General features: G+C 43.7%; 1 protein-coding gene across 1 annotated transcript; it reads right to left on the bottom strand.

The window, feature by feature from the left end:
• Nucleotides 1–1387: 1387 nt before the first annotated feature.
• On the bottom strand, nt 1388–59657 carry LOC129833394 (serine/threonine-protein kinase LMTK2-like). Its single transcript, XM_055897965.1, has 14 exons — nt 59146–59657; nt 30343–30476; nt 29367–29520; nt 26157–26233; nt 25355–25473; nt 24833–24920; nt 17145–17275; nt 13245–13329; nt 12390–12511; nt 8349–8498; nt 5021–8108; nt 4653–4776; nt 4108–4372; nt 1388–3967 (listed from the first exon to the last, which is right to left on the bottom strand). Exons 1-14 carry the CDS (start codon nt 59246–59248, stop codon nt 3943–3945), a joined length of 4665 nt encoding a protein of 1554 aa, XP_055753940.1. The 5' UTR covers nt 59249–59657; the 3' UTR covers nt 1388–3942.
• Between the last annotated feature and the right edge of the window lie 1614 nt (nt 59658–61271).

Genomic DNA, 61271 nt, shown 5'->3' with positions numbered 1-61271 from the left:
CCTTACTGGATCCACCCCCCGTAGCCCACTCCCTGCCAGGCCAGTCCTTACTGGATCCACCCCCCGTAGCCCACTCCCTGCCACCCCGGCCCTTACGGGATCCACCCCCCGTAGCCCACTCCCTGCCAGGCCAGTCCTTACTGACGCCACCCCCGCATAGCCCACTCCCTGCCAGGCCAGTCCTTACTGACACCACCCCCCGTAGCCCACTCCCAGCCAGGATACCTTTGTCACAGGAGAACGGGAACTCTGTGGGTCTGTAGGGTCCCTACTAACCCGCCCCGTTCCTACATCTCTACCCACAGCCCTGTGTGTGCCTGATTCCATTTCCAACCCTGGTTGCACATTTTTGCTACAACCCAGCACAAACATGGTAATGTTGGTCTAAATGTGAAGACCATGAATTGGTTGGATATTTAAATCACTTAGTGTTAGGCTGAAACATGTTGGCCACCTTTGACCCAGCACTGGAAGTATTAGTGCTTCTGTCAGTTTATCCAGTCCACGTTCTGTGAAACTTAGTGGCAGGTGATAGAAGTAGCTAAGGTGAGAAATGGAACCAAGCCTGTGTCCCATACCAAGACACTGACTGCCTACGCCACTCCCTTGGACCTCCGTGTAGTCTTGCTTTGTATGATTTTGTTTTGGCTTTCTCATTTGCCTAGTTGACACACTACCTTCTCATCAAGGTCTATGTATGCTTTAGCATTTATTTTTTGGTTTACTGTCATCTTGGTTTGGCCTGCATGATGTTTGTAATAGCTTTTTCTTCAGAACTAAAAATATCAACTCTAGTCATAGCTCTGGGCTTCCATGACAAGGATTATTTAATCAGTCAATTTGCAACCAGATTTTTTTCCTCAGATGGTAGTAAATAATACGAATGAATAGCATCTATTTGCTGTGTTATGTATTGTTACATCCAGAATGTTATTAATAGGACCAGGAGTTCTTTCTGCTCAGGTCACATGATCTGCAGAAGCTCCAGGCTCTAGTTATGACATCCCTGGTGGATTACCTCAGTATTCCATGCAGATACTGAGGCTGGAGTGCATACATTGCACTACACTGACAATTTCCTGGATGTTTGGCGATTGCATTTTGTAGTCATGTCAGCTACCTTTAAGTGCAGCGTAATGTCTGAGTTTGCTGTGGCCTTGACTGTTGAGGATGTCCTCTTACAAGGACAGACAACTGAAATAAATTCCAAAACAGCTCTGCAACCCTGGGTGTAATTTGTATGGGCCTGGAGTTTCACTTCACTAAAGTGATGCATTAGTACACCTGTACAAACATACTAAATGTTATGTAAAGAACCTATTTAACATTTTGTTCTACCAAGATGGGATTGATGGTTGAGTAACACAATGGCTACAATCAGACAAGCTATAGAAGTAAATGTGCATTTATTTCCATATTAAACATTTCATTCAAATACACTAAGCATGATCATCAATATGAAGTAAAAATATTACAATTTGTAAAATTTACGGACAGAATTGATTTTCCTGTTTGTCTTAAGGTGCTTCGCAATAGTATTTTTAGGAAATGTCCGGCGCTAATAGTGGAATAGTATTACCTGCCAGTGTTTTGATATTCTCATTGATTTCTCTTGCCGGAGTGGCAGCTTGTCAAAATGGGAAAGCTGTTCTGACTTATCTAGGGGAAATGTAACTTCCTGGTTATTACACTTCAAAAACAAGCACTGAATGATTGTACCATATAAGTAAACAGCCTTTTTAAAGCTGGTGAGCCGAAAGTTGCTTTTGGTACACGAATATATTTCACACTGAAATTGAGCGACGTGTAGAATTTTAGCGATGTCCATTAGAGGTTAGTCAGAACAGCTTTCCCATTTTGGCAACTGATGCTGCTCTGGCAGGAGAACAGCGATCAAACCACTAGTAGGGTAATCTCTTACATATCATTCCACTGTTACGACATTTTCTGAAATTACAATTCAATCTTGTAGCACCTTTAATTTAACCGTTGTCACTTTTTACCGTGATATGTTACTCTTTAAACGCTGACTTAAATGACAAAATAACCTCATACCTAGGACTTGATTACATCATTCCCCATGTACAGACAAAATTAAACATTTATATACATCAGTACAGTTCAACATTAAGTTAGCCTTCTCAAATGTGCAAGATTAAGCAAATGTATATACTGTAGAATAAAACAGGATTTCCTTAAAATACATTTCAAGTTTAACTGAAAGAACACAGGCTGCTGGTAGAAGAGGTTAACCTTGTCTAGAACACTGGAGGTGAGGACAAAGGGTTTCTATCCACTTGTTCATAGGGGAAACCTTGACACTAAACCAAGAGCTATCCATCGTTTCATCTGTGTAGAACCCATGGAGTCTGGAAGAACAGTTTGAACTACAGGAACAGAAAGACCATGAAGCTCACCTCACTGATCCAGCTGAATAATTATTTATATACATCATTGATCGTGACACAGCCCAACCTTGCTGCACACCAAAACAAATCATACCGGAGACAGTCCGTTGAGTGATAGCCGGGTTGCTTTGGCAATGTCCGTAATCTTTACCTGGGCTGTGTCACATGCAGTAGTTAGTGAATAACCCGTGCAGAAAATAAAACTCAGTATGAGTGTAGAACTGGTTTGACATAGTAAACAAAACAAAGAACAGGCATGTCTGTCTTGGTACAGTCCAATGACAACTAGGGGTTGAGTTAATGTAAGATCCCTGCACAGTACCAGAGAAATGATCTGCGTGCCGTTTGGGACAGTGACACATCCCTACTGACTCCTCCTATTAAAAAGGTGCACATGTTTCACAAAACAAAAACAATGCAAATGCAGTCACTAGGCTTGTCAGGACAAAATGTATTTACCTCTTCATAATCATGTGATTTCTGGAGTGAACAGGGAGATTATATTTTTGTAATCAGTATGAAATAGGCACTACGATAAGAACCATTGATTGGTGAAGAAACTGGACAAACCTTGAAGTCCCATACTGTTAATTCAAACCATGGCTTGTGGCAATGTTACCTTATCCAATACTTCTACTGATGGTGTTTAACTGAACTTCCTTCATATGAATGAACTGTAATGCTGTCAGACCTCTCCTGTTCCATGGTTCTAACTAGAACACTGACTGTTCCTATAGCAACCAAGCAGGGGCTCATTTCAATTATACAGATGGGATGTATGGACGGTGAATGAGTCAATCACAAACTTGGTTCCTTAAATTCCTAATATACCTCTTCCAGTCTTGACCATCTCCTGTTGAAGCATACACACTTCATGAGTAGACCTGACAATAAATACATTTCCAAAAGGCAACTCCTGTAATAATCGCACAATGTAGCAAAGGTGCTAATGAGCAGTGTTACGCCCAAGGGCCTTGGTGTTTTAGTCAGCCTGATCCAAAGAGCTCATTATTCCTATTTGATTGATTGCAGACACAGGGGCTGTGGTTCAATCAGGGCTTCAAAATAAAAGTGTATTTTTGGGGTGAAACAGAATCCCCTCAGGAAAGGAGGACATTAACCAAACACTTGGAATGCGCTCAACAAGTCTTAAAGCAAACAAAGTCAGGTCAGTTTTGTCTGTTCTTCCTGCTGCATTGCACTGATGGGGGGGGGGAGAGAACAAGGCTCAGACGACTGACTGAGCCTCAACTGTTTATTTGCTAAGAGGCTTTTGGTGGAAGGAAGGGGATTTTGTTGAGGGCGTTGTGGCTGTCGGAGCCTCTAGCTCAGTCTGTTTCTAGTTCTATTCATATGATGATGGGGGGGCAGTTCTGCCTGAGAAGAGAAGCATCCACGGCCTTCATAACAGTGTCATCATCCGTCCATCTTTAGCCTGCATGTTGAGCTCTCCTACATTCACCTGACATTGTACGAGGCTCTGGGTCCATTCCCCTCAGAAGTGGGGGGGGAAACAGTCCCTTCCACATGCACCTTAGTCTTTATCTCCTTCTTCACTGCTTCCTGAGGGAGGAGGGCATAAATACACAAATACAGCGTTAGAGAGGGTAGATCAGAGATCCTATTCAATTACTATGTATGAGGTAGATAAAGCACATGCCTGTCTGTAGTTTGTTTGTTTGTGTTGGTGCACTCCCACTTGCCTCCTTGTTCGGTGTCTGAGTCAGTGAGGTGTGTGAGGGAGAAGCTGGCGATGTTGGCCGGGGAGATGGAGAAGCGGGAGTAGTTGGAGCTGGAGCTGCTCCAGCTGGGCTCCGGGGCGCGGCCCCCGGGAGGGGAGAAGTAGTGAGAGGCCGTAGACGAAGGGGACATGGTTTTAGACACGGCCAGGTCCGTAGCTGCCTTGGAGAGGAACGCCGAGGGCTCCGGGGACGAGAAGTCGTCATCCCATTCAAACCCACCGCCTGAGGGGAGAGACACCTGTTTAAAACCTTGATTTGGTACAATTAAAAAGAGGCAATACGGAACTTTTGCCACTGGAGGTACTCTTGAGCCAAAAGAGCCCCCCCCTAAATTACCTAAATGTACGTAAACAATTAGCAAATGGTCAGACTAAACATCTGCATTTGTGGACAGCTACCATAGTGTATTCATTTGGATTACATTGTCAGGTGTGTTTCATGGAGCCCTTTAGGTTCTTCCTTGATAATGCTGATGGAAGTTGGCCGTATCGTGATGACTTACCTTCTTCATCTGTGGAGTTGGTGAACCTATTCAGGTAGCTGGCCGTGGGCACAGGGCTGCTGAACTCGGACACCTGGCTGTTGGAACCTGACGAATGGTCTCCCAGCTCCTTGGTGGGGGTCTCCTACAGATGGGGAGACCAATAAGTGCAATGGTTAAAGTTAATTCTCATAATATTTAGACTAGGTCTAGATTGCACAGAGAACCTGTGAATGCTACAAAAAAAACTGCAATATCACATGAAATTCAAACCATTTCTAATGCATAGACATAATATTTGTATCTTTGAGTTGTTTTGTTATAAATGTTAGATACAAGTGAAACAATGTCCGATGTGTGCATGCAAAGGGGACAAGTGGGTACTCTACTTGGTCGAAAAGGAAAACAGTGACATCGTCGAAAAACGACACTGCTCTACTGGCACTGTCTGAATCGCTGCCCCCTGATGGCATGGAGGGTTTGGCGCTGGGGGTGACATTCAGCGACGTGGGCTTCAGCAGGCTCTTGAGGTTCCGCGCTCTACTGTCATCCGAGACTATAACGGGAACCGGGTGCACCGTGTCGTCCTCGCTGTCCTCGCTGGAGCTGTGCAGCCGGTACGCCCGCATGTCATCATCCGAGTCATCGCTGTTATCGTCCTCTTCGTCCGCCTCCCCTCCGTCCTCCTGCCCATTCTCATCAGAGCCGTCGCGCCTGCCCAGGTACCTCCCCTCCATGTCGGGCTCCTTCAACTTGGGGGTGATCTCGCTGGCGTAGGTCCTGGTTAGCTTAGCGTGGACCGGTATGTTCTCAGGAAAAGGTTTTGCTGAGGTAGCAACAGCAGGCAATGGAGGCTTTTCCAGGTCCTCGGTGGAAGTTCCGCTGGACTCAGAGTGACTGTGAGTCCTGAAGTCAGGGAAGAACTCCAGTGTCCTGGTTTCGTCCACACTGCCGTCGATGGACACAGGTGACGTCTTCTCCCAGTCCTCCTCTGTGGTGAGGATCAGCACAGGGAGACTGGTCCCTTCCAGGAGCTGAGGCTTGGTCTTCTCCACTCCAATATCAACCAGAGCTTCTCGAGCAATGGGAGACTGTGACCCAGCAGAAGACTCTACATGATCCTCCTCTGTGACTTCAGGAAGAACAGATGGACCTCCAGAAACACCGCCACTGATGTCCACAGTTGCCGAGTTGGCTTCTTCAGACTTCTTCTCGGGCTCGGACTCGTTGTCGGAGAAGTAAGCAGAGTCTCTGTAGTTGCCTCCCGTGAAATATTCCTCGCCAGGGGCGATGGGCTCTGCCTGCTGGTCCTCACCGTCCTGAGCATCCATCACACTCTCCACCTCCGAGACGATGATTTCGGGGGGAACCAGCATGGTAGCAGCTGCTGGCTCCTCCTCCTCTTCCTCGGCCAAACTCAGACCGTTTTCCTCTGAGAAGTGGTCTTTGATGATGGGCTGAGAGTTCCACTCTGGAGACTCCAGGTTCTCTGTCTCGTAGCCGCTGTCGGCTGTTTTGTACGGGGGCTGGAGCTTGTGAGGGGCTGCCGGGGTGTTTAGCTCTTCAACAGACCCCTCCAGCCTGTGGCTGTTGTCCAGGGAATCTAGTGTCTCAGCTGATTTCTCCACAGTGGGCAGAGTGGTGGAAACACTGTCCTCCAATAGGCTGTCCTGGCTGATCTGGTCCATGGAAGGACCAGAAACCAGCAGAGAGGACCTGTCATGTTCATGCTCAGAGAGAACGGTATCCATTTCTGCCTCTGTATCATCTTCAACCAGGTCGCTCAGCAGATCATCACTGGTAAAGCCTTCACTGGTCAGGCCATTGTCAACAGAAATCTCACTGACATAGACTGGGGGAGAGTCATAGCTTAGCAGGTCATCTGTTGGCTCTTTGATTCCTTTGGATTCAACACAGTCATCCTCTGAGGCTCCGAGGCAGTCAAGGCTGGGGTTTTTGGCATCCATGCACAGGGGGTCTGTAGTGGCACTTTCAGAGAGGAGTGTGGGAGACTGGTGGATATTTGCTGAACTAATAGCAGGGACCTCAGCCCTCTCAGAGGCAGAGTCCATCCTCATATTAGAGGACTGCTGCAGCAGTCCTCTAATTGGCAGCTGGTTGCTACAGATGTCCTCTGTTACCAGTGTATTTGAAGGCACCAGTGTTTTAGGGTCTGCTAGAGGTTGCAGGAAATCCACAAAACTGGGACTCATAAAGTCAAAAAGTTCCTCCTCTGCTGGGGACATGTTGCTCTCCACAGGTTTTATGGGGATCTCTGCTACGTTTATGCCATCTATGGTCTCATCATCATCATCATCCCAAGAGTTCATTCTGAAACTGTGCTCGGGGATGTGGGTCAGACCAGGTTGGAGGAAGTCCAGTTGTTGACTCCCACTACTTTTCCCTGATAAACCAGAGCCCTCCTTCATCAGGCTCTTCTCTTTGAGGAACATGAAGTTGTCCGCTAGTTTCTCAGTGTTCAGTAGCCTCATCACATCCGGGGTTCCCTCCCCCTCTGCCTCCTCTAAAGAGTCCTGGAGGATGACCTCTGAATGGCGCTCCCCTAAAAAAGAATTCCGAAATGACTTTTCTGTTCCCTGGGTCTGCCCCTCTACAGACTCCACTCTCTGAAAACCATTTCCGTTGAGTTCTGGAAGCTCCATGAAGCCCCTGTTCCAGGAATGGGAGTCCTGTCTGGAGTCTCCCTCACTGAAGATGTTGGTGTGGTAGGGGCTGTCATGCTCACTGGACGACCAGATGTGGCTGTCCTGGAGGTACGAGTCCTTGGAGTCTATGCTGTGGTGGAAGAAGTCTGCATCGGTGCTGGACTCGTCCAAGCGGACGTCTTGAAGGGTGACAAATTTCTGCCCGTCTGAAACTGTGTCTACCTCCGGACCCCTGTTCTCTTTCGCCTCCACGGTGCTCTCCCCCTGCTCCTCCAACTGGATGTAGTACTCGTTTCCATTGGCTGGTTTGTGAGCGTCAAACACGGGAAGAATCCCAGGGATTGCTGAATGGGTGTTCCTGCTGTCGGAGCCCCCCGTCCTGGGGGCTGCGGGGTCTGGAAAGTGGGCCTGAATGTCCTCGCTGGGCACGGGGAAGAACATGCTGTGGTAGTTGAGCGTGGTGTTCATAGCCGAGCGTCCATGGCCACTGCTGCTGTCGTAATGGTCATGCTTGGCCGCTTCCCACACATACTCGAAGCTCAGGCCACGGCTGGTCTCAGTGACGGTGAGCACCTCGTCCACCTCGGCCCGCAGGGCATCATCTGCGAACTGCTCCAGAATGGGGTAGGAGGAGTGGCTGACGGTGGTCTGGCGCGTGACAGGGTTGGGTTTGAGGGAGTCCCAGCGCTGCTGGAAGTCGTCCTCTACATCCTTCTGGCCCTGCATACGCAGGTAGGTGAGCAGCCGGTGGATCTCCTCGGCCGTGGCCCGCTTGTCTGGAGTTAGCCAGCAGAACTGTAGCACCTCATACCTGCACAGGGGAGAGAGTTGAGGTATTACTCTTTATGGCATGAGCCGAGGCTTTTTAAATACAGTTTGACTTCATAGCAGAACATATCGTTTCAATGTCAAGTATGCAATTCATACACCTCTCTTTATGGTAAAGTATTTCAGTTTTTTAACAATTCAGCAGACACTCCATAAATAACATGTAGTCCAGCTAGATTCAGTTGGTGTCATGTGTAGTATGGTTGGAGACAGCGGGACTGACCATCTGTCAGAGTAGGGCAGCTCCAGCTGTGGTTTCAACAGTTTGATCTGCTGTTCCCTGATGACGTGGTTCAGGACCTCGCGGTCAGACAGGTGAGGGTAGGGCTGGGCTGCGTTCTCAAACAGCTCCCACAGAGTCACCCCCAAGGCCCTGCAAACACAGGGATCAGAGAAACACTTATGACTGGTGTAGGGATAATTACAACTCACAATCTACTGTACCTGCGTGCATGGTGGCAACATGCGTCTGTGATTAAATGCTCAATGAGATGGGTGGGGGGGGGGGGGGGGGGGGGACTATTTTCATATTGCAGCATAATACCCATATTCACATCACAGTTAATGTTCTTCATCAAAATAATCAAAACACAAATATTCCTCAAAACGAAAGATTACACTGGGTTGCCCCCCACGTTTTATACTCAGAACAGCCTCAATTTGTCGGGGCATGGATTCGACAAGTTATCAAAAGCCTTCCACAGTAATGCTGGCCCATGTTGACTCCAATACAATAAGTTGGCTGCATGTCCTTTAGGTGGTAGACCATTCATTATACCCTGATGAAGACCGCTTGTCTGTAAAAGTTGGACATTACATTTTTGCATCTGAGCTCCTAGAGTGTGCGGCTCACCTTTATTTTTTGTGTTCCACTCCGCTAGCCAGCACCTCGCCTAAATAGGTGTTCCGCTAGCCAGCACCTCGCCTAAATAGGTGTTCCGCTAGCCAGCACCTCGCCTAAATAGGTGTTCCGCTAGCCAGCACCTCGCCTAAATAGGTGTTCCGCTAGCCAGCACCTCGCCTAAATAAATGTGCGTTTCTTTCGCCTCTAGACCATTCTTGATACACACAGGAAACTGTTGTGTGAAAAACCCAGCAGCGTTGCAGTTCTTGAAAAAAAACGGTGCCCCTGTCACCTACTACCATACCCTGTTCAAAGGCACTTAAATCTTTTGCCTTGCGCATTCACCCTCGGAATGACATACACAATGTCTAATTTGTCTCAATACTTAAAAATCCTTCTTTAACCTATCTTCTCCCCTTCATATACACTGATTGAAGTGGACTTAACAGGTGACATCAATAAGGGATCATAGCTTTCACCTGGTCAGTCTCATGGAAAGAGCAGGTGATCTTAATGTTTTGTATATAGGCTTAAGTGTATATGGGTCAATCCACGACTAGAGTTCCTTTTGCGTCTATTCAAAATTAAGTAGAGGCCTCCTGGGTGGCGCAGTGGTCTAAGGCACTGCATCGCAGTGCTAGCGGTGCCTCCAGAGACTCTGGGTTCGAGCCCAGGCTCTGCCGTGACCGGGAGGTTCATGGGGCGACGCACAATTGGCCTAGCGTCGTCCGGGTTAGGGAGGGTTTGGCCTGTAGGGATATCCTTGTCTCATCGCGCACTAGCGACTCCTGTGGCGGGCCGGGCGCAGTGCACGCTGACCAGGTTGCCAGGTGCACGGTGTTTCCTCCGACACATTGGTGCGTCTGGCTTCTGGGTTGGATGTGCATTGTGTTAAGAAGCAGAGCGGCTTGGTTGGGTTGTGTTTCAGAGGACACATGGCTCTCGACCTTCGTCTCTCCCGAGCTCGTATGGGAGTTGTAGCGATGAGACAAGACAGTAACTACTAATAATTGGATACCACGAAATTGGGGAGAAAAAGGGGGGGGTACTTTAAGTTGAAATTTTGCATCAATATAGTATTCTTTACTATAGACCACATGGAACATTCAATAAATATAGACATCCTAAAGTCTTCATTGTCCCTTCTCATGTTTTTCCAACTTCTAGGAAGATTTTAACCCAAAAATGTCAAAGTTTTCACCATTTTAAAGCCCTAGTTGTTTTCTGAGGATTCATGATTCATTTACGTTTGTCATTCATTTTAAGGTGAACCCTGTTATGTGAACTGAACTCTCATTTAAATATGGTGAACTATTCCTTTAAATTATTTTACTAAACAAATAGTCAAATAATAGCGTAAAAGCAGTTAAGCTGGTGCTACTCTTTTTGGCCATTATCTGGTGTTTTGTGGTGAAAAACTAAGCGGGTGGAACATAACATCAACCCTGTCACCCATAGATAGGGCTAGGCATTTTTTTTACAATTTCAATGTTTTTGTGAAGCTTGCATTCAATTCCCACTCCATGTTGCACATAAGCTTCCATTCCCCCTGTCACAAGGGGATTTATGGTCAATTAGATCAAACGGTCCACCCTGCTACTTAGTTGGTCAGTTACTATAATGTTGTTTTTGTTTAACCTCTATAATAGACCAGGCATTCACAGCTTCCATTTTTAAATGTATTTTGTCCTATTTTCATGTTAAATAAACATGGCATTGTTATGCAAATGTTAGTTTTTTTCTCTCAGGTGGGCTTAATGAGTACAGTGGCAGAAAAATCACTCCCTCTATGCAATAATTACATATTGTTCAATACTAACTTTGCATAATATTGTAGTCTATAGTGTATATTTATACCCCAAACCATTGGTTTCCAGATATTTTAAGAGTAGATGATGATTTATGGTGAAACATAGAATAGTATTGTGGTTCCTATTAAGCTGGTTTGCACTGAAACACATTGGGATAGTGTGCTTACATTCCTAATATTCAATTAACATATGGTTTTTGTTCATATTTAAGTTGATTAAAACACTCAAATGACAGCATCTAGCCATGGTGCCTTTATCAAGATTATAAACCTTTGGAGTGGACAGGTAGTCATTGACGCAGAGAGAAGAATAAGATCAGGGTTGAGGCCAACATAAGAGGGACAAGATGGTGACTACTCATGCACTTCTGGGTGGGGGCATTGTCATATTGTTGACATTCATCCAGGTGATTCCGTGTTTTGGTCCACCAGCTGTCCCTTTATAATACAACAGTATAGGTATATTTGAAACCGTCTTCAGAAAGACAAGTTGAACTAATTAACAAGAATAGCAGTACAGGAAATGTGACTCAGTTTTCAGATAATCCACTGCAAGTTGTGTGTGATGGTCTTTGTGCATGGATTCTTATCCACAGAGGACCAGTGTGTGCAGGTGTTTGTTCTAACAGAGTATTAACACCTGAATCAGCTGTGTACGGGTGATTGGCAAGAACAAAAACTTAATTCCACATTGAGCTCTGTTGATACGATTGGACACCCTCCTGATGAATGGTAATGGGGAGATTTACATAAGAAATGTCAGTTTTTAATATTTGGAAATTAATTAAAATTGATTATTTAGGAGGTGGGCTTATTTGGAACACCCATGGGCTTAAAATGGTACATTCAGTAGCCATTAAGCCCAGTCCAAACATAAAAATAACTTAATGAGAAATGTATATGTCATTTTATCTCCACTTTTCCTACAAAGATTAGGGCAGTACATGTTAGAAGTGTCTTAACTTAGATGTTGATGGGCTTAATAGGTACACCTACACTACCCAAAATGCACTCTATTGGTGGAATGACCCATATTCTGAGAACTAAACATATCCTTATTTAGGGGTAAATGTGGTGCTGCAACGAGAGCCTCCTTATGCAACGTTGTGATTTACAACCGTGACACGGACTGGCACAGAGCCATGAGGTCATAAGGGAGGGGCCAGGAAGGATAGGTTCCAGTGTTGCTGTGCCGCCTGGTGGGAGTGCAGGGTCAGCGTCTTCTTCCCTTTAGAAGTCAGCTAGACTGAGTGCCTGCTAAGATTTACACTCTCAGAGAGAGAGGCTATCTGGACAGAAGAATCAGAGATAGTCTATCATCTTCAAAAAAGACCCTGAGCTACTGCTCAGCAACAGCCCAACAGGACACAGGTTGACTCACTGTGTTAATGAGTATATTTTATTCAACACAGTGAAGCACAATGCCCAGAAGGCCACTGAGTGGAGGATGGCTCATAATAATGTCTGGAATGGAATCAACTACACGGACACCATGTGTTTGAGGCCATTAAATGTATTCTGATCTAGCCATTACTATGAGCCTGTCCTCCCCATTTGAAGGTGCCACCTACCGCCTGTAAATTGCACAGTGACCAGGTGGAGGTACCTACCACACATTGCCAGGCTTGGTCTGGTCCAGGGTGATCACGCCCCCATGGCGCTCCCCCACCAGCTCCGGGGCCATCCAGCGCAGGGGCGCCGACTCGTCGTCCTCCGTGATGATGTAATCCTCCTGTGACATGAGAGAGGGACAGAGTCGAGCATCCATGTAATTACATGCAGAACACAAATGTGTAATTTAATAGGATGTCTATCTCAGAATAGTTCTACAAACAACCAGTAGGCCTTCTTTTTTTCCATTCAATTCAGTATGTGTCTTTCTAAGAAGCATTTGGATGTTTGGTAGCCTTTCCTTCAGTTCTAACCCACATTACTGTATTTTGAGTTGTTTTCCAAGTTCCTAGTAAGTACTTAATCAAGCTCATAAATACAGCCAAAACACCTCTGGCCACACTTGTTGACCGTGCTAAATAGAGAGCTCAACATTATTTGAGGAATGCAGCAAGCGGAGCTAGCCTTATCGACAGTCAAGCCAGGGACAAACGCACTAGGGAGTTATACTTTGGTATAACAGTCTTAATGCTTCACAGAGTTCTGCCAGACTGGGGTCAAAGGCTAACAGCTGTATATAAACCCCCTTAATAAACCACTTTTACACTATTGTGTTGACTACACGGACTAGGCCTTATACAGTACTGTACAGTACTGGCTTTGACATCCTTTGAGACTTTGGTGGATGTGTAACCTCTCTGTTCAGCTGGGCTCAGCATTGTGAAAAGGGTTAATGAACCTAAACTGAAACTAACAGCACACATACAGATGCCACTTCCTTTTGTCACCTGAAAGTAAAACAATATCCACCTGATTCCATTTGAAGGAGAACAGGTTGGAAAGTTTCCTGGTACCTTGTATCTGTAGGGGCCGATGCCATAGTCTCCCACTCTGACCGTCAGGTCTGCAGTCAGATAGCAGTTCCTCAGGGCTAAGTCACTGAGAAAAGAGGGAAACTGATTAAAGAAGATTAAAAAACATGAGGATTTACAGAGTTTGTGTGTTCAATATGGTCTGGCATGGTCATAGAACGGTTGTGTTCAATATGGTCTAGTGTGGTCATAGAACGGTTGTGTTCAATATGGTCTAGTGTGGTCATAGAACGGTTGTGTTCAATATGGTCTAGTGTGGTCATAGAATGGTTGAGTTTAATACGTGTTCAATATGGTCTAGTGTGGTCATAGAACGGTTGAGTTTAATACGTGTTCAATATGGTCTGGTGTGGTCATAGAACGGTTGAGTTTAATACGTGTTCAATATGGTCTAGTGTGGTCATAGAACGGTTGAGTTTAATACGTGTTCAATATGGTCTGGTGTGGTCATAGAACGGTGAATGGATCACAGGGCTGCAAATAATAGGCAGTTGTTCTGGTGCCAACCCACAGGTCCGGTTGAGTCTACCAGCACTACATCCAACATATAGCTCTCATTTGTTCACTCTGAACTAGGGTTGGGTGATACTTGGGGAGACCTCTTCTTCGACATACTACACCAAATATCGTGATATCTGATTTAATCGTTTTGCGTCGTTAATGACTAAAATCACTCCAGACTGTGCAATTTGTGCTTATTTACAATATTAGTCACATTCTCATTAAATAATATTTGTGTGGCGAAGAAATAAGACTTAATTCATTTAGACTTTCTTTTCAACATATTGACACAGACTAACTGATAAAACTGCACAGTTTAGATTTGTAAAGTTCAAATTAAATATAGTCTTGCGCATCCCAATATATCATCAATGTCAAATATCACGATATTCGATGTAATCATATATCGGCCCAGCCCTAGTTTGAACACAAGTTAGAGGTTTTGGGTAAACACTGCAGTACACACAACTGTAGTCTGAAAAGACAACAATGCTCTGGACCTTATCTTGTTCATCAATCATTTGGGAAGCAGATGGAACTCCGTGCTGCTGCAGGACACGTTCAGATTGGCTCTGTGCTGCTCATGTGGTCATGCAATGGAAATAAATCATTGAAAAGGTGGAATATACAGTCAGTTGCCGGTTTATTAGGTACACCCATCTAGTACCGGGTCAGACCCCCCTGTAGCCATGAAGGGATGTACCTGGTCAGCAACAAAGTTGAGATACGCTGTGGTATTCATATGTTGCTCAATTGGTATTCAGGGACCTAATGTGTGTCAGGAAAACATTCCCCACACCATTACACCACCAGCCTGTTCCAGGATGGGCCATGGAATCATGCTGCTTACGCCAAATCCAGGATTTGTCAGACCAGGCAATGTTTTTCCATTCCTCAATTGTCCAGTCTTGGTGGTTTGGTGTTTACAAGCCTCTTCTTGTTTTTAGCTGATAGGAGTGGAACTCGGTGTGGTCACCTGCTGCAATAGCCCATCCGTGACAAGGACTGACGAGTGGTGCGTTCCAAGATGCCGCTCTGCACACCACTGTTGTACTGCGCCGTTATTTGCCTGTTAGCTTGCACCACTCTTGCCATTCTCCTTCGACCCCTCTCATCAACTAGCTGTTTTCACCCACAGGGCTGCATGTTTCTTTTGGTCACACCTTTCTCGGTAAACCGTAAACACTGTCGTGCATGAAAAGCCCAGGAGGTCAGCTGTTTCTGAGGTACTGGAACCGACACGGCTGGCACCGACGATCTTACCATGCTCAAAGTCACTTAGGTCACTAGTTTCGCCCATTCTAACATTTAATCGAACAGTGCCTTGATGCCGGTCTGCCTGCTTTATATAGCAAGCCACGGACACTATTTTTGGGGTGGTGTCCCTTAAATACAATGTACAGGCCTATGACAGGATGACATAATATCCCAGTGACAAATTTGGAATAATTACATTTTCCTCACCCTAATATGATTAAATGCCATGTCTCAGGTGATTAAGGACCCCTTCAACCTGCCTCTAAATCCAACCACCACAGACCCAGGTCAGGGCAGGGCCAGACAAAGACTGGACTCTTGAGTGGCTTTAGACCCAAACACATTTGGACTTATAGCTTGCATCACTAGAGGAAACCTCATCCAGTTGCTTCTGCCGCCCCTAGTAACAAAATCACTGATGCTGGAGCGTTTCCCCACTCACTCATACAGCACCAGGATATTGTTTCCAGGGAAGAACACTCACAGGTGGGCAGAGTGGCGGGGTGGACTGGGGAGGGCGATAAAGGGGGACTGGGCTGTCTGAGTGGACAGATGGTATCTCATTCAGACTGGGACCCTCATGGAGGGAGAGGCTCTGGTTTCCCCTTGGCCCAAGAAGCATTTCATCACCAACCCGTTCCAAGCGCGTCTCTTTTACCCCGTCTATCCGTGGATGTCGCTGACACTAGTGGTCTGTGCTCGTACACCCCGAGAGCTACTGTCAGGCCCACTGAAACATCGGCAAGATAAATGGAGAGATATTTTAAACCACTTCTGTCCTGGCTGTTCCCTGCTGTTGGCGAACGCAGTGCATTACAGTACTACTGGAGGATCAGGGAGAGAGAATCAGATTCAAAGTCCTATCCCTACAAGGCAAATGGCATGGGGGCAGTTTGGTGCAGACACATCAGCAGATTCTTAACCTCTTTGACAGAAAATCGATATAGCTCAGAGACCTAGCGAGTTAAAAACAAAGACCTTACAACAACAAAAAGGGAGATCGACTGATTCTGCTCATTCTTGTCAAGTGAAACTATCATTTCAGTAAAATTACCAAATTAATTCAAATATGTGCTGGAAGCTATGGTTGTCACACTGGTTGAAAAACTGGAGAACACAGTTCCCTCTCCTCTACTGCCCCATATGCTATTTCTCCCCAGGGTTGTTATGGAATGTCAGTCAGAGTGGTTCTCCTGGACCGCCATGACAGCTCGCTGTCTTATTGCTGTGGCCGCCCCATCACAATAACATGCTGGGCTCAGACCACAGACCCTAAGCCTTGGCTATAATTTCAGTTCACACCACTGCCACCGTCCCAGAAGGCTTTGTGGCACCGTGCTAGCCACAGCCCCGTGTCGGGTACTTTGTGGGCGGGGCATCCAGCGAGGACACATTGGTAGTAAATCAACTTCGCAACCCAACCAAAAGAAAAGCGGTGCACTATTTTTTTTTACGACTGTCATTACGACCCTGTTAGCGGTGGAATCTCGTACTTGGGCTCCTTTTGAGTTGTAACACAGGATAATAAATGGCCAACATGAGGCTATCCATTTACACACAAACAGCAGAATCATCATATCCCTCTGACCGGCTGATAGTTGACACTGTGGCAATGTGTGGGAGCTGGGTAATTGGAGCCCTTTGGGTTTATTCTGAGCATGCAAAACAGAGCATGTGCTGAGCGGAGCCTACATGTCCTGCACTGCCGGGTAAAAAGTTAAACGAAACAGGCCCATGCAGCACTCTCCTTTTTGGAGGGGCCCAGTGTCCCTGTTCAGGATTGGCCCAGTGTCCCTGTTTGGGATTGGCCCAGTGTTGGCTTGAGAGTAGGAGTACGTATCCATAAGAGAAAGTTGCCATGAGGGAGGCCAAAACCACTTATTTCATTTGATAGAGACAGACTTGTAATTGTGACACATTAATATCACTTGTGTCTGATACTATCGTAACTCAACATTTTTAAGTTGGAAGATGTAAAAACAGACAGTACTACTTAAAATGTTTGATGAAGTCTTAATTCCTTGAAGCATGACTGTCGTTTGACATCTGAAGGCTGTGCCCTTAGCTAAAGCCATGTCTAGTTGTGACTGACTGGTGTAAACGGAGCCGGAGCAGAAGTGCTACCTGTGCAGGAAGTTGTGTTTGTGGAGGTGGGTGACGCCAGCAGCAATTTCACAGGCCATCTTCTGCAGCTGCAGCAGCTCAGCATTTCGGAACATCCAATCCTGCTGAGACAGGTAGCTCCGGAGGTCCCCCTGAAATGGAGACACACGCACAGGATAACACCTGTGTACTAGTTTCAATGCCAAAAACAGCATTCACTTAGTCCTTATTTGAATTTAAAACGGCACACAGAAACATCACATCTTGAAGCTCCTGTAATATGGACTTGAGTGACTATCTGAAGGTGCATTGTAAGCAGTCATCCACACAGGGGCAGTAGACTCCCTCCCACTGCATAGCTCTCTCCAGCCCAGCAGGGTTTTACTGCCGATGGGGGGGTGGAACCAAATAAGGGCCCAGCTGTTTAATACACCGAGGTCTATATGCTGTGTCACGGCAATTTTAAAATACAAAATCAGGCCAGTGGGGTGGATCAACTCTTGCCGGATGGCCAGGTCACGTTTCTGGGCACACGGTCAAAAGCTCCGTTTGGGAGAGGAGGTGAACGGGGCAGGCCAGGGGTGTGTGAGAACAACGAGTCCCATTGTCTGGGGAAATAGGTTGAGGGGGGCAAATTTACTTCCCACCCCTCAGATGTTGGGGAGGGCAGCTGAGGCCGATGCCAGAATGTAACCAACCACCAACCCACCAGAGCCCTCTGATTGTAGTGGTACAAACCGTCACTATGTGGGTTAGGCTGAGGTGGCAGAGTGCAAGGCATTCATCTGTCAGTTTAGATCAGTAACGTTGAGATAATATCCGGGATAATGAGTCTGAGTTGATGGATTCACTGACAAGGCTCCTCCTGAGGTAATAGGGGCTTGCCTCGTACTATTGTGTCAACAGTGGCTGTGGTTCACACCCTGCAGGCAACTTACAAAGCTCTGAGAACTGCCATGAAAGGCTTGCATTCTCAATTACATATCTCAGCATAGTGCAGCCTCCTTTAAAGGACAAAACCTTCACAACAAATTGGTAAAACTTTTACCATTAAAATAAAATAGTATTGTGAAAAACAAACGACGGAAAGAACATTCTGAGCAAAGACCACAAGAGACAATGCCACACCACCACTAATCCAGGATGGAATTTCACTGAAGGCGGCATTATAATGTATCATGTCAAAGGACTTTAGCATCACACACACTCTCTGCTACTTTGTCATCTATCCTACAAATATGAGGAACAGTAGAGGCCCCAATATGGAGCCCTGTGGAACACCACATGATATCCCTCTAGCCCCCAGGCGGTCCTTCACCAGGATCCATTCTGATAGGTCCCTTATACAAAGCCAGTCTGATCAACTGGGTCCTTGACAAGGATAGGATCTAGTCCAACAGGTCCTTCTATACACAACCAGTCAGTGAAAAGGGCTGCAGGCCCAGGTAGGTATGGGGCCCAGGGGGATCAGGTCCACCACAGTGGGGGAGCTCTCGAGAAGGTGACTGCTGTGTCACCAGGAGCTAAGAGGACTCCTGTGGAATGTGGTAGTGAAAACACAGCCACTCTGCGGGGTCATACAATATACAGGCAGCTTTCGGTAAAACTGTCAATCCACATGACTCAAGGTAATGGATCTACCGTGTTTACTCAGAGCTCTCTGTGCCCTTACTGACTACAAGCAGCTTAGACCAGACTACTGACGGAACCACCATAACGCTTGTTTCTAACCGACACGGTCAAGCTGCTTTTCCCTAACACCAGCTACAAACAACCTGCTCCGAGAAAAGACTATTCATAGAAGAATAACTATATTGAACCATAGAAGACCTATATTAAACCTATGGTAAGTGATATGTTCCGATCAGTGACATGTACAGTAGCGTCTACTCAAGAGTCCCACTGTCCCAATTTTCTTCTGTGTCTGGCACAATCCCCATAAAATAGTTGCTTGCCCACTTATTGAAAGAGTAAGTGCTTGACTGAGTGAAACATTTTAATCAGCATTTGGCTCCGGTCAAGATACCTTGAACATCATAAAGTGTAATTTATGTTCTCACGTGCACACTAGAAGTAACATTTGTATGTTTCGTCTATCATGAGACTAATAAAAATGTAAAAAGGAGATGCTGTTGATGCGTAAACAACAACGCCAACAACCATGCTGACTGTCGTCTACTGAGAAGGAAACTCTAACCAGAGGTGCTTTGACCACTGTCAAGTCCTATAATGGAAAGACTGACTGTGTCTATGTTACCGTGGGAGTCTTGTTCTGCCTTCCTGACAAATGTCCTCCGGATTGTCCGGTCCTGATGGGTGGAAAAGACAGCCTGTGTCTCTACACACTCCTATTCTCAATGTAAAGAATCAAATGGAACGGTGTGTCCTCATTATATCACATTACATTTAGTTAACCACTTAATGAGTTTTAGTGCAGAATGGAATTACTAACGAGACAGGTCATTGTAGTCAATAGAACCTAATGAGAACAATAAAACAAATATGAATTACACCACAGCAAACACGGTGAACTAATTAGGAAGAGAGGTTGTGAGTTAATCATTGTAAGAGTAAAAAGTGATTCCTGGTCAGGTCATGTGTTCCGGAAAAACTCTAGGCCCTGATCATGGTCTATGTCTGATGATTGAGTCCTTGTATACACTGAAAAGTCTTCAACATAAAGCATGCTTCTCTCTGGGACCCTTTGGCTAACATAACAGCCCTGAGTCTTACAACCACTGCTCCTAAACCCCAGTCCGGCTAGGGCAGGTGGCTGGACTATACTGAAAACCATAAGGGAAGCCCCTGCAGGAGAGACGGTCACTCACTCACCAGCAACTGGCAATCTGTTGGGCACGGCTCCAGGTGCGCACCACGCCGGAGTGATATGTGGGTGTCCGAAATGCAAAGAGTCCAGAATAAGTAAGGGTTACGGCTGATCCAGATGTGTTGGGCATTAACCGTGCTGATTGATGAGGGCTCATAAAAGTCCTTATGGGTTTTACTATGATATCGTTTAGTACATTAATGAATACCTTCCGTGCAAAATGTCTGACGGAATGTAGAGAGCGTGTCAGTCATTTAGAATTGAATGAGGAAGTGCTTGTTTATAGCATCCATTGCATGAGATACAGTGAGGTACGAAATTATTGACAAGCTTGATAAAGACGAGCAAAAATGACTATAAAAATCTACATTGTTCGCTCCAAAATATTGGGAAATGGTATTACTTTATACTAATATAAATTGCTCAGAAAAATATATTTAGTTTAACAAGTAATTTCTCTCTCAAAAAGATAGGGATGTCAATAAATTTGACCAGTTTTCAATACCTCACCTTGCGAGGATAATGGCACTGGGCCTTTTTCTAAAATGTTTTAAGAGTTGGACAACACATTCTTAGACCATTCCTCCGAAAGCTGTGCTTGGGGTTATTGTCTTGCTGGAAGAACCACTTGCGGCCAAGTTTCAGCCTCCTGGCAGAGGCAATCAGGTTTTTGGCAAATATATCCTAGTACTGGGTAAAGTTCATGATGCCGTTGGGTGTTGACCTTAACAAGGGCCCCCAGGACCAGTGAAAGACAAATTTCCCCATAACATTAACGTCCACCATCATAATTTACAGTAGGCAGTGTTTCCGCTGCAACCATTTAGCTGTGGCACTGCAAAGTCATTGTCGCTACACTAAATAAATAGCATCTTTCTGCCAAGGCGCACTTTGAAGATCCTATAACAGTCTACATTTACTTTTCCTCTACAAATACAATGAGTAATGACTAGAGAAACTAGACAGCCCCGCAGTAGAATATTTTATATATTTACCTAGTCTGTTTATTGTTGTGTGTTTTTTGCAAGATAAATGTTCCTCTCAAGGTGAATTCAAGTTGCCAGTTTTATAGGAAGGGACAAGCAGCCAATTCTTAATGCAACAGCAGTTTTAATGGCATTTGTTAAAAATAGCTTTCCATTTCTACTTTATTTCTTATCTCCAAAATGTATGTAAACTGCACCATTGTAAACCCAGAGTTTTAGCAGTGGTATGGTTAAGAACATTAGCATATCACAATTCACTGTGAGTGCTTAGGGGAGTGTGGGGCAGAATGTAACACAGGTCAATGGTAGGGTAACTTGGGGTAAAACACCACCCCACAGGAAGATTTTTTTGGAGTGACTTAAATTGTGATGAGACCAATTATATTTTTTGCTGAGCAAGACTAGTGGCCACCAGGGATAGCGTTGGGGGCGGGTAAATGGTGACATGGCGTGGTTTCTGTAAGAAGTGCAGGCAGGGGGCGTATGACCTCAAGTTACCCTAACAGATAGGCAGGCCTACATAATATTCACTTTGTTTATGCACGTTTTTGGAACATCAAATTCATCAATATGATACTAACTAATTAAAAGATCACATTTGGGATCTAACTAATGATTAGATCAATAGGATAAATGCAGATAAGCAACCCCAAGATTCAGACTATTTATAGCCACTATGCTGTTTTCAGTTGGCCAACAGATGATGATGCTTATTGCTAATAGCGTTCCTAAAAATATGGACCATGCATAGGCTATATTCACAATGGTCCAATATGTACAAAAATATATATATATAGGAATTTTAAACAAATAATTTTACCAGTATGTTATTAGGCTCAAATTTTAGACGGCATGAGCATTATTTTATTTTTCATTCATTTTGGAGTAGAATGTCCTTTTAAAAAGTCCCCAGAACAGAGCTTCTCAATCTGTCAATATAAAAATTCTCTGGGGGGACCCCCCCCCCCCACACAACTTCTCCCCTCAGAGCTCCCTTCATGTCATCCAACAAATGTTAACACCTGAAGTTTGCTAAACGGCATTGGTACTTGGATTGGTTGGTGCTTTGGTCAGATGACATGAAAATAGAGCTCTTTGGCCACGCACACCAGTGGAGAATGTATGAGCAGAAAAGAACCCCATACCTACTGTAAAATATGGTGGTGGATCTTTGATGTTATGGGATTATTTTGCTTCCACTGGGGCCCTTGTTAAGGTCAACGGCATCATGAACTTTACCCAGTACCAGGATATTTTAGCCCAAAATCTGGTTGCCTCTGTCAGGAGGCTGAAACACAGCTGCAAGTGGATCTTCCAGCAATACAATAACCCCAAGCACACATTAAAATCCACAAAGAAATGGTTAATTTGCTACAAAACCGACATTTTGCAATGGCCATCTCAGTCTACAGACTTGAAACGACTATAAAACCTGTGGTTCGATAAAGGATATCAAGGATCTGGAAAGTTTCTGTATGGAGGAATGGTCTAAGATCCCCGCCAATGTCTTCTCCAACTCATAAAACATTTTTAAAAAAGCTCAGTGCCATTATGCTAGAAAGGTGAGGTATTGAAATGTATTGAAAACAGGAGTGTAAATCATTTTGACCCCAATCTTTGATACAAGTTTTTTATTTTTTATTTACTTTACTTTTTCCATACAAATATCATGACACCTAAATAATTTAACAATAAAAAAGGTGCAAAACACCCCACCCATACCCTCCGGATGGTGAGTGACAAAATAAGATGTCCTCAAAGCTCCTCCATAGACCAGATGTAACAACTGTTGCAGAGACATCAGAGCTGAGCTACCTCATCAAGTTAACACCTTCGGCCAAGATGACCCGCTCACTTACAAGGTCCACTCACACCCTCCTCTCCAGCCTGAAGTTGTTTAACGACCACAATAACATTAAGTCATTAGCCCAACCTCATCTCCGTCCTCTGGATGTCGATTAAGGCAGCCCCTTCCTACAACCAGTTAGGGTCTAATTTATAGTAGCGGCGTAGTCAGTCACAAGGCACAGTACCAGGCAGAGAGAGAGCGCTCTGTCAGAGATATGGGGGACATCCCTCCTCCCTTTATAGAAGCTAGCTCTGGGTTAGGGTCTAATTTATAGAGGCTAGATCTGGGTTAGGGTCTAATTTATAGAAGCTAGATCTGGGTTAGAGGCCTCTGCTATAGAGGCTAGATCTGGGTTAGGGTCTAATTTATAGAAGCTAGATCTGGGTTAGGGTCACTTGAGGGCTCCCACGTGTGCACACACACAAAGTCTGACGCACACACCCACACAAAGTCTGACGCACACACCCACACAAAGTCTGACGCACACACCCACACACAGTCTGACGCACACACCCACACACAGTCTGACGCACACACCCACACACAGTCTGACGCACACACCCACACACAGTCTGACGCACACACCCACACACAGTCTGACGCACACACCCAGTCTGACACCCACACCCACACACAGTCTGACACCCACACCGTCTGACACCCACACCGTCTGACACCCACACCGTCTGACACACACACCCACACAGTCTGACACACACACCCACACAGTCTGACACACACACCCACACAGTCTGACACACACACCCACACAGTCTGACACACACACCCACACAGTCTGACACACACACCCACACAGTCTGACACACACACCCACACAGTCTGACACACACAAAGTAAAACTCCATCTATGCAAACAAACACGAAGCCCAACAGTAAACACATTCAAGACAAGCAAACACACACTATATCAAACACGCACACACACACACACACTATATCAAACACGCACACACACACACACACTATATCAAACACGCACACACACACTATATCAAACACGCACACACACACACACACACACACACACACACACACCCTCCCACGCATCACTTACACAAGCACACGCGTACACACACTAAACCGAGGGCTGATGCCATTGCGGGTAACAGCATTTCAGATGCACTGAAAAATGAGCTCTGGCCGAACTGAATCAGAACATACCATTCACATGCCTGACTTACAGCCTGTCATCCCGAAACAGACTCAGCCGAAACACTAACCCCAAGAGGGGGAACGGAAACACATAGAAATAAATTCCTCTGAAACTCCCAGCTAATCCTTACAGACAGGCAGGACCTAATCAACAGGGTAATGTTATATTCTACCAAGACTGAGCTCTCTGACGCACGCACACAGCAGGAGTTGACAAAAAAGCACTATGAGGACCAACATATTGCCGGTGTGGAGAGAAAACACTCAAACACAGCAGGATGTGGGACTGGGCTCAGTGGGCTGATGGGGGGTAAATGGAGCCTGTTTGCTGGTTGAGGGAGGGAGGGAATGTGAGCTGAGACAGGTCCCTGATGAAACCTGCTGCTATGCAGCTCTCTGGTCCTGGGCAGGCACGGGGGCAAGAAGGGCCCAGAATAGATCAAGAAAAACACTAGATAAATCAGGCCATGATGGACAGCATTGACGGAGTGCAGCTCCCCAATAACCCAAGACGGATAGGCCAGCTAATTTAAGATGCACGGCTAAACGGGGGGGGGGGGGGGCTTGTAAGGCCAGGTGATTGGGAGACTAAATGATGCCTACTTATTGGATGGTGTTGGAACTGGAGTCTAAGCTGCCCACAAGCGGAGCTTACCACAGTCAGACCGACAGGATGGTCTAATTACTCCCTTCCACTCTGATCATGAGTTAGGAAAAATGCGTGGCATGTTGACATATCATTTGGTGGCACATGTGGGATTCATCCAAAATATGTTCTGATGTTTTGACTTTTAAAAGGGTTCACTGATAAACTATAATAGGTAGTGTATATTGACTCATACGATCATAAATGATAGTAAACGAGGACACTCACCAGCTCGCAGTACTCAAAGACCAGCAGGAAGGGGATAGCCTCCACACACTGGCCCAGACACTGCAGGATGTTAGGGTGCACCAGAACTCTATGAAGAGAAACACCGGTTAAGACAATCTACTGTAGTCTATATCACTGATGTGAATAGTGGAGGACTACAGCTGGCATCTCTTCCAGTCCCATTCTGTTACTAAAGACTAGTGAAATAAGAACACTCTGCAGTGTCCAAGTTAGAAGGCAGAGGGTGCTGCTCCACTAGGAGAAGTGGGGCGTAGCTGTCATTATAATACCTTAGTTACTTTATTCAAGTACTGACAGATCTGTTACTCTGTTATTTAGATTCTTGCTATAATGCATTTTCTAAATTAATCTGGTGTGTTCCATTTAGCCTATTGTTGGAACTGGGCCTTTGGCAAAATTGTCCTGAAAATCTGAAAATGACCCTGAAATTGCCATGACAATAGAATAAATGGCCAAAATGCCCCTTTTCAGCCTCTCCCAGCAGACATGCCAGTAGCTCACCTGTAAGGGTCTCCGTGCTGCAGGAAGTCATTCTGCTCCATAGCACTTGCGTTAGCCTTCAGCTCCTTGACCACCGCCTTGGCCCCACCCGGATCTGTGTAGATCTCACTGAGGAGGACCTGGACACACACACAGGTTAGAGTGCAGGGAAGGAAACACACAGGAAGCATGTTATGGGTCGGGCCAAAACACTAGTAGTCTGCAGGAAGGAAGGGCAGGAAGGCAGGTCTTCCTGAAAACAAGGGCAGGATGGTGGGGGTGTAGCTAGGGGATGAGGGGGGTTGGGTGTAGCTAGGGGGATGTAGCTAGGGGATGAGGGGGGGGGGGTGTAGCTAGGGGATGAGGGAGGGGATGTAGCTAGGGGGATGTAGCTAGGGGATGGATGTAGCTAGGGGGATGTAGCTAGGGGATGGGGGGTGTAGCTAGGGGATGGATGTAGCTAGGAGATGGGGGGGGGGGGTAGCTACAGGATGTGTGAAGGCCAGGGGAGCCATGGAGAGACAGCAGAGGAATCACAACATAGAACACTTCCAGGTGGTGTAGGACCAGAGGCTGAGGGGCTACTCTGCTCATATTTACCATGTTAAATCATTAAGGATGAGCTTCAACTGTGACTAAGTGAGCAGCTGTCTGCTTTTGTTATTACGTACACCAAAATTCAACCCCGGGGTGAAATACTCGCTCCCTTTCAAACACACTGTACAGGCTACTGGAGACAACTGACTAAAGCGTCTGGAGTAGGGTTGGAATTTTGGGAAAGGTAACAGAATTTTGCGACCTTCGTCATGAAGAAATGTCTTACCTTGCCAAACCAGCCGTTCCCAATCTCCTGGATGTAGCTGAGACTGTGACGGACCACCTGAGAGCCAGTGGATCCCACTGCGGTGGCCAACAAAAAAAAGAACCCAGAGTTAGTGTGTGTGATCTGCAGGTATGTCGTAGTCAACAGCATTCTGGTCCCAGACCAAACCATGGTGACACAATGGCACCTGTATGTTCTTTCTATTTTTTATTTAACCTTTATTTAACTAGGCTGTTGCATGAAATCAAATGTTCATCTGTATGGTTTTTCCTCTCTGAATAGATGCAGCCAGGGCATGAGTTGAATCAATAGAGAAAACTGACAACACAACTGCTCCAGTTATCTAAACACAGTAGCAGTATTCTATTCGGATCAGATGCTCAGGCCAGGATATGTTCTAGCTGTATTTACTCATGGCAAAACAACAGCAGTGTTACACATTATGGATTCCCAGGGAAAAGGTACATGAGTGTTTAAACAAAAGCTTCATACATAAAGATGTTAATCTAGTTCCTTCCCATATGAAGCCTGAGCATGTAAACTGTGGCTAACCTTTGACCTTACACAGGGCCCATATGGAACTAGTACAGAAAGAAATACTGACCCTTGGATATTTCTGTCACATGCCACTGAATCTACTTAGAAATGTCTTACAGTACATGAGGAAAACAGCCCGCAGATGTGGCTTCACTGAGCCAAGTTAGCCAACAGAGAAGTTATGCAGGGGTTGCCCACACAATCAGGTCAACAAACCTTGTTGAGGGGACTTAACATCAAAAGTATTCAGAGCTCTAAAGTGAAAATAATTTGGTCGCATATGCGACAAACTATTTCTGTGCGGCCAGAGATGTTATTTAGGGAGCACTGTGCGACTAGGAAAAGATCTCACAGATAATAATTGTTGTAGCCTAACGATAAGGCTTCGCTGTACCGCTGTTTCTGAGTGCCCTAGAGAAAACAATCTGATTTGATAGCGTCATGGTTGCACCATTACTACAGCAAAAAACTGCTTGCTTGTAGCCCAACTAGGTCAAAAGATCTGACCGATATTACTGCCTAAACATTTCTATCTTCCTATAGCGGGAACCACATTTTACATTCAAACCATGCCATTGTAAAACTATTCACTATCCATTTGCTTATACCTTGTTCAGTCATGTCACCTCATTGGCGAGCTAGATAACAACCTGGTAACTTTAAAAAATAAAAGATTGTTTTATTTAACTAGGCAAGGCAGTTATGAACAAATTCGTATTTACAATGACGGCCTACCCCGGCCAAACCCGGACGGCGCTGGGCCAATTGTGCGAGTCCCTATGGGACTCCCAATCACGGCTGGATGTGATACAGCCTGGATTCGAACCAGGGACTGTAGTGATGCCTCTTGCACTGAGATGCAGTGCCTTAGACCGCTGCGCCACTCGGGAGCCCTACCAGTATATCCAAACATTTTGTGGCACAGAAAGAAAGGAAAAGAGATAGCTTTGAATGACAGATCTGAATGAATGACAGATCTCTTGCATGTCATCATCGCAAATGGGACATTTTTAAAGAGACAGTGTACAATTAAATGTACTGGTTTTACACAACGTAGAAAAAACTAATATTCTACAAATGACTTTGTAATTTCAATGACAGGTATTCATCAACATTATAGCTTTTATAATAAACTCATGTCTTTACAGTGTAGGCTGTAAATATAGGCTGTATCTCAATCAATTAAAAAAATCGTATTTTCTGGTGCTCCTAAATTTAATGTGGTGCTTCCTAACGTTTTTCAGTTGAGAGGACCACTGCTACCAATAAAAACAATGTTAATTTAGAGCGCCGAATGTATTACGGACCAGGAAGTAGAATATAAACTCTCGGCCTATATGCACCCCAGACAGATTTGGCCCCTTCCAGTCTTTATATGAATCAGTGGGGGTACTCTTAGAGACTAAAATAATCTGGCTAAGCATTTGAGTAAATCCTTTACAATAGTACATGATAAAATTACAAGGATTTGACCTACTCCCCAGACAGAAACAGCCTTTGTGCGATAATGCAGTCGTGTTTTTGCATCAGTTGTGGACCTAACCTTGATCTCAGCGGGCTGAACGTTTTCTTTTTCAAAGGGCCCCTATGATAATCAGCCTGGCACTCATTTACATGGAGTGATCACATCTAGACATCAAATTAAGTCACAAATCAATAATAAGTACAAAGACATAACCCTGGCCCTATGCAATGAACCGAAAGCAAATGATTCGCTCTCACAACATCGTGTGTGCCTGATACAACAGCATCTGGGAGTGTTTGGAGACTAACACCTGTCCACTACCCAAGGGGGAGCTACTGAGAATGTAGCACAGTCCTGTTATGCAATGACTGACTGGCACAACTCAAAGGCTATCACACTGCATACGAGAAGCAGAGAAAACACTCCTACTAATAGAATGACAAATACTGAACGGCTGATGGAGGCCATAACAAAGTTGAGCTTTTATGTCTACTTCAAAAGGAGCATGTGACAACGTTTACAGACTATAAACCCACTATAATGTCACTGACTGGCAGCAGGACTGATATACTGCTTCAGTAGAACCAGAGGTCTTGGTCATGTGAGGAGAAAGTAGTAAACCCATGGATATAGGCTGCCATAGATGTGGTGTTGTCCCTAGGCAGTGCATGACAGTGTCCCAATTAAAGTATAAAAAAAGCAGGCAGGTTGGCATTTATTGGGATGACTCATGTACTCGAGGCAGCTCCGCAGGGTGGTCACTAGCTGGCACAGCCACAAAGTCATAAAATGTTATTAACCCTACAGCTGCTATGCCTAACCGTAACCTTAAATTACAACCAAAAAGCACATTTGAGTTTTTAGACATTTTACTTTGCGTCTGGTTCATCTAACAGAAACTGCTCTACTCTGCCTCCAGGACAAGATTCATCCCAATCAACCTGTAAAAAGCAGAGGAGAAAGTCCAAAAGAGAATGATGACGGTATCAACTCCAACTGACTGATACAGTAAGACAGCTGGGTCACATTTCTTATGTGCGTTTCCAGGAAGTCCCATCCCGTTTCAGTCGGTTTTGTGCCTAATAAAACAACGCTGGATACTGATGCCAAGTTATGGCAAAGGGTCAGGATAAAAAAATCTTGGTCCTATGTGTAGTGTGCTGGTAGGACTACGCATCTAAGGAAAGTAAGGCTGTCTGACCCCTGACCTGAGATGCGGGGGGGTGTCTCCAGGTGGGGGGGTCCGGGCAAGGCCACGGGGGGCACTGCCAGGGTGTACACCTCAGCAGGAGACTGCATGGAGGGTGTGTCTTCAGCTGGAGGGGTGAAGTCAATCTCATCCTCAAAATTGTCCTCAAACTCCTGAAAAACACAATAGTACAACGGTGTTCACCAAACACAGGGATCCTACTTCTGACACCAGTGTACATTATAATTGTATGTATGTTACATATGAATGAGGCAGAGCGAGATGAGTCAAATTAACATGTTTAATCCTTGAACTGGACCAAAACAGAATTATCATATTAGCATTTTTTAGCACATCATGTTCAAATCATCTAAGTGACTTTAACATTTATTTGGGATACTTTTGGATTACTTGGACATGATGAGAGAAAAATGCTAATATCAGTCCCATGACTTGAATGGGATTTGGATTTGAGACACAAATGCTAAAACCAAAGCATGGATTTACTTTGTCATACTTTGATCATAGACTGCTTATGAAACCAATGTCCTTTTTTAATTTGGGTGAACTATCCCTTTAACTCATTAAATTAATCATAGCCAATATCTCAAAGCAAGGGTTCTAAAATCCTGGGTCATGGCAGGTAGCCTAGTGGTTAGAGCGTTGGACCAGTAACCGAAAGGTTGCTGGATCTAATCCCCGAACTGACAAGGTAAAAATCTGTCGTTCTGCCTGTGAACCAAACAAGGCAGTTAACCCACTGTTCCCCGGTAGGACATTATTGTAAATAAGAATTTGTTCTTAACCGACTTAACCGAATAAATTGAATTCAATGGCCTACAGAGTACTGCAAGACAGGTCTGTGTAAATTAGGCCACCAAACGATACCATGGCTTTATTTAGCTTCCCTTTGGAGAAAATTAGATATGCATGGAATGTCCCGACAGTGACTTAAGCCTACTACGTGTTGTTGTCAAGTGACTTGAGAGTCTCACCTTGAAATTGACTTCCCGCTCCTTGCAGCAGGTCACACAGTTCACCAGCAGGGCCACCAGGGCCAGCAGGGCAATCAGTGACACAACCACAGAGAAGTGTAGAGAGACAGACGGCTGGCCACCTGCAGTCTCCCCTGAAAACAGACAGATCAAAGAATATTAGTTCTGCCATAGTTCAAGCTGTATCAAGAACAAGTATTGTACATGCCACTGGGACAGTGAACGGTGTAATGCAGCACTGCAAGCACAGATATGCCTCTATTTGATAGGCTAATGTTCCTCGCCAGTAATAGACATTAACAAAAAAAGCTAAATGTACATTCAATTGTGATGACTGGTATTCATATAGGCCTAGGTGTTTCCTTATGATGATCACATCCTGTTTCTGGTGTCACGTTCTACAACAACTCAGAGGACAGAACAAGCTGAGGCTTGAGAGGTCCATTTCTCTTTGACCATTTCATTGCCATCCCGAACCCTCCCCCACTCACCCTCCTTCCCATTAGTAAATCAACTGGGTGACGGGGTCCACACAGAGCAGTAAAACATGTTAGATGCTGGAGATGCTGGGCCAGCAGTTCAGATGTCAAGTGTGCTGACAAGATCCTCTCTCCACCCCCTCACCACTCTGTCACCACAGCCCTATCAACAGAGGCTGGACTGACTGACCCCATCACCACCACCATCCTCCTCCTCCCAAAAATACATGTTTACACAACAAACCACTCACAATCCACTACGGACACTCCAACTCATACATCCCTGCTACACTTCATCTAGGCCTGATACAGATCTGCACTATCATATAAGATGGAGAAGTGTTTACAATCTCAGTAATCAGTACCACACCAGCATGATAGTTAAAGGTTAAATAATTTTTTGTTAAAATGATTTAAATGTAACCTTTATTTAACTAGGCAAGTCAATTTAGAACAAATTCTTATTTACAATGAGGGCCTACCCGGGACAAACCCGGACGACGCTGGGCCAATTGTGCGCCGCCCTATGGGACTCCCAATCACGGTGGGATGTGATACCGACTGGATTCGAACCAGGGACTGTAGTGACGCCTCTAGCACTGCGATGCAGTGCCTTAGACAGCTGCGCCACTCGAGAGCCCAGATACAGGCCTAGATATAGGCTAATGATCCTATGTCAGTAATCTGATTCTCCACACATTCTATCTGGAACACAGGCTACCTTCTGACTGACTGCTGCCCCAGCCCTGTGTCAGATACTCCTGTCTCACTGTATGTAAATATCCTGAAGTGGCTTCATCATCTCATCACCTACCTGTCATGATGATATAGCACTATATACACAGGACAGGTGAAAGCAATATGGAGGATGCCTACTGGGTATTTGCCTTCACCTCTCCAGTCCGTTTACATCAGTAAATTAGATGAGGAAGGGAACATAAGAGTCCACTTTTGACCATGGATAGCCTATGCACTTAGTTTAGGTAGGATTGTCATGGTTCCGTGTTTAACTACACACTACTATTTTAAATGAAGTGAGCCCTAGAGCTTTAATAAGCCGGAGGAAATAGCCTGGGAGAGCTGGCCAACAGAAGCCCTAGTAGCATCACTGTGGTCAAACAACTGGTGCTGCCGTACACAGAGCACTCAATCAGGCCAGTCAGACTCATCAGTGCAGCGCCTTGGGGAGCATTAGATATGATTCAATGCGTCAGCCATAATTTTAGGTTTACTTCACCGCGCTGCAACTGATACTACAGTAGCCTTAGCTATAGGCTACTCGCACTAGCAGCAGCCAGTCTCCGTGGAAACCAATACATACCCTCTCCATCTATCGGCACCAACAGTAGCCTTTTCAAAAGGAAGAATTACAACCATCTACCAGAAGTCTTAAAAAGGTAACAGAAATACAACATAACACAATCATTAAAGACCCCTGACAACTAATATTAACACATATTTAGTTTTGGACTAATTAGTTTCCTTCTGTAAGTTTAAGAAACATTGCCTTGTAATTTTGTTACAAAAAAACCTACATATCTTTAAGATATTTTCTAATTTCTCTCTGAGGATAATGAAAGTTTGCAGACGTAACAAGTAAAAGGTAAACCTACCAATTAGTTAGTGATTAACTTAAGGAATAAACAAACTTGATAAAAGTTATTACAATTCCTAATTCTGGTACCAAATCGGTAATGTAATTACCGAAATATAACGGAATTACTGCAATTCAATTGGCTACAATGGGAAATCATAGTAGTCACAAACTAGTTGGGTCACCAGCTACTGTCTTCCTTTCAACTGGCATACTGTTATGTTCAGCTCATAGTGTCACCAGCTACTGTCTTCCTTTCAACTGGCATACTGTTATGTTCAGCTCATATACTGTTATGTTCAGCTCATAGTGTCACCAGCTACTGTCTTCCTTTCAACTGGCATACTGTTATGTTCAGCTCATATACTGTTATGTTCAGCTCATAGTGTCACCAGCTACTGTCTTCCTTTCAACTGGCATACTGTTATGTTCAGCTCATATACTGTTATGTTCAGCTCATAGGGTCACCAGCTACTGTCTTCCTTTCAACTGGCATACTGTTATGTTCAGCTCATAGTGTCACCAGCTACTGTCTTCCTTTCAACTGGCATACTGTTATGTTCAGCTCATAGCAGTTCTGAAAACAGTCTGCACAAACCATCCCTCGCATGCTCTCTCTCTCTCTCTACCGCTCTCTCACAGCTCTTACTGACACCTACCACCTACCCAGTTTCCATTCACTGTAACAAGCATCCTCACCCACTGAGCACCGACCGACACCGGACGTCCATGGACGTTGAAAAGTAGTTTTTGGTCAGTTCACTCTGACCGGACCAAAACTGAACCAGTCATAGATGTCTATGTTTCAGAAGTTTAGACAGCACAGTAGAGAACAGTACAGAACTGTACAGAGCTAAAAAAAACTACTGATTTCTACTGTGATGTCCAAACTTGTGAAACAGATGTCTGATTGTTTCAGATTTGGTCTGGATCAACCAAATGTGGTGTCGTTTGGGGACGGAGCTCATTACAATAGCCAATGTGTAAAATAACACCCAAATACATATTTCTACCTTTGTGTACCTATTCAACCATGAAGAGAATGAAATTCATATCCATAATTATGCATTTCTGTATACTACAGATCAGGGGCCCATGATGTAATTCCTATACTGTAATTCAATTATGTAAATCTACTTCTTGAATAACCAATATGCATGTTTTCAAACTCAAGGTGCCATGTCATAGCTGACACCCCAGTCTTCCTGCAGAAGTCTTTCAATCTAAATTCTGAGCAGATATTTAACAGGGTTTTGGAAAACGTGGTCGCATAAAAAAAAAACTGGACGTTTTACCGTAATTGTTAACAAACTTTGCATCTGCACAGCTTTTGCAGTGTTTTTTTAAATGCTCTGTGTAAATTGTTCAAACTAGTCCGTGTGCATAGAGTTGTATGGTTTGTTAAACTTTAAACAAAAAACTATGAGTTCAAAGTGAAAAATCTGAGTCAACGCATAATTCAGTTACCATGTAATTGCCCAGTAGGCCAACAGGCATGTGTTAAGGGTACCTTGTATGAATGCAAGTAGACTAAACCACAGGCAAAACAGAAACATGCAAACACTGGGCGTGAGTTCTACGCAAATCAGTGTTTGTTTACTGTGTCCTTCCACTCTGAAGCGACTGTGTAAGCTTATTTGTCAAACAGTCAGGAAGTGAAGCATTTTATAATGAACAGAAATTAAAATGCAACATGGAGATTTGGTCCCATGTTTAATGAGCTGAAATAAGAGCCCAGAAATGTTTCAAGGGCACAAAAAGCTTATTTCTCAAAAAATGTGTTTACATCCGTTAGTAAGCATTTCTTCTTTGCCAAGATAATCCATCCAACAGGTGTGGCATATCAAGAAACTGATTAAACAGCATGGTCATTACACAGGTGCACCTTGTGCTGGGGGATGATAAAAGGCCACTACAATTTGCAGTTGTCACAACAATGCCACAGATGACTAAAGTTGAGGGAGCTTGCAATTGGCATGCTGACTGCTGGAATGTCCACCAGAAATATATCCCGAGAATTGAATTTCTACCATAAGCCGCTTCCAATGTTGTTTTAGGGAGTTTGGCAGTACGTCCAACCTTTCTCACAACAGCAGGCCACATATAACCCCACACCAGCACAGGACCTACACATCCGGCTTCTTTAACTGCACGATCGTCTAAAACCAGCTACCCGGACAGCTGATGAAACTATGAGTTTGCACAACCGAAGAACTTCTGCACAAATGGTCAGAAACCGTCTCAAGGAAGCTCATCTGCGTGCTCGTTGTCCTCACCATGGTGTTCACTTCACTGCAGTTCGGCGTCGTAAACAACTTCAGTGGAAAAATGCTCACCTTCGATGGCCACTGGCACGCTGGAGAAGGGTGCGCTTCACAGATGAAATCCAGTTTCAGCTTTCCTGGGCAGATGGCAGACAGCGTGTATGGTGTCATGTGGGCGAGTTTTTTGATGATATCAACTTTGTGAACTGAGTGGCCCATGGTGGGGTTATGTTATGAGCAGACATAAGCAACGGACAATGAAAACAATTGCATTTTATCGATGGCAATTTGAATGCACAGAGATCCCGTGACAAGATACATTGTCGTGCTATTCATCCGCCACCATTACCTCAAGTTTCAGCATGATAATGCACGACCCCATGTCGCAAGGTTCTGTACACAATTCCTGGAGCTGAAAATGTCCTGCATAAATCAAACATGTCACCCATTGAGCATGCTCGGGATGCTCTGGTTCGACGTGTATGACACCGTGTTCCTTCAGATTCATCTTGTTGTGTTTTGCCGGCACGCCAGTTGGAGATCCACCTCTGAATGACAGAGGCGGAGGCAGTGGTCAGGTACCAATCCGATCTACAGATGCTGTCTTGAGTGGCTTCCTTTCCTTCTGCATGTGACAAGGACATTGAGTGAGCCACAGACTATTGACGCCACCTAGTCATAAACCTCCTGGGCAGTGTCTATTGATAATTACCTCTCAGATCTAGCATGGCATGAGCCTGGCACAGGAAGCTAGTAGCTCTAGCAGTGCACTACTGTACGCAGGCCTATCAACGAACACAGCCTCTTCCCATCTAATCTCACATTTATAGGTCACAGAAACTAGAGGTGACACTCCGGTCCGAGCCCCAGTAGTCCCACCGGAGTTGAGTCGTAGCTACATACAAAATATCTTACAGAAGAACACCACTCTGTCGGTCAGTGACAGTGATTTTCCACACTGCACTAAACAATTGAATATGTCTTAGTGTCTTATATAATCCACAGAGAGAAAGACACGTTTGTGGTACAGTGCTAAAAGACAGCCACGAGGAAGCAGTGAAACATTTATGAGTGGTGAATAAAAGATTCAGGGGCCTGTCATCCAAAAAGTGGCCCTGGTGATGTTGCTCTACATCTACATACACCCTGAGTATAGGTCAACAACACAAGTGTTTCCCCCACCTGACAAATACAGTTTGTAGGCTAGTCAGTGCAATGAAGTGAGAGGAAAAGGAGGAAAAGGTGTAGCCTAGCTGCCAGGGCTGGAGGAGAAGGGTGCTGCAGAAGAGAGGTTTGTACTGGGGAATCTGTAAAAGGCGATGCTGACCTTTTCTTAGCCTTGTCCCAGATCTGTTTGTGTTATCATGTCAGCATGATAGCACAAACAGATCTGGGACCAGGCTACGCATTACGTGCGCAAAATCAGAGTGACTAGAATTGATTAATGAATAGTGAGAAAGTTCAGCTTTGTTTGGTTGATCTAGCTTTCAGACTGTTTTTTGCTATTTCATTTGAGTCATAGGCCTTTGTCTTTGGAAACACCAGAATTTGGCTGCCTCACTCAAGAATGTCATCAAGTTTCTCTGACAGTAACCATAGTCTGTTTTCTAGCCTGATGGAAGCCACTCCTCACTAAAAAGGCACACAAGAGCCCGCTTGGAGTTTGCCAAAAGGCACCTAAAGGACTCTCAGACCATAAAAACAAGATTATCTGGTCTGATGAAACCAAGATTGAACTCTTTGGCTTGAATGACAAGTGTCACATCTGAAGAACACCTGGAACCATCCCTACGGTGAAGCATGGTGGTGGCAGCATCATGCTGTAGGGATGTTTTCAGTAGCAGGGACTGAAAAGACAAACAAAGCAAAGTACAGAGATCCTTGATGAAAACCTGCTCCAGAGGATTCAGGACCTCAGACTAGTGCGAAGGTTCACCTAACAGGACAAGGAAGTGGCTTCAGGACAAATCTCTGAATGTCCTTGAGTGGCCCAGCCAGAGCCAGGACTTGAACCCGATCTAACATCTCTGGAGACCTGAAAATAGCTGAGCAGAGACCATCCCCATCCAACCTGACAGAGCTTGAGAGGATCTGCAGAGAGTATCTGCAGAGAGTAAATGGGAGACACTCCACAAATACAGGTGTGCCAAGCATGTAGCATCACACCCAAGATGACTCGAGGCTGTAATCACTGCCAAAGGTGCTTCAACAAAGTACAGAGTAAAGGATCTGAATTCTTAGGTGTGTGTGTGATATATACACTGCTCAAAAAAATAAAGGGAACACTTAAACAACACAATGTAACTCCAAGTCAATCACACTTCTGTGAAATCAAACTGTCCACTTAGGAAGCAACACTGATTGACAATCAATTTCACATGCTGTTGTGCAAATAGAATAGACAAAAGGTGGAAATTATAGGCAATTAGCAAGACACCCCCAATAAAGGAGTGATTCTGCAGGTGGTGACCACAGACCACTTCTCAGTTCCTATGCTTCCTGGCTGATGTTTTGGTCACTTTTGAATGATGGCGGTGCTCTCACTCTAGTGGTAGCATGAGACGGAGTCTACAACCCACACAAGTGGCTCAGGTAGTGCAGCTCATCCAGGATGGCACAACAATGCGAGCTGTGGTAAGAAGGTTTGCTGTGTCTGTCAGCGTAGTGTCCAGAGCATGGAGGCGCTACCAGGAGACAGGCCAGTACATCAGGAGACGTGAGGAGGCCAACAACCCAGCAGCAGGACCGCTACCTCCGCCTTTGTGCAAGGAGGAGCACTGCCAGAGCCCTGCAAAATGACCTCCAGCAGGCCACAAATGTGCTCAAACGGTCAGAAACAGACTCCATGAGGGTGGTATGAGGGCCCGACCACGTTGGCTAATGATAAACCAGAACAAAAACAGTTGTTTAATATGTCAAGGAATGTTTCAAACTATTTTCTTCTTCCTGGTTTACAGTCTAACCAATCAGAGTCAGGGGCCTACACCTTGACTTAAGGTTCAAAGTGTGATCACGTTATTGGAAGCCCAAGTACGGCTTGTTTACTATTAGCCCATAAAATGTCATCCCCCATGTCTAATCCACTATCGCAAAATCCTTATGGCGAGCATGTTTGGTGTGGTGTGTCACCCACAAACTACAGCCAGTGTGCAGTCACGGTGCAACCCCCCACCAACCACGTACGCTTTAGGGGGTTCCAGGCCGTGTATGTCTCCCTGGCCTGTTGTACGCGTGTGATGACAGAGGAGCAGAGAGAGAGCCCAGGCATCGCTACACTGGCGGCAGCGTAGTGATCAGCTCTCCCTCCGTTAGCCTTAGAGTCATGGGTTTATATTATGACTTGGCACCGCCACCAAATTTTTCAACTGCTTCTCAGTAGGGCCCGTAGTCCCGTACGCAGGGAGCTGACAGATCTTATTTCGGTTCCCTGCATATTTTAGTGATCTTTATTCACACAGAGGGGCTGACCCATTTTCACAGGGGGTATAACTCCAATGCACTCAGTCCCTACAGCTGATGACGCAACATGATTTGGGTTCCTGCACTAAAGAGGATGGTTTTGTCTGCTTTAGGCCTACGTCACAAACTGTCTATGGTGAAGTAGCCCAACCCAACTATTATCATGTGACGTACTGCACTACAAGGCAATGCATCAAACCACTTACTTAGGTTAGTGTGACCACCAGACCATGCATGATGTTAACCTAGGTCATTTCCCATTTAGACCAGATTTGCTTCACAACAAATTACATCTCCCTTGATGACAGGTCCCCTGCTCTCCCAATGTCATCATGGTACAAGTATGATCATTTGTTTGGAAGGAATGCATCACATCCTAATAACCTCCATTATAACATCAAGACTAAATAGGACCATACATTATGCACATTCATGTTTTAGGCTCAATCTCAATCTAATTTGCCTGTATGCGTACTATTTGTACTGCATTGAAAATATGGAAAGGCTATGCCTAAATAATTACAAAAGACTAGTGAAACGAAGACTAGTGAAACGAAGACTGTAACACCTGTTACCATATGTCCTATTAGGGCTGGGCGGTATACCGTAATTTACTATATACCCATATTGCTACACGGACCGGTTTGGGTTTTTACTTTATCTTCTATAAAAGTGTTTCAATGTTTGGTTTGTTAAATGTGATACACTACTCTCCCTTGTGTAACGTCTACTTGAGTCGTCTCTCTCCGCTCCCCATCTCTCTCTCTCTACATGCCGCTTTCCACAGAGACCTAGCCCTGCCCCGTCACTCAAGGAGCGCAGTTGTTGCTTGACCACGAGACCACTTGCGTTCAGTCTGCATGGTCAATGCAGCACATGCAACAAGATGTTCACGACAACGATGCTGTTTCCACTTTGCTTCTTAATATAAATCCACAAGTGTTACACAATTATACTACTAGTTTGATTTTATTGGCTGCAAACAGCTAGTTTGTCTTTTCTTAGCAAGTTGTGGCTAAATCTTGTTAGCCACTAATGCTAATAAATGTACAGAGCAAACATAGCTAATACAGACTGATAACAGTGATGGTGTAGGCCTACTAAATCAAATTAGAATTGGCAAAGCATGAATACGTTAGTGACATGTAGGTTAGTCGTTAGTGACAAAGGTTATAGGTCGTTAGTGACAAAGGTTATAGGGTCCTTTAGGAAACACTAACCAACACTTTGGTTCCTGCCCTGTCATAATAACTCTTCCCTGGCTTTTTCATTAGTTGTCATGTCAAACAATGCTTTATTCAAAGTGCCCACTATTAAATTCTAACTATTAGAATTAGAATAATCATTATATTTCTAACAGTTCAGCCAAATGTTTTGATCTAAATCCTAAGTCATATCGCAACTGCAATATTTGATTACAAATTTGGCCTAAATTTGTTGCCCATGTCGTGCAGCCCTACATAACAATGTGGAAATGATCGCAAATGAGTGCAGGAAATGCAGAAATGTATGAAAAATATTTTGGTTTGAAGTTTCATTGAACAGCATAAAACAACCAGAATGGAGAAGGCCTCATTGAAATCACTTAGAATGTATGTGTTGTCACCCTAGGGTCTCATTACTCAAAGCAAATGTAGAACTTTTATTTATTTTTAATAATAAAATACTGTCAAATACAATCATGAAATTGATATCACCCAGCCCTGTTGGCCATCAATGAGAGACCGGTGTGTTGCACTAGAGATTGGTGTGGTGATCCTCTTCAAACTAGATACACAGAAGCATGACTCAGTGCAGGTGGGGCTTCCCTATGTACAATTTCACTGGTGCAAAACAGGACTAGACAACTCCCATTAAAGAAAGAAAACATTTGCCGTCTCCGTGTGGTACTCTGCTCATGCACATTTAAAATCGTCAATGGCATCACACCAAAGACACATACATGTAGGCTATGGCATGACAACGATTGCAATCACATGGTTGGCTACAGCACATAATGTTTTCAGCTTAGCTGGCAGGTTATTGTGTCAATGTCAATCTAAAACAAATTAATACACCACTTTAAACATGTAGCTTTGTAAAGCTGTTCAGTGTTGTGCAGGGACCATAACAGTAGCTCTTAAATGTAGCCTACTCTGGTCACCCCATGTAATTGGCTGTAAACTGAGGTGAAATTTAAGCATCTCTCGATTTTAAATGCCTGTGACATAGTAGCAGTTGAGCAAAGCCTGACTAAAACCCCAGGTGTAGCTCCAGAAACATTGGTGAGTAGAAGATATTGTACAGGCAGCTGTAGGATCCCCCTAGCGTCCCAAGTTATCTATGGGCAGTAAATCAGTGCTCAGTCGGGTGGAAGGCCATGTCCAGCACGGCCACAGTCCTAGGCCTACAGGGAGACCATTTCTGATTGTGATAGAGCAGGGAGGGGCAAAAGGCAGCCCGTGGGAAGCCCAACCCCAAAAAACTGTGTGTCTCATACATACATACATACACACAACCATTCAAAAGTTTGGGGTCACTTAGAAATGTCCTTGTTTTTGAAAGAAAGGCAAATTTTTTGTCCATTAAAATAACCTCAAGTTGATCCGAAATACAGTGTAGACATTGTTAATGTTGTAAATGACAATTGTAGCTGGAAACAGCTGATTTTTAATGGAATATCTACATAAGCGTACAGAGGCCCATTATCAGCAACCATCACTCCTGTGTTCCAATGGCACGTTGTGTTAGCTAATCCAAGTTATCAGTTTAAAAGGCTAATTTTTTATTTTATTTTATTTATTTAACCTTTATTTAACCAGGTAGGCAAATTGAGAACACGTTCTCATTTACAATTGCGACCTGGCCAAGATAAAGCAAAGCAGTTCGACACATACAACAACACATAGTTACACATGGAGTAAAAACAAACATATAGTCAATAATACAGTGAAAAAAAAAATAAGTCTATATACAATGTGAGCAAGTGAGGTGAGATAAGGGAGGTGAAGGCAAACAGATATATGTATAAATAAATAAAAATATAAAAAGGCCATGGAGGCGAAGTGAGTACAACACAGCAAGTAAAATAAAAACTAAAAAAAACACTGGAATGGTTGGTTTGCATTGTAAGAAAGAGCAAAGTAGAGACAGAAATAATGGGGTGCAAAGGAGCAAAATAAATTAATAAATAAATACAGTAGGTAAAGAGGTAGTTGTTTGGGCTAAATTGTAGATGGGTTATGTACAGGTGCAGTAATCTATGAGCTGCTCTGACAGCTGGTGCTTAAAGCTAGTGAGGGAGATAGGTGTTTCCAGTTTCAGAGATTTTTGTAGTTCGTTCCAGTCATTGGCAGCAGAGAACTGGAAGGAGAGGCGTCCAAAGGAAGAATTGGTTTTGGGGGTGACCAGAGAGATATACCTGCTGGAGCGCGTGCTACAGGTAGGTGCTGCTATGGTGACCAGCGAGCTGAGATAAGGGGGGACTTTACCTAGCAGGGTCTTGTAGATGACCTGGAACCAGTGGGTTTGGCGACGAGTATGAAGCGAGGGCCAGCCAACGAGAGTGTACAGGTCGCAGTGGGGGTAGTATATGGGGCTTTGGTGACAAAACGGATGGCACTGTGATAGACTGCGTCCAATTTATTGAGTAGGGTTTTGGAGGCTATTTTGTAAATGACATCACCGAAGTCGAGGATTGGTAGGATGGTCAGTTTTACAAGGGTATGTTTGGCAGCATGAGTAAAGGATGCTTTGTTGCGGAATAGGAAGCCAATTCTAGATTTGACTTTGGATTGGAGATGTTTGATGTGGGTCTGGAAGGAGAGTTTACAGTCTAACCAGACACCTAGGTATTTGTAGTTGTCCACATATTCTAAGTCAGAGCCGTCCAAAGTAGTGATGTTGGACAGGCGGGCAGGAGCAGGCAGCGATCGGTTGAAGAGCATGCATTTGGTTTTACTTGTATTTAAGAGCAGTTGGAGGCCACGGAAGGAGAGTTGTATGGCATTGAAGCTCGCCTGGAGGGTTGTTAACACAGTGTCAAAAGAAGGGCCAGAAGTATACAGAATAGTGTCGTCTGCGTAGAGGTGGATCAGAGAATCACCAGCAGCAAGAGCGACATCATTGATGTAAACAGAGAAGAGAGTCGGTCCAAGAATTGAACCCTGTGGCACCCCCATAGAGACTGCCAGAGGCCCGGACAACAGACCCTCCGATTTGACACACTGAACTCTATCAGAGAAGTAGTTGGTGAACCAGGCGAGGCAATCATTAGAGAAACCAAGGCTGTCGAGTCTGCCAATGAGGATGTGGTGATTGACAGAGTCAAAAGCCTTGGCCAGGTCAATGAATACGGCTGCACAGTATTGTTTCCTATCGATGGCGGTTACGATATCGTTTATGACCTTGAGCGTGGCTGAGGTGCACCCATGACCAGCTCTGAAACCAGATTGCATAGCGGAGAAGGTGTGGTGTGATTCGAAATGGTCGGTAATCTGTTTGTTGACTTGGCTTTCGAAGACCTTAGAAAGGCAGGGTAGGATAGATATAGGTCTGTAGCAGTTAGGGTCAAGGGTGTCCCCCCCTTTGAAGAGGGGGATAACCGCAGCTGCTTTCCAATCTTTGGGGATCTCAGACGACACGAAAGAGAGGTTGAAGAGGCTAGTAATAGGGGTGGCAACAATTTCAGCAGATAGTTTTAGAAAGAAAGGGTCCAGATTATCTAGCCCGGCTGATTTGTAAGGGTCCAGATTTTGCAGCTCATTAAGAACATCAGCTGACTGTATTTGGGAGAAAGAGAAATGGGGAAGGCTTGGGCGAGTAGCAGAGGGGAGGGCAGTGCTGTTGTCCGGGGTAGGGGTAGCCAGGTGGAAAGCATGGCCAGCCGTAGAAAAATGCTTATTGAAATTCTCAATTATAGTGGATTTGTCGGTGGTGACAGTGTTTCCTATCTTCAGAGCGGTTGGAAGCTGGGAGGAGGTGTTCTTATTCTCCATGGACTTTACGGTTTCCCAGAACTTTTTTGAATTTGTGTTGCAGGAAGCAAATTTCTGCTTGAAAAAGCTAGCCTTGGCTGTTCTAACTGCCTGTGTATATTGGTTTCTGGCTTCCCTGAAAAGTTGCATATCACGGGGGCTGTTCGATGCTAATGCAGAACGCCATAGGATGTTTTTCTGTTGGTTAAGGGCAGTCAGGTCAGGAGAGAACCAAGGGCTATATCTGTTCCTGGTTCTAAATTTCTTGAATGGGGCATGCTTATTCAAGATGGTGAGGAAGGCATTTTTAAAAAATGACCAGGCATCCTCTACTGACGGGATGAGATCAATATCCTTCCAGGATACCCCGGCCAGGTCGATTAGGAAGGCCTGCTCGCTGAAGTGTTTCAGGGAGCGTTTGACAGTGATGAGTGGAGGTCGTTTGACCGCTGACCCATTACGGATGCAGGCAATGAGGCAGTGATCGCTGAGATCTTGGTTGAAAACAGCAGAGGTGTATTTGGAGGGCAAGTTTGTTAGGATGATATCTATGAGGGTACCCGTGTTTACGGAATTGGGGTGATACCTGGTAGGTTCATTGATAATTTGTGTGAGATTGAGGGCATCAAGCTTAGATTGTAGGGTGGCTGGGGTGTTGAGCATGTTCAAATTTAGGTCGCCTAGCAGCACGAGCTCTGAAGATAGATGGGGGGCAATCAGTTCACATATAGTGTCCAGAGCACAGCTGGGGGCAGAGGGTGGTCTATAGCAGGCGGCAACGGTGAGAGACTTGTTTTTAGAGAGGTGGATTTTTAAAAGTAGAAGTTCAAATTGTTTGGGAACAGACCTGGATAGTATAACAGAACTCTGCAGGCAGTCTTTGCAGTAGATTGCAACACCGCCCCCTTTGGCCGTTCTATCTTGTCTGAAAATATTGTAATTGGGGATAAAAATGTCTGAATTTTTGGTGGTCTTTCTAAGCCAGGATTCAGACACGGCTAAAACATCCAGGTTGGTAGAGTGTGCTAAAGCAGTGAACAAAACAAACTTAGGGAGGAGGCTTCTAATGTTAACATGCATGAAGCCAAGGCTATTACGGTTACAGAAGTCATCAAAAGAGAGCGCCTGGGGAATAGGAGTGGAGCCAGGTACTGCAGGGCCTGGATTCACCTCTACATCACCAGAGGAACAGAGGAGAAGTACGATAAGGGTACGGCTAAAAGCTATGAGAATTGGTCGCCTAGAGCTACTAGAGCAGAGAGTAAAAGGAAGTTTCTGGGGGCGATAAAATAGTTTAAAGGAATAATGTACAGACAAAGGTATGGTAGGATGTGAATACAGTGGAGGTAAACCTAGGTATTGAGTGATGATGAGAGAGATCTTGTCTCTAGAAACATCATTGAAACCAGGTGATGTCATCGCATATGTGGGTGGTGGAACTGAGAGGTTGGATATGGTATAGAGAGCAGGGCTAGAATCTCTACAGTGAAATAAGCCAATAAACACTAACCAGAACAGCAATGGACAAGGCATATTTACATTAAGGAGAGGCATGCTTAATCGAGTGATCAATAAGGGTCCAGTGAGTAGAGGTTGGTTGGGGTCGTGGCGATCCAGACAGCTGGCCGGGTATATGGCTATCGGTAGCAGCATAGGATGGAGGTCTGTTTGTAGATACCTCGTGCGTTTCCGTCGGTAGGTTCCGTGTAGTGGGGTTTTGTTCAGATAGCAGCCGATAAGACAGCTAACGATTAGCGGGCCTCAGATGAGCGTTCAGGTAACGTCGGGACGGAGGTGCCGGTTGGATAAATCCCTCGGGCAGATAACGTCGGCAGTCAGTCGTGAAGGCCCGGTGGGGTTCCGTATCTGCAGCAGCAACAAAAGAAACGGGTCCGGATGGTGATGGAACTCCTCAGCTGGCTAGCTCCAGCATGATTTGAGTTTGCTCCGGGGTCGACGTAAGCCAATAGTCACACGGTATGCAGCTAGCTAGCTGCGAAATCAAGGTGCAAGTGTCCAGAGCCTGCGGTTGGAATCCGGGGAAACTGAGAGAAAAAAAGTCCCGGAATGCTCCGGTCCGAGTCGCGTTGCACAAAAGTGCCGGTAGATTATCGAGCTAAAGGAATAGCTGATGACCGCAAAACGTGGGCAGCTGAAACACCAACGCTAGCCAGCAAACCGGCTAATTTCGGGGCAGCTACAGATTAGCTTCTGGCTAGCTATCGGAGTAGCTTCTGGTTAGCTTTCAGGCTAGCTTCTGAATTAGCCCCTGGCTATCTTCCACGATGGATTTTCAGATTGAGGTAAATAATACTGATTGTAATTGGTGAAGCGGGTTGCAGGAAAGCTTTTGCAGGAAAGCTTTTGTAGTTGAGTTCTTGGATAATAAAATAAATTAAAGATATGTGAAGAAAAGGTGTAAATATATATATATACAGGACACGACACGACAATACGGAAAAAGACGTCTGAACTGCTAAGCCACCTTGGAACACTCAATTGATCATTAGAAAACCCTTTTGCAATTATGTTAGCACAGCTTTAAGCGGCTGTCCTAATTAAAGAAGCAATAAAACTGTCCTTCTTTAGACTAGTTGAGTATCTGGAGCATCAACATTTGTAGGTTCGATTACAGGCTCAAAATGGCCAGAAACAAAGAACTTTCTTCTGAAACTCGTCAGTCTATTCTTGTTCTGAGAAATTAAGGCTATTCCATGCAAAGAAATTGCCAAGAAACTGAAATGTTAGTTTCTCTCTCTGCTGTCAAGAGGGGGGGGGGGGGGGGGGGGGTTGAAATGTTTTTCTCACGAGTGTTGTATCTCTTGTTGTGATGTGTGTTTTGTCCTATATTTTTTATTTTATATTCAATCCCAGCCCCCGTCCCCGCAGGAGGCCTTTTGTTGAATTTGTTCTTAACTGACTTGCCTCTCCCCCCCTCGCACTTTATCAACTCCAGTTAATAAAGTTGTTTTTTGTGTGTTTTTTTAAAGGCTTTTCTGCTACGTCCCTCACTCAGAACTCATCGAACCGGGTCTGGATCTGACCAGGTCTATAAGGAACAGGTCTAGTTGTCTTTGGGTTTATTCGGAACAGGTCTCTATATTTAAAATATATTTATGCATATCAGGTCCGGGTGGGAAAGCCCCAGGTCCATTTCTGAATGGGTTCAACTTTTTGGAGCTGTGAAGACCTCTAGCTCAGGGCTCCAGCTATGCATTTGGTTTGCTAACTGGCTAGCTAAGTGTCTAGATCAAGCTTCTTGGTTACAGCAGACACATTCAACACCCTCCTGGAACAAGACCTCTGTTGCTTAAATTGTTTTGTGCAAACCATAAGAGTTCATTTTATCAGTTTCCTTGTCTCCATCAGTACAACCAATGCTGCTCCACATCTTACTGTGCGTTGTGTGGTGAACTGTAATAAAACAACGCCAAGGTAAATGATTCACCTGTGCTGATAATGGAATGTTTTAGGTTACATATTAGCCTTAAAGGGAATCACTAGAATGCAATGCACACACCATTCATCTTTCCCATATGGCTACTCATAGCCTAATCATTGTCAGTGAGTCCAGTGCTCTAGGAAAGCACAATGCAAGGTTTAAAAGGGAGGCCATTCTTCTGCTCTCCTCTGTGTGGTTGTTTATCACGTCCATACCACTCTCACTCAGTTATGTCATAAATGCGCAAGCGGTGCTAATGCATATTGTGCTACATAGCAAGATCTGTACTGTTGAATTCTTACATCACCAAGTGAATTGTGTGAATTCTTTACAACAATGGAAATTACCAATATGTCAGCACAACACAAGTGATCAATCATTTGTTACTACATTGTGAGGCCTAATGGTTGTTGAAATGACAATAGTTTAGCCTATTTATCTGAGCTGCACGCTTTGGACAAAATCTCTAATTGTGATTTTTTTGGGGCCAGATTTTGCATTTATAAATCACAACTTTCAAACGCTTCGGTGAAAACTTGGTAATTTCACCAGGCATTGTTAAAACAAGTGTCAAGGTAGAGGACATCACTTCTAAAACGAGGTCATATGAAACAATGAATACATACTGTGCTCACTGAATACAAAACCAAATGAAACATATCTCCAACATAGTGCTGGGTGATGAATCAATATCAATAATTAGAGGTAAATTACTTCCCTCAATAACGATATAAAAACGTTTATTCATTTTCGATAATGTCGATATAGAATAATTAGGTTCAGCAGTCCATTTCACCTCTGACGCAGCAGGAATGTGCGGAGAAGTGACAATATGCACGTGGAGAGGTATACGCCCACTAAAAACTACTTAGCACCTCGAGTGATGGAGTAGCCACTATTAACCAATGAAAAATTTGTGATTTAGGCGAAAACAGCGGCAATGATAGCCATGGAGAAGGAGCAGCTTCCAACGAAGAAATTATTGATAAAAAGGTTTAAACTGTTTCAGTAATTTGGAAGTGGTTTGGCTTTTTGAAGTCCGACAAAGAGCAGAGCAATGTTCGGTGCAAATTGTGCCGTAGACAGGTGGCTACAAAGTCTGATAATACAACAAACTTTTTTCAACATCTGAAGCAAAATCACTCTTTGGAACATGCAGGAAGTTTGAGTTTGCAGCACAGTATTGATAAATGCCCCTCAAGCACCAGCCAATCTAGGGATGTTTGCACGAAGCAGTCAACACTGACAGCGTTTATGCCCTTCAAGCAAACATTGAAAAGACAAAAGACATCACAAATGCTATTATGCATTGCATCGCTAAGGACATTAGCACAGTCGAAAAGGAAGGTTTCAAGAGGCTTATCAATTTAATTGACCCCAGGTACGTGCTCCCTGGCCGCAAACATGGAACAATTTTCCTTCAAGTATATTTTTATATGTAGCTAACATCATTTTAAAAATGTAGCCTTTATTTAACTAGGCAAGTCAGTTAAGAACAACTTCTAATTTACAATGACGGCCTATCGGTGAACAGTGGGTTAACTGCCTTGTTCAGGGGTAGAACGACAGATTTTTACCTTGTCAGCTCGGGGATTCGATCTAGAAACCTTTCGGATACTGGCCCAACACTCTAACCACGGTTTGTTAACTTCTCTTGGGTAGGGGGCAGCATTCGGAATTTTGGATGAAAAGCATGCCCAAATTAAACTGCCAGCTACGCATCCCCAGAAGATAAGATATGCATATTATTAGTCGATTTGGATAGAAAACACTCTGAAGTTTCTAAAACTGTTTGAAACATGTCTGTGAGTATGACAGAACTTATTTAGCAGGCGAAACCCCGAGGACAAACCATTCAGATTTATTTTTTTGGGGTCACTCTCTTTTCAATAAGTTTTCATTGGGAAACCAGATTTCCAAGGGACCTTCTTGCAGTTCCTACCGCTTCCACTGGATGTCAACAGTCTTTAGAAATTGGTTGAGGTTATTCCTTTGTGTAATGAAGAAGTACGGCCATCTTGAAGGAGGGCCATCTTGAAGGAGGGTCCTTTTTGTTAGAAGCACGTGACCAGAAAGCTAGCTACAGTTGTTTTTAATCCTGTATTGAACACAGATCATCCTGTCTTCAATTTTATTGATTATTTACGTTGAAAAATACCTTAAGTTGTATTACAAAAGTAGTTTGACATTTTTTGGCAAAGTTTACAGGTAACCTTTGAGATATTTTGTAGTCACATTTCACAAATTGGAACCAGTGTTTTTCTGGATCAAACGCGCCAAATAAATGGACATTTTGGATATATATCGACAGAGTTAATCGAATAAAAGGACCATTTGTGATGTTTATGGGACATATTGGAGTGCCAACAACAGAAACTCGTCAATGGTAAAGCATGAACTATATTTATAATTCTGCGTTTTGTGTCGCGCCTGCAAGGTTGAAATATGCTTCTCTCTTTGTTTACAAATGGTGCTATCCTCAGATAATAGCATCGTTAGCTTTCGCCGAAAAGCCTATTTGAATTCTGACATGTTGGCTGGATTCACAACCAGTGTAGCTTTAATTTGGTATCTTTCATATGTGATTTAATGAAAGTTAGATTTTTATAGTAATTTTTATAGTAATTCATTTGAATTTGGCGCTCTGCATTTTCTCTGGCTTTTTGCCAAGTGAGACAGTAGCGTCCCACCTAAACTCAGATTTTTGGATATAAATATAAACTTTACCGAACAAAACATAGATGTATTGTGAACATGAAGTCCTATGAGTGTCATCTGATGAAGATCAAAGGTTAGTGATTACTTTTATCTCTATTTCTGCTTTTTGTTACTCCTCTCTTTGGCTGGAAAAATGGCTGTCTTTTTCTGTGACTTGGCTCCAACCTAAAATAAACGTTTGGTGTGCTTTCGTCATAAAGACTTTTTGAAATGGGACACTTTGGCTGGATTTACAACAAGTGTATCTTTAAAATCGTGTAAAATACTTTGAGGAATTTTGAAATTAAAATTATGGGATTTCTGTTGTTTTGAATTTGGCGCCCTGCAGTTTCACTGGCTGTTGACGAGGTGGGACGCTACCGTTCCACATACCCTAGTGAGGTTAACCTGTCTAGGATCAGCGTGGCGCTAGCGGCACACCCCCCCCCCCCCCACTGAAAAACCAGTGCCGCGAAATTCAAAAAAAATATTTTTTTAAAATATTTAACTTTCACACATTAAAGTCCAATACAGCTAATGAAAGACACAGATCTTATGAATCCAGTCAACATTTCCGATTTTTAAAATGTTTTACAGGGAAGACACAATATGTAAAGATGTACATCTATTACCTAAAAACACATTAGCATAATCCACCATCTTTTATTTGTCCACCAACACCAGTAGCCATCACCAATTCGGCTAAACTAAGATATTTATAGCCCCTAACCAACAAAAAAACTCATTAGATGACAGTCTGATAACATATTTATGGTATGGGATAGGTTTTGTTAGAAAAAAGTGCATATTTCAGGTATATGGCATAGTTTACAATTGCACCCACCATCACAAATGGACTAGAATAATTACAATGAGCAACGTGTTTACCTAACTACTAATCATCAAACATTTCGTAAAAATACACAGCATACACGAATCGAAAGACACAGATCCTGTGAATACAGACAATATTTCAGATTTTCTAAGTGTCTTACAGCGAAAACACAATAAATCGTTATATTAGCTTAGCACATAGCAATTAGCAGCCCAGCATTGATTCTAGCCAAAGTGAGCGATAAAAGTCAACATCGCCAAAAGATATTAATTTTTTCACTAACCTTCTCAGAATTCTTCCGATGACACTCCTGTAACATCACATTACAACATGCATATACAGTTTGATCGAAAATGTTTATATTTAGCCACCAAAATCATGGTTAGACAATGTGAAATGTAACTCGGCTGGTCAGAATTTGTCCTTGCGCCACTTAGACAGTGATCTACTCTTATACATAAATACTCATAAACGTGACTAAAAAATATAGGGTGGACAGGGATTGATAGACAATTTAATTCTTAATACAATTGCGTTATTACATTTTTTAATTTATCCTTACTTTTCAATACAGTTTGCGCCAAGCGAAGCTACGTCAAAAAACATGGCGTCCTAAGCCACTAAAATGTTTCGACAGAAACACGATTTATCATAATAAAAATGTCCTACCTTGAGCTGTTCTTCCATCAGTATCTTGGGCAAAGGATCCTTTCTTGGGAGAAATCGTCTTTTGGTGGAAAGCTGTCCTCTTGCCATGTGGAAATGTCAACTACGTTCGGGATGAACTGAAAAGCGTGCCCAACTTTTCACATCGTTGCAAAAATAAATGTCCCAAAATCGCACTAAACGGATATAAATTGCTATAAAACGCTTTAAATTAACTACTTTGTGATGTTTGTAACTCCTATAACGAGTGAAAAGATGACCGGAGAAATATAACAGGCTAAACTAACGCTTGGAACAGGAGAGGGTCGGTGTCTTCCACGCGCGTTACGCAGCAAGAAAAGACTTGCTAGCTAAAGGTTTTTTTCATTTGTAGGGCCTGTGAACGAGCAATCGAGCCCGTTGGAATCGTCATCACGTAAAGGCATCCAGGGGAAGACGTAAGAAGTGTCCGTATAGTCATAGCAACGACAGTGCCCTTTTAACTGACTTCAGAAAAGTGCCCAACATTTCTCAAATCTGACTCCATGTCAGGGAAATTGCTGTAGAATGGGCTCTGTTCCACTTAGAGACAAAATTTCAACTCCTATAGAAACTATAGACTGTTTTCTATCCAATAATAATAATAATATGCATATTGTACGATCAAGGATTTTGTGGGAAGCCGTTTAAAAAATTAGCCACATTAGCATAAATAGTCTAAACAGCGCCCCCATCCCCAACAGGTTATTAAGGCATTCTTGAGTTTGAAGCAGATATGCACCTTTTAAACATTATTTGATTAATATAATGATAATTATCGTTATCGAATGAAAAAAATATATTGATCATGATAATTTATTTGCCATATCACTCAGCCCTACTCCAACATTATATAGGGTTTATTACACCTATATATTAACATACATTTTTAACATGATCATCAACATGTAGTGCGCTATAAGCGCATCACTTAAAGAATAACATTATGAGTTCCGATTTCACCATTATGAGTTCTTATATAACCTAAGTTAATTATTTATTCAGGCAGCCATAGGCTGCAAATGGAATAGGAAGCGTATGATAAGTAGGCTCAATAGTTATTCTAATTTAAATTATAAGTCAAAGTGCCTTAAAAACATGTAGCACGTAGCCTACCGATTGCGAGGTGCAGCCTGTGTCCAACTCATTGGAGTCTGGTCCAGTAATTCAACTCGACATGTTTCAACTTCTCCCGTAATTTTGTTATAGAGTGTTGGGATGGCAACTTGGGAGAAATATATGTGAGATGGAATCTTGTATCTCCTGTCCAGCTTGTTTATCATCTTCTTGAAGCCATCTTTGCTGACTGTGTAAATAGGAACCATGTCTTTGGCTATGTGATAGGTGTTAGCTTCTGATTTCTGTGTCTGCGGTGGTTGTTCTTTCGCAGGGAGTTACACTTGAAAACACATCAGCAATCAATGCCGGTTTAATGTCGGTGGCTGCTTGTGGCAGAGGAGCTTTGCTGCTGTCGGGCGCTTTCAAAAGAATATGATGGCTATTCTTCAAATGTATTAATAAATGTGTCGTGTTGCCTCTGTCGCCACAACTCTGAGACAGGTTGTGCACAACACTTGCATTTGGTTGACATCGGTTTGCCTGTAGCTGAAATAATGCAATACCACTGAAAATGCGCCCTTCTTTGGCACCAAATCGACATTCTCGTTAGCACTAGCAGCACCCATGTTTCCGCCACACATGCTGAGGTAAAGCCACAGAGTTTCTAAACCTCATACTGTACCGTCTTTGGTAAAGCCCTTTCTCTCCTCACCAGAACCTAACTGTGTGCTTTAAACGGGGACGCTTATGATTGGCCAACATGCATGCCATGCAGAGAGTGAGAAAGCCTGCTTGTGATTGGTCAGCATCCTCTGTGCATGTAGAGAGTTAAAGAGTCTAGCGCATCTCATTGGAGGAGGTATTGTAGTCTAGTTGGTGTGATAATGGAGTGTCAAAGGAGAACATCTCAGCCTCTTGTGATATGGATATTGAACATGTCAATTTCGATCTGAATTCGATTAATCGTGCAGCCCTACTATTTATTGTAAAGTATTGCTTTCTTCCATTGTCAGGGACAGTCAAACCAAATCAAAGCATCCAGTCTAAACTGCGCTTGCATGACAGAGCAGAGGATATGTGTTTAGTTAAAACACGATACTAAGCAAATCCCTGCGGAAACTGTGCAGAGGCACATCAATGGCCAATGTAGCCAATGTAACCTACTCAATAAAAGCAATTAAAGACTCCCTGTGCCAAATTATCACCTGTCACAGAGATCACCCATGACAATAGGCACTACAATATTGGGTGGCTAAAGGCCAGGTGAACACCCAAGCTATGGGTCAACACAGTCTTGTCTGGTGATCGGTTAAACGTATACTCTGCTTTAGATAAAACAACGAAACAAGGAACCTCTATCAATATTAAAGCCTATTTTCAGTTAGGCCTAGTCAATGAAAACGTGGATAGATAGAGAGCATAGTGATTCCTATCAAAGCCTCACCTACTGAAACCTGTGTTTGGGGTGTAGGGGCTATTGGGAGTGTATGTGTGACTGATAAATGCTTGTCTATCAGATGGTAATGACCAGTGCTTGACTTGGACTGCAATAAGTGTCGGTACTCATTTTGGGTGCAGGTACTGTTTACATATAAGTATAGGCGCTCCACCATACTTTTGAGCTAATATTTTATAAGACGGACAGGAGCTCAAGAAGTATTACAGTTGAAGTCGGAAGTTTACATACACTTAGGTTGGAGTCATTAAAACTCGTTTTTCAACCACTCCACAAATGTCGTGTTAACAAACTATAGTTTTGGCAAGTCAGTTAGGACATCTACTTTGTGAATGACGCAAGTCATTTTCCCAACAATTGTTTACGGACAGATTATTTCACTTATAATTCACTGCATCACAATTCCAGTGGGTCATAAGTTGACTGTGCCTTTAACCTCTCTTGGGTAGGGGGCAGTATTTTCACATCTGGATGAAAAGCGTGCCCGAAGTAAACTGCCTGTTACTCAGGCCCAGAAGCTTGGATATGCATATAATTGGTAGATTTGGATAGAAAACACTCTAAAGTTTCTAAAAATGTTAAAATTATTTGTGAGTATAACAGAACTGATATGGCAGGCGAAACCCAGAGGACCCCCCCCCCCCCAGCCTACCACTGTTTTCAAAGGCTGTCACTTTTATTATAAGGCGGAAATCCTCCCAGATTGCAGTTCCTAGGGCTTCCACTAGATGTCAACAGTCTTTAGAAAGACTTTCATGCTGGTTTTTGGAAAAATGAGCCAGAAATTGTAGTTTTCCTAGGTGGCTCCTATTTTGGCTGTAGTGTTTCCAAGCGCGTGGAAGAGAGCGCGTGCTTTGGTATTTTTCTCCGGTGAAGACAATAACGATTCTCCGTCTTAAATTTGATCGTTTATTTATGTATTAGGGTACCTAAGGTTCGATTATAAACGTTGTTTGACTTGCTTGGAAAAGTTTTAGTAACGTTTGGGATTCATTTTGTTTGCATTTTGATGGAGGGAAACTGGGTGGATAATTGAATGAAGCGCGCCAACTAAACTGAATTTTTATGGATATAAAGGACATTACCGAAATAAAGGACCATTTGTGATATATCTGTGACCTTTTGGAGTGCCAACAGAAGAAGATCAAAGGTAAGGCATTTATTATATCGCCATTTCTGACTTTCGTGGTGCACCTGCCTGGTTGAAATATGTTTTTCATGCTTTTGTATGTGGGGAGCTGTCCTCAGATAATCGCATGGTGTGCCTTTTTGAAATTTGACACAGCGCCTGGATTAACAATAAGTTAAGCTATATTTTTTATGTATTACACTTGTGATTTTATGTAAGTAAAATATTTATAATTCTGTAGTTTGAATTTCGCGCTCAGCAATTTCACAGGAATTTGGGCAGGTGGGACCCATAAGAAGTTAAACAGCTTGGAAAATTCCAGAAAATGATTTCATGGCTTTAGAAGATCCTCTTCTGATAGGCTAATTGACATACTTTGAGTCAATTGGAAGTGTACATGTGGATGTATTTCAAGGCCTACCTTCAAACTCTGTGCCTCTTTGCTTGACATCATGGGAAAATCAAAAGAAATCAGCCAAGACCTCAGAAAAAAGTTGTAAACCTCCACAAGTCTGGTTCATCCTTGGGAGCAATTTCCAAATGCCTGAAGGTACCACGTTCATCTGTACTAACAATAGTATGCTATTATAAACACCATGGGACCACGCAGCTGTTATACTGCTCAGGAAAGAGATGCGTTCTGTCTCCTAGAGATGAACGTACTTTGGTGCTAAAAGTGCAAATCAATCCCAGAACAACAGCAGAGGACCATGTGATGATACTGGAGGAAACAGGAACAAAAGTATCTATATACACAGTAAAACAAGTCCTATATCAACATAACCTGAAAGGCCGCTCGTCAAGGAAGAAGCCACTGCTCCAAAACCGCCATAAAAAAGCCAGACTACGGTTTACACCTGCACATGGGGACAAAGATCGTACTTTTTGGAGAAATGTCCTCTGGTCTGATGAAACAAAAATAGAACTGTTTGGCCATAATCACCATTGTTACGTTTGAAGGAAAAAGGGGGCGGCTTGCAAACCGAAGAACACCATCCCAACCGTGAAGCACTGGGGTGGCAGCAGCATCATGTTGTGGGGGGTGCTCTGCTGCAGGAGGGACTGGTGCACTTCACAAAATAGATTGCATCATGAGGCAGGAAAATTATGTGGATATATTGAAGCAACATCTCAAGACATCAGTCAGGAAGTTAAAACTTTTTGGGGATAGGGGGCAGCATTTTCACTTTTGGATGAATAGCGTGCCCAGAGTGAACTGCCTCCTACTCTGTCCCAGATGCTAATATATGCATATTATTATAACTATTGGATAGAAAACACCCTGGAGTTTCTAAAACTGTTTGAATGATGTCTGTGAGTATAACAGAACTCATATGGCAGGCGAAAACCTGAGAAAAATCCAACCAGGAAGTGGGATATCTGAGGTTGGTCGATTTTCAAATCAGCCCCTATTGAATGCACAGTAGGATTTGGATCTGTTTGCACTTCCTACGGCTTCCACTAGATGTCAACAGTCTGTGGAACCTTAAATGAGGCTTCTACTGTGAAGTGGAGCCGGATGGGAGCTGTTTGAGTCAGTGGTCTGGCAGAGAGCCAGGTCCTGGTCACGCGCATTTCACATGATAGCGACCTGTGTTCCATTGCTTCTCTACAGACAAAGGAATTCTCGGGTTGGAACGTTATTGAATATTTATGATAACATCCTAAAGATTGATTCTATACTTAGTTTGACAAGTTTCTTCGACCTGTAATATAACTTTTTGAAGTTTTCGTCCGACGTTCGGCTGGACCTGCACGAGCGTTTGGATATGTGTACTAAACGTGCTAAGAAAAGTAGCTACTTGGACATAAATAATGGACATTATCCAACAAAACAACAATGTATTGTGGAACTAGGATTCCTGGGAGTGCATTCTGATGAAGATCATCAAAGGGAATATTTATAATGTAATTTCTGATTTTTGTTGATTCCAACATGGCGGAGAATTTTTTATTTTCTTTCTGCGTGCCGTCTAAGATTATTACATGGTTTGCTTTTTCCGTAAAGTTTTTGAAATCTGACACAGCGGTTGCATTAAGAACAAGTGTATCTTTAATTCTATGTAAAACATGTATCTTTCAAAGTTTATGATGAGTATTTCTGTTATTTGACGTGGCTCTCAGCAATTTCTCTGGATATTTTGGAGGCATTTCTGAACATGGCGCCAATGTAAACTAAGATTTTGTATATAAATATGCACATTATCGAACAAAAAATACATGTATTGTGTAACATGCTGTCCTATGAGTGTCATCTGATGAAGATCAAAAGTTAGTGATTCATTTTCTCTCTATTTCAGTTTTTGTGACTCCTATCTTTGGCTGGGAAAATGGCTGTGTGTTTTCTGAACTTGGTGATCTAACATAATCATTAGTTGTGTTTTCGCTGTAAAGCATTTTTTAAATCGGACACGATGGGTAGATTAGCAAGATGTTTATCTTTCATTTGCTGTATTGGACTTGTTAATGTGTGAAAGCTACATATTTCTAAAATAATTTTGATTTTCCCGCGCTGCCTTTTCAGCGGAATGTTGTGGGGGGGGGGGGGGGGGTCCGCTAGCGGAACGTGTGTCCTAGAAAGGTTAACACAGGTCCCCTTCAGGGGTGCATGCTCAGTCCCCTACTGTACTCCCTGTTCACTCATGTCTGCACGGCCAGGCACGACTCAAACACCATCATTAAGTTTGCCGATGAGCGGTAGGCCTGATCACCGACAAGACAGCCTATAGGGAGGAGGTCAGAGACCTGGCCATGTGGTGCCAGGACAACGACTTCTCCTTCAAAGTGTACTCAGCGCATGTGACTAACTAAATTTTATTTGGGGAGTTTCTCCCATTCTTTGCTGCAGATCCTCTCAAGCTCTGTCAACTTGAATGGGGAGCGTTGCTGCAGCTATTTTCTGGTCTCTCCAGAGATATCGGGTTCAAGTCCGGGCTCTGGCTGGGCCACTCAAGGACATTCAGAGACTTGTCTCAAATCCACTCCTGTGTTTTCTTGGCTGTGTGCTTAGGGTCGTTGTCCTGTTGGAAGGTGAACGTTCGCCCCAGTCTGAGGTCCTGAGCAGGTTTTCATTAAGGATCGCTATACTTTTCTCTGTTCATCTTTGCCTCAATCCTGACTCCCAGTCCCTGCCACTGAAAAACATCCCCACAGTATGATGTTGCCATCACCATGTTTCACCGTAGGGATGGTGCCAGGTTTCCTCCAGACGTGATGCTTGGCATTCAGGCCAAAGAGTTCAATCTTGATTTCATCAGACCAGAGAATCTTGTTTCTCATGGTCTGAAAGTTCTTCAGGTGCCTTTTGGCAAAGTCCAAGTGGGATGTTTTGTGCCTTTTACTGTGGCTTCCGTTTAGCCACTCTGCCATAAAGGCCTGATTGGTGGTGCTGCAGAGATGGGAGAACCTTCCAGAAGGACAACCATCTCCACAGAGGAAGTCTGGAGCTCTTTCAGAGTGACCATCAGGTTCTTGGTCAACTCCCTGAGCAAGGCCTTTCTCCCCCAATTGCTCTGTTTGGCCAGGCTGCCAGCTCTAGGAACAGTCTTGATGGTTCCAAACTTTTTCCATTTAAAAATGAAGGAGACCACTGTTCTTGGGGACATTCAATGCTGCAGACATTTTTTGGTAACCTTCCCCAGATCTGTGCCTCCACACTATCCTGTCTCGGAGCTCTACGGATAATTCCTTCAACCTCGTGGCTTGGGTTTTGCTCTGACATGCACTGTCAACTGTGGGACCTTATATAGACAGATGTGTGTCTTTCCAAATCATGTCCAATCAATTGAATTTACCACAGGTGGACTCCAATCAAGCTGTAGAAACATCTCATGGATGATCAATGGAAAAAGGATGCATCGGAGTTCAATTTTGAGTCTCATAGCAAAAGCTCTGAATACTTATGTAAATAAGGTATTTGTTTTGAATGTTTTATAAATTTGCAACCATTTCTAAAAAAAAAATTTTGCTTTGTCATTATGGGGTATTGTGTGTAGATTGTTGTGGAAAAACATTTAATACATTTTAGAACACGGCTGTAATGTAACAAAATATGGAATAAGTCAAGGGGTCTGAATACTTAACGAATACACTGTATTTCTTTGATAAGGCTAGTTTGGTTCATCAGACAAAACTTTAAATGGTGTTCCAGTTCAACTTCAGATGTTATGGTTGTCAACACACATTGTCATTAGGTGAATCACTTCATCAGAACCAGTGTTACAGTTGTCAAACTATCAAAGCAAGAGTGAACTGTTGAAGGCAAATAGTGTTATGAACGGATACTACTACTAAGCACAACTGCACTGGATAAAACTAACTGTTGTAAATGGACTGGCCAGGTGTATGAGTACTGAGTTTACTACCCTTAAAATCTAGCAAGTCAGTTCAAATAGCTCATCTACATTGCATTGACATACTAACGTTAGCTCAACGCGTCTCAAATCTATAACAAACAACAAAATACCCCCTTCGTGTCCCTCAGCGGTTGCTGTCTGGCTATGTTGAACGTTAGTTAGCATTGGCAAGCTAACTAGCTAGTTATTTAAATAGCTGCCTATCCTCCTGGCGTTAGCTTCTTGAGCGAGTCGCTAGCGAGATATGGCTTACTAGTTAACTAGCTTGTTACACTATTCCTCTTACTAATGAACTAACTAGCATAATGGCATTGGCCTGAAACTAATTGGAAATAACTGTTGGTAACAGTTCATTCAGTGACATGGTAAACAAAATATATTTAGAGTCATCTTACCTGTTGTGTCAGAATACGGAAGCGGAGCACCTTCGGCCAGAAATAACGCCGACAGAAAAATTCCAGTCGCCAGCAACAACACAAATCCATGACGGTTCCCCATCCTTTTTAGCTTAGCTAGCTAACTAGCTAATGAGAATCCAAAATCGTCAAAAATTATAACTAAATACTAATAAACTACATAAAATTTAAATTTCATTGATAATAAGTTAAATATATGGTTAGATCTACAGGCTAAACGAAAATGCCCGCACAGCAAACATTGTATTATGACTAAACGCGTTGGCTAGCGTCAATAGCAACGACAAGCTAACATGAGCTATCAATGCCTCAAACAATGCCGTTTCATTATCCATGAAAAATAGAAAAGGTATATTACCTTTCTAGAACAATAATATTTAGATAAATACGCTTTGCCGGCAGTGCTCTACATTTATTCATACGTAATATTTTATCACTAGTCCAAACTGTCAGGGACCACCTCTCCTCAGAGGCGCCATGTTCCTACAACGTCATAGCATGGGGGCGTGCATATTGAGACATATACAATAGCGAATCACAACCCATTAATCTGTATTAATAATGTACCGATATGACCAATCACTACCATTCTTCGAATTCCCTGTCCACATCCATTGCTTGGTGTCAAACGTAAAGCTAGATGCGTTTTTAGACCAGTCACTTGACATGTGAGGTATTCAAGCATTGTTCCAGTGCTTTATGAAAGATGAACTACTCTACCTGCCTGATTTAATGGACTTGTAGGCTATACATCCAGTGTTTCCCCTATAATTGTTATTTCTTAGGGGGTGCAAAGGTCTTGGAAAGGTATGCTTATCATATCAAATTTTATTGGTCACATGCGCCGAATACAACAGGTGTAGACTTTAGAGTGATATGCTTACTTACGAGCCTATACCTGACAATGCAGATTTAAAAAGTAAGAACAACATTTGCTAAATAAAAAAGTAGATAGTAACACAATAAAAACAATAACGAGGGTATATACAAGGAGTGCCTGTACCGAGTCAATGTGCATGGGTGCGAGGTAGTTGAGGTAACACAGTATGTACTGGTAGGTAGCTAGTGATAAAAGTGACTAGGCAATCAGGATATATAACAGCGTAACAGCAGTGTGTGTGTGTGTGTGTGTGTGTGTGTGTGTGTGTGTGTGTGTGTGTGTGTGTGTGTGTGTGTGTGTGTGTGTGTGTGTGTGTGTGTGAAAGTGTGCCTATGTGTGAGTGTATGTCATCATTATGCATGTGTGTGAGTTTATGTAGTATGTGTGTGTTGGAGTGTCAGTGTAGTATCTTTTAATTTAACTAGGCAAGTCAGTTAAGAACAAATTCTTATTTTCAATGACGGCCTAGTGTAACAGTTTTAACTTTAGTCCGTCCCTTCGCCCCGGGCACGAACCAGGGACCCTCTGCACACATCAACAACTGACACCCACGAAGCATCGCTACCTATCGCTCCACAAAGGCCGCGGCCCTTGCAGAGCAAGGGGAACCACCACCTCAAGGTCTCAGAGCAAGCGACGTCACCGATCGAAAGGCTACCAGCGTGCACCACCGCCAACTAGCCAGCCATTTCACATCCGTTACACTAGGAACAGTGGGTTAACTGCCTTGTTCAGGGGCAGAACGACAGGTTTTTACCTTGTCAGCTGGCGATTCGATCTTGCAACTTTTCGGTTACTAGTCCAATGCTCTAACCACTAGGCTACCTGCCGCCCCCGTGTGTGAGCTTGTGGGTGGAGTCAATTGAGTGTGCATAGAACCAGTGCAAAAGAACTGCAATAAATAAATAACTAATAAAGGGGGTCAATACCAACAATTTGAACTGAAACCAGTTGACATGAGATAAGCCACAATATAGCTAAGTAGACCTACATTATGTTATACGCATCAATTTGTTTTGCATCTATGTCAAATAGGGCAGGAGGAGCCAGGTAAGGAGTTGGACACATCCTTCATACCCAAGCAAAGGGATAACATTCATTACTTTTGACTGAACCTTAGAAACTCTGCTTTTATAGCCTATAGTAAGAGGGTGTGATGGGAGTTTTAAAATCTGTTATTAATGACACATCCTGTGTTGACAGTATTCAGTGTACATGCTGGTGT

This window comes from Salvelinus fontinalis, chromosome 34, assembly GCF_029448725.1.
Source record: "Salvelinus fontinalis isolate EN_2023a chromosome 34, ASM2944872v1, whole genome shotgun sequence".
Classification (NCBI taxonomy): Eukaryota; Metazoa; Chordata; class Actinopteri; order Salmoniformes; family Salmonidae; genus Salvelinus; species Salvelinus fontinalis.
Note: the sequence above shows the minus strand (reverse complement) of the source record. Positions and strands in the feature narration are given on the sequence as shown.

Coding starts and splice junctions, on each gene's coding strand:
- LOC129833394 (XM_055897965.1), bottom strand. CDS start 59,248: ATGGGGAACCGTCATGGATTTGTGTTGTTGCTGGCGACTGGAATTTTT. Junction 30,477..59,145: donor TCCGTATTCTGACACAACAG/GTAAGATGACTC, acceptor GTCTGTTTTCAG/GGGAGACTGCAGGTGGCCAG. Junction 12,512..13,244: donor TCGGCCCCTACAGATACAAG/GTACCAGGAAAC, acceptor CTCATGTCACAG/GAGGATTACATCATCACGGA.